Raw genomic sequence first — 72,089 nt, 5'->3', positions numbered from 1 at the left:
GATGTTGAAATGGAATAAAACAAGCTGTGTATGAAGTAGGTATTAACAAAATTTTTATTTTTTTATTTGAAAGGCGCGTGTACATATGCCAATAAAAAAAGAATATCTCAAAACCTCCGTGGTATAACAAAATGCTGACTCATTTAAAAAAATTTAAAAATAAATCAATTTCCAAGTATAAAATGTCAAACACTTTAGATGACAAACATTCCTTTTGTAAACTTCGTAAAGAATTCATGGTTCTCAGCAAATTCTTGCACAGGAGTTATATTTCGAATATTGAGCTTAATTTGAAAAGTGATCCGAAACGGTTCTGGAGTTTTATTAATTCTAAAGTGTAATCAATTGGCATTCCTACTACGTTGAATTTTACAGGGTATAATTCTACTGACATTAATAAAACTCTTGATTGCACAATTTTTTGAATCAGTTTACTCAACTTCCCAAGGAAACTTTGATCTTCTTTCAGATATTACCCCTAAAGTAGATATTGGTTCAATGCACCTAGCTCACGATCTTGAGCTGGGATATCCTCGATGAGTTCCTTGACATTACTTGTCTATTTTCGTAAAATGAAGCCCGCAGACGCCAACAGTTGCCTCGCTTCATCACTCTTCTTCTGTGCTTCTTCAAGTGAATCAGCACCGCTGATTAAGTCATCCACATACATGTCCTTACGGACAACATTCGCCCCCACCGGAAAATTTTCTTCTTCGTCTTCAGCTACTTTGGTTAGGACCTTGACAGCAAGGTATGGTGCACTTGCTGTGTCAAAAGTAACAGTATTCATTTTGTAAAATTGTATAGGAACAGTCTTCTGCTCTCTCCACATGATAAGCTGATAGTATCGGTCCGGGAAACTAACCAAAATTTGCCGATACGTCTTCTCGATGTCGGTTGTAAAGGTGACTCGGTGAGTCTTCTATTTTAGCACGAGACCTATGATACTCGACTGCAATTTTGGACCCACCCACGGCATTTCTTCCATTTCATAAAACTTCTCCAGTTGAGAGCTCAAATCCGTTATTTGGACGAAGCTTCGAATTTGCCGGGGAATTTCCGCTGGAACTTTCCCTAACACTATCCACCCTAGCTCCGTCTTTTGCGCGATTGGTCCCAAGCCATCGTCTGGTCTTCTTATCTCAGGAAGGAGTATCTGAGCACAAACGTCACTCCCTAACAGAAGATCAATGGGTGCAGGTTCGTAGAGATGGGGATCTGCTAATGAAAGACCCTTTAGATGGTTCCATTTGGCGAGTATCACTCGTTGGGTCGGGAGATGCCCAGTCAGCGACTTGAAGACCAAAGCCTGAACAGCAGTCTCAAACGTCGAGTGGCGGGACGCAAAACGTGCTTCGACGGAGTTTTTCTTAGTGCCGCTGCTGACCAACCCTAACCCAGATACCTCGGTAATGTTCCGTCGCCTTTTCAGTTTCAGTAGTTGTGCGGCAGCTTCGGTGATAAACGACGTTTCTGAGCCGGTATCGATCAGAGCACGTAAAAGGCGTAGCCCGCCGTCTGCTGCTTGTGCCTTAACAACCGCTGTTGCCAGAAGCACCTGATGTGCGTGTTTGCGATCACCATCTATCGCGTGGTAATTAAACGTTTGTCCATTTGACTGGAGCTGTAGTTCTCCCATCGGCTGAAACTCAGGCGCTTTTGGGTTCACTGTCAATTGTAATGCCTTTGTATAGTGTTGTAATGCCTGAGCAGATGTACTGGCTACAGGCTGTTGTTGTTGTTTGTTAATCTGTTGTGCGTTACAGTGAAGTAAAGAATGATGCCTTTGTTGGCAAAAATAGCATAAACTGATTGACAGACAAGCTTGAAATAGATATCCGTAGGATACGCAATTTTCGCAGACCTGGAGCCTACGAACTGTATCTTTTCGTCCCAAGATGTCCATATTCAAAAACCGTTGGCATTTTCTAAGCGTGTGCTTACCTTTGTTGCACAACTTGCATGACCTTCGGTTTTGCTGCTGGTACACGTTGCCTTATGTTGACGGATGGCTCATCTTTGCTCCGATAGCTTACTCCAAGTTCCTGCTGGTCCGCAACCTCGAGAGTCTGGAACCTAGTCTCCAAAAAATCGGTATATTCCTTAAAATTCGGTAAATCTTTCCTATTTCCTAGTTTTTCTTCCGTATCCCATTCAGAGACTAGTACGTCCATGTTTTCCAGTGCAAGGAGACATTCTCTTGTTGTGCATAATAGATCTCGAAGCCCAGAATCAGTTTCACGAGACAAGGAAGGTTGTCCAAAAAGAATCTGCATTTGGATATGAAATAGTATCCTTTTGTGATCGTACCGTTCCTTCAAAAGATTCCACGCTTTCTCATAACGGGCAGCCTCAATTGCAAAATTTTGCAAAAATCGACTAGCATCACCAACTAAGCATGATTGCAAAAAATGCAATTTGTCGATGTCTTCGAGCGCCTTGTTATGGTGAACGAGAGCTTGAAACCTGTCGTGAAAAGCTCGCCAGGTGGTGAATGAACCATCAAACTTCGGTAGATCGATTCGTGGAAGTCGGATTCCCGATGATGCTGCGACGACAGAATGGGGTGGAACACCAGCGGTTGTTGGAGCCGCAATAATTGGCGCGGATTTCTTTATCAACCAACTGTGCCCAATATTCCAAGTAAAATTCGTTAATTTGATCATACACCACCACTAATTCCTCTTGTTTCAGATTCTCTTTAAACAAACCTGCTCCAATAATGGCTTCGTGATAAGATTTGGAAGTCAAAATGTCATCTTCCAACTTGCTCAGACGTCCCGAAGCATATGAATTTCCCTTACGCTCTTTTGGAGCTTTCTTAAAGTTGGTAAGATCTCTTATTAATTTGTTTTTAATACCCTTTCGAAGTTCTCCGTATTTGTAGCCTTTTGCTTCAGCCATAATAATTATTATATAAAATACTAATTATTTTATGTATTAGAATAGGAATTACGACAGAAGAAGACAAGTTTACAACACGTAAATGAAGACTTACTGATTGTCTGTTGCTGCTGCTGTCTTATTTGATGAAAAGCTGATGTCAAGAGCCTCCGCTGATGATTTTATTTTTTAAGTTATTTACCTATGTATGTTTAAATTTATTAATTTATTTAGGTTAAAATTTATTAATTTTAAGTTTATTTTTTAAGTAAATGTTCAAATTAAAAAGAAACCACTTATTAAATGATAGAAATTCAAGTCTCGTGACTGTATGTATATGTATATAAGATGAATTGTAAATTCTATCTTTCTTTTTAAGTGTTTAAAGTTCAGGCCATAGAGGAAATATATTATCTAGAGTCCCGACCGGTACCCGTCCTACCTGAAACACCCTCAAATTTTATTCGAGGTAAACTCTCCCAAATTCGAGGTGAACTCTCTCAAATTCTCTATCGGTGAATACATGTGAGTGGAGAAAAAAAAGCAAAATGGGGGATTGGGCTAAAAAGAAACTTATGGAATTTTTGTGACCCGTCAAAAATGACAATCAATTTTGCAAAACAAAACAATGGGTTTCGGATTTTAAGAGTAAGTTTTTGTTAATTGTTTTGATTTTTAATATAATTTGATATTTTTCAGACCAAAATTCTTTATAATGAAGAGGGTATATACAAGTTCACTTCATTGAATAAAAAGTAAGTCAAATTGCAGTGAAGGAGGTGCAACAATAATGGATTTATTTTATAGTCTGTCTTTTCATTTTTGATATTGCTAAAATGCAGGAAGCAATTTCCTTTATGTAATTTGGAAAGCATACCAAACAAGGCGCTGATTTGCTGGTAAGTTTTTTGTATATTATATTTCTCTTAACAAAATAATATCAATATTTTGACCTACAGATGCTGCCCATTGTTTTTGTATGTACTTCTCAATGGCAAGAGCTGCCGCAGGCGTTGACGGCGGAGGTGACACCATCAAAACCATTAGAAACAACACCATCAAGTCAATGATGCAAGTGGAAGTTTTGCCATGTAATAGTCGACCGCTGACGCCCTTCTCCATCAATTGTGTAAGTACGTATCGAAACATTCATATCGTAGTCAACTAGCTTAATCTTCATCTTCTAGGTGTAAAGAGTTTACTACCAGTCTGCAGTTCTGCAAGAGACGCAAGAAAAACAAGAATATAATCGCAGGAATACTCAAAAATTGTCCAACCTTGACTGTAAGAGAGTTCAAATTTTAAATCTACAACGAATCCATTTATTTTGCTCCTAAGAATCGCACTGGCTTAACGAAGGCAAATGAGCTGGCCCGACAAGAATCCCCAAGAAGCCAAACAGATTCAGATCAGTCTCTCGGCAGCTACTGACGATGTCGGCGAGTGGATTCCATCGATTTTCACACAGAAAATCAACATCAAAAAAAGTAAGTCAACTTCCATTTAAGATTTCCTTGTTAATGAAAATTAATTTCTTTATAGTCACGACAATTTAGCAGCGTCATGGTCAACCTGCCGATCAACTATTCACAGTGAATAACCTCCATTCGCAGCGGAAGCGACAATGCGAAAACAATGTCATCAAGCCGGAGTACCATCCAGGATCTATCAAGTATCGCATTCAATTGCTTGCTAACTACCATGTGCCCAACGTTCTGCTTGTGCGTTGTGAAAACCACTGAAGCCTGGCACGTCCACTGAATTGATCCCCAAGCTAACTAACCCAACGATGTACCATATGGCCACAACCATTATGAAACTGCCAACCAAGGAAGAGGAACGGCGAATGATCGACTTCGAATAAAAGTTCAACGAAAGGAACAAAAGTAAATAATAATCGAATTGTAAATTCTTATTCTATGTTGTTTCTCTTATTTTTTTTTATAGTTCCACCACTTGAAGAAAGTCCAATAAAGTAACAATCAAATTGAACTTCACACCTGAAGAAGGACTGAAACCAGGCGATGATGTTACCCTTAGTTTCTTGATGAAATATACTTTTGTGAATACATACACACGCCCGAAAAGAAAGAACGTCAAAAACACGCATTATCATCGAAAGTTTTTGTTGGTCAAATTGAAGCCTAAATTTATTTATATGTATATCTAGAAATTAATCTTTTTTGCAAACAACTTGTTTATTTATTTTGAGCTATAGTGTAAATTTTGTATATATTGTATATTCTCCTATTTCTTTGCTGACTAGGATTATTTTTATTCAAAATTATTTACGATTTACTATACTTTAATAATAAAGGAATTTGTTTTGAATTCAAAGATGTTGGTGCTTTTTTCTTCAGGGGTTGAATTCGATTGAATCAAGTGAATTTTGAAGAATATACAAATGGTAATGTACAAATTGATCGGATTAGCCAATATAAAACATCCCATTTCGGTTGTTTGGGGGCAGCACAACTCGAACCTTGACCAAAATGGGACCTACATAACTAAAATGTTCGTTGGAATTTTTACCCGACCATTTAAACGATATAAATTTGATTAGATGAAAAGTACGAAACAAATTTAAGCGAAATATTGAAAAAATATTGTAGATTTGGAAATCATCACAATTACCACCAATTATAACGTTGAGTGCCGAATGGAATTTAAAAACATATTTGAATTAATTTCATTGTATTTAAAAAAAATATATAGACATGATTAACAAACCAGGGAGTCTACATGTTTAATGATTTAAATTATTTATTTTTATCACAAAAAAGAATACAATATTATTATTAATGACTTTTAATTAATGTAAAATTGAATATGGATATAAGCTAAACAAATTGTTTTTATTCATATGTTCATCCTTGCCAACAAAAAGGAGACATTTAACATTTTGAACTAATAGATATAAATGGTATCTGATGTTTGTGGTGATGAGTTAGTGTGATGTTAGTGCGAAGTTTTGAGTTCGCTATTGCTTGATATAGAACCCCCAGCTGTGATGATTCTCATCGTATCAGCTGAAAGAAGATTTTTAATTATAAAATAAATTACCTCAAGCAGAAACATAACACTTTTCACTTACTCTCTATTGTAAAACATTAAGCTTTTAGTGCCAGATCAAGAATGGATAGTCCAGGCTCTGGAAAAATCTTAACGATAGGATTTAGTTGTAGTTCAGTTCACCTAGTCCTTCAACATTTGCCATGTAGAGCGCTTCTGTGACTTTTTCGGCTTGTTTTAGACCCGCCTCTGAAAGAGAAAAACTTAAAAAGCTAAAAGAAGTGATTTATTTGTTTATTAAAAATCACCTCAATGGACTAGAAGCGTCATATCTTCAGCTAGAATCGTTTGTGCTTTTCTCTTCTCTGGTGATTTTTTGTGTTGTTCCATGAGAAATGCAATTTCTTCCAGTGGAATAAAACTACTTGAACAACGTGAACGACTTGAGAAGATTCTCGACTTCAGAATCTGGCATTTTCAAAAAGAACTTATAAAGAGAAAAAGGCGACGGTTTTTCTTCGTCCAGCCAAATACCATCGCCAGCAAGTTTTCCAATCTTGTCTCCTTCTTCGTTGGTAACAAGAGGCAGAATTGAACTGAAGATATTGACGGCATTGAAAGCAATAAATCATAATTGAAAGAAGGTATTTCAATTGAATTCCAGAGACCTACAATTTAAATTAGAAAAAGCGAAAATTAAGACAGTTCTTATTTTATTATTTATAAACACATCCTCACCAACTACATCACAGAGTTTCGGCTATCCGTAGCTGGCTGAAAGAAGTGCTTTGCATTGCAAAGATGGTGGCACATTACGTGAATGTGCTACTGCTATCACACGCTGCAATTAATTGAACTTCTATTTGTATTTGGCTTGGCTATGAATGACCACCAAGTAAAGAGATTCCTCAACTTTATAACAACTCTCGACTTGTATATCCATCTCGTCAAATGAAGCATGTCAGATAGGTTGCAAAGCGAAGCTTTTCAGACTTCTGCGACATCGATCCCTTCGCTGTAATCGGCCCTTCTCATTCCTACAGGATTAACAATGAGGATATAAGCCATCAGAATAGAGCGATTTGATCGCCAATCTTGTTGAGCAGTGTAATTTTTTACTAAAAAACAAAACAAAACAATATTCATATAATTTAAGTTAAAAATTAATATGAACACATTTACCTTCAATTTGTACCTATTCACTCCACAATAAATATGTCGGCGTTGCTGGCTTCCTACACGGGGCTTCCACTTCCACTTTTCTTGTTGCAACGTAATCCTTGGTTTCTTCTTTATCTGAGGATTAAATTAAATTCAATATATATTTTTATTTCAATAAATTAATATTTTGTTTTACCTTCATTTGCTTTATTGATACTGAATTTTGGTTTGTTTACATTTTCGTAGAATTGTCAAAATACTTACCCCGCTGTTGATCTGTCAAAACTGGGTACAACTCAAATTGGGCCACGTTCGCATTGCAGTTCTGGGGTGCGCCTATACTTTCGGCATGATTTATTCTGTTTTTAGCTAAAATTTTCATACAAATCATAGAATTTGTTTGCCAAAAGCATTCAAATATTATTTTTAGCACAGTTTTCACTAAAAAGAAGTTGTAAAATTCATTTTTCTAAAAATATTGCATTCATTTTTCAATTTTTGAATTCAACGGATTTCTTTTTTGAACGTCTGAGTTCACCTCATAGTTTTTTCCCCCGCGGTCGAGCAATGTGGGCACAAATTCCATAACAACTACATTCATAATGGCTTGGTCCCATAAGAAATGCACGGGACCACTAACACATGCTTATCCTTATGGACAAAATCCTCCCAATTTAGCTTGTAGGCCGAAAGAGAGCAAACCCATTAAGTCGGGACTCTAGATAATATATTTCCTCTATGGTTCAGGCACTCACTGCACACACTTATTGTAAAAATTGTTTTTTAAAAGCCGATTCGTAAAAAAGGCTCGAATGACCAATGTTTCCGTTTGTAATTATTAAAAATTAATTAGTAATTGTGTAAAAATAAAAAAATACTTCAATATCGATCTATATGTAAAGTAAAATTATTAAGACAAAGGAAAAAATACCACTTCTTTCTTCAATCGATTTCTTTATTATAAATTAGAATGACAAGCAATTCTATGACTTTGCCTTGTGGATCATGTGAAACGCATTTGTAACTCTAAGGTTTGTTCGTATCTAGTTTAGGTTCGCACCGCCGCGCCGCTGCCTCTCCGTTTGGCATCCCTGTATGTTCGAACAGCCACAACATACTGATTCGAAAGCTTCATAACTTTGGGATTCACTCTAATCTCCTTCAGGGGATTTCATCTTTTTTAACCTTCCGACCACAACACTTTTAAAATATACATACACCACAACAGGGGTGGCATAACACTCCACCCAAGAAAATATACACACACAAAATACTTTAAAGGACAACATAAAATTTTGATTAAAACATAACAATTAATATACTTTATTGAAAACATACAAAAAGTTAATCATAAAAAATACATATTTTAACGAAATACGGTAGAAAAAAGAATGAAGCAAAATCAAAATTACATTTAAAATAAAAATGACTGGGGTGTTATAGCACCCCTGTTGTGGTCGGAAGGTTAACAGATAGGGTACAAAAAGTAAAACTCGACAATCAAATCTCGAGGTCTATTAAATGTACCTCAGGAGTTCCCCAGGGCAGTCATCTTGGCCCACTTTTATATATAATCTTTATCGATGATATTTGCAAAAACATAAAGTTCAGACAATGTCTAAAGATTTGGACTTACTTATTGTCTATAGCTCTAAGAAAAAATATTGAATTGCTTTATTACTTTGACAAAATATAGTATTACTATCTTCTTATAATATGTGTTAATCTCCAAATAGACCTCGATAATTTATTAAACTGGTGTTTGGTTAATTGTCTGAAACAATGTCAAGAAATACTTCGCTATCTCTGTTTCTAGCAAACTCTCAACTATTGAGTTTGCGTATTCTCTTGATGATATTTTTAAGAAATTAATCATGAATTGTAAATTAATTATTTTTTGTTTATTTCTATTAATGTATTTATTCTTTTTTGCGTTAGTTGAGCCTGTAGATCGTAGATTAAATAAATAAATAAATTAAGAGTGGAATAAGACATCATTCAAACGCCAACATCGGCTTCTTAAGGTCCACGGATCCGAGTGGTCTAATTTTCAATCACTCTTCCGCATAGTCTAGAGGGGTCAAATCGCATGACCTTAGTACCCAATTCACATCACCCCTGCGAATCGTTCATGCAAAATGTCAATCGTGGCATTTGCTGTGTGGCACTTAGCTCCGTCCTACTGGTACCACATGTCGTCGTCTAGTGAACCTCGCGTGGGTTGGTGTCGACCCATATACAGAAATTTTGCTTTCAACACAGCCATTCATCTAAACTTTCGCCACGTCACAAAAGATAATTTTTCGTCAAAAATTGGGGTCCTCTTCCAAACGATTCGTTACAGTTGGATCTTGTACGGGTGTAGGCCCAAGTCCCCACACGAAATTTGCCAAGTTAAAGTCTGCGAAAGGCCGAGTTCTTGTGCACGGCGAGGAATAGATTGCCTCGGGTTCGCTGTACACTTTCACGGACCACGGCGATGTTCTCGGCCGATCTTGCGTTCCTTTAACGTAAGGGTGTTGGCTGATTATTTATTGAACCGTCTCAAATTTGACCACCAAACGTTGAAGAGTCGACTGCAAAGGGCCACCACGTCTACCGTAGAATTGGTGCAATGCGTGCAACGTTTGCGTTAAAAAGACACTCAATTTGATAATAAAGTTTTATCATTTGAACGTGCTGTTCAATCGTGTAACTTGCCATGATTATTTGACAAAAGCAACTGAATAATAAACAAAAGATTTGACATCTGTCACCAAAACAAAATGGGTGCCATGTGGCGCCAAAATCTATCCGCCCCAATTGAAAAACCCTTATCGCAATCGAAAGTTTTTTGTTCTTATGGTATTAAATCAATAAACGTTTACTCATCTGCAGATTTCGCTTGGGAAGTTAATTCATTTAATGCTTACTAGCAGAATAATTAACTCAAAACTGGGAAACTCTTCTGCTCGAAGATTCGTTAGTTGAGGGAGACCGCAACGTGGTGTTCTATCACCATCTCATCTAGATGCGGAGAGTTTCGTACTATAGCTGTTTCTGTAATTCATCTTAACACCCTAAAAGAACTCTTACAAAATGCCTTACTGATCGGTGTGAACTGGGTGCCAACCCACACAAAACCGAATTAGTCCTATTTTCGGGGAAATGCAAAATTCCACATGCTAAACGTCCCTTTATTAAAGGAATCCAATTGAAGTTATCAGACGAGGCTAAGTACCTTGGTCTAAAGCTCTGCTTGCGCCTGAGAGCTTCATCGCAATGGGTTAACAACAACATTGGCCACTCCGTAGTTTTTAAGTATTTAGATTCAATTCCAAAACACACAGACTACACTATCCTACAATAGCAATTCGACAGAAACTTCCACATTTCTATACATTCCAGATCTTTCTGGAAGATAGGGCATTCGTGGAAGACGAGTCAGTACACTTTTACACAGATGGGTCCAAAACAAATGAAGGGGCTTGTAGAGATTTGTACTTAAGTCTCTTATTCGGCCTTCCTAAGAATACGGAGTTTTGGCGATAAAAAATGTCTTGTCCTGGCTCTGGGTACTCTCATAATCGTGTCCACTTGATAGATTTCTTCTGCTAGGATATTAACAATTGGCCATGTATTTTTACAAGCTTTAATTATCCACACTGATAACTTCCCATCCCGTTTGTAGATTTGTCTTGCTTAAAAGGTCTGTAGGTTTACGTGTTTTGTTAAAAAGGTTGTCAGTTGAATTATTTTAAAAAAATTAAAAATTAACAATATTGTGCATTTGATGAAATAGTTTGATTTCAAAATCTATTTTTGTAAACGAGATTTTTAGTCGAAAAACATTTTTTACCAATTTTAAGAGCATTTGCTAAAAAGATTTTATTTCTTAAATAAGTAAATACAAATTGGAAGAATGAATCTAATTTAAAGTTAATGTCTTCTATTGTTACCGAGATATCGAGAACCGAACATCAATTTTTACTAAATTTGCGTATTATTTTGTGTATGTTTTATTTTTTTATGAAAATATGGATTTTATGTGAGATAAAATAAATTTGAAACAATATTTTTAATTTTTGAAAAGACATTTGAGTCAAAAATCAATTTTTACAAACTTTTAGAAAAGCTTTTTTTGGGTTTTTATTTTTTGTTAAAAAAACTTTCAATTCGATTTTTCAAACAAATTTATGGAATCTTCAAAAAAAAATATTTATCATAAGATAAAATTAGATTCAAGCCTACATCTCAAATTTTTGAAAAAATATAAAACAATAAGTCGAAAATCAATTTTTACCTACTTTTGTTATATATTTTTTGGGTTTTTAATATTTTGTAAAAAAAACTGTTAATTCGATTTTTCTCAAAATTTTACCAGATTTTACAAACGTTATTTTTTGTTTTAGAAAATTGTTTTGTCGATAAAATCATTTTTTATTCGTAAAATTTTCGATGTGACAAATTTGTTTTTGTTCAGTTTTTTTTTTTAATTTATAAAAAGAACAGTTAATTGGATTTTTTTTTAAAAAATATACTTATTTAGTATCACTTTACAATATATGTATTATATAAAATTAAATTCAAGCCTCTAGCGTTTTTGGTTCGTAAGGTATTTAAGTTTAACCAAAATGTTTACCTTTTTTAAACTGCTATGGTAAAAAAAAACACATACGCAAATTTTTTGAGAGCCCTTTCGGCATCTTTCTGCATTATCATCTGTAAGAAAAACCAAATTTAGTTGAAGTCGATTTCTCCACTGGTTCTTGAGCTAAGGACGACGAAAAAACGTCGCGAACGTACATACGGACGTACACACGCAGGCACATACATCTATCTAAAAATCTTTTATTTCAATTCTAGGGACCTTGAAATGTCAAAATTTTCAATTTGACAAATCGGACCCATTACAATAACTTTCTATGGGAAGTTAAAAAGATGTTAACAAGAAATCTGTACACATTTTTTAAAGACCAATCTTCTAAGAAGTTGATATCGAACATGTTATACATGTACGACCCAACATCTTTACTAATGGTCTTTCCTAAAACGATTTGTATTTAAAAACATTTTACGGCAACACTGGCAGCATTTTCCCACCACCCTCATAATTGCATTCGTACTACGAATTGGACGAGATACTGTTTTGGCTTTTCAAACGAATGGTGGTTGTTTCCGTTTGGGTGCTTCTCTATTCCTTATTCTCAACAGAAACAAGATTCGATTCGAAGCATTTGCAGCACTCAATTTCGATGGCGCGCGTCGTCATCGTCGGGGACTGCGTAGAACATCGAATTTCGAAACAAAAGTCCGAACAAAAACTAAAGGCATAGAAAGTGGAAGAGCCGAACATTAGTACACAAAACACAGCGAGCACTTCACTCGATATTTGAATCACCCAAAGTACCTTCTATCAACAAAGTATTATTTTATTTATCCCATCGATTGATTGTAATTTAATTAAAACGAAACGCAACCAAAGAAACTACAGGGATAATAGGGGAGAGCTGTCTTGACGTATTAGCATCAGCATTGCTTTATGTTTATAGTATCAACAAATCAATAGGTTTATATTTTAATTTTGTTGTTGTTGTTGGAATGCATTGTGAGTGAACAGAGGAAAAGGAAACAAACCTACAAACCTATCTATCCGTATTCGTAATTCGTATGTGCTGCAATTGCAATAAGCCATATTCGTTGTGGTGCGAACCGGTTGGTTTTAGATCTTATTTTACATATGTGAAAAAGTGTGCTTGTCCTCCCTTATAGCTTTACCCTTGAAAACGGACTGAAAACGTATGTAATTGTGCAGCATAAAAGTGAATCGAATCGTGCCAGCATAATATAATTTACAAATTCGTCGAATACCTTGCGAACATTTAGAAATTAGAAAACGATAAAATATGACATCGTACATCGAGCTCTGCGGATTGTTTGTCATCTTGATGTTACCGTTTTTATACGAGACAAGCCATATTTTCCGATATTACTTTAAGTTTTTAATATATTATGGCTTAGTTTCATTTAACTCAGTGCTATTAATTCCTGCGTTTTTGTTCCGTCCGTGTGATGTAAGGAATTTGTTGTAAGTACTCGTAGTTTTTGTTTGTTTAATGATTAATTTTATTATTCCATGGCTTTTGTTTTCCTGACAATATTGCAAGAAATATTGATTTTCCTTTCGGTACGGGATACTTCTGTGCATTCATAGATGTGGGGGTGTTTGACTGACTCAATCCAAGTAATATAAAATAGTTTAAATTGAAATAGATTGTGTTTTATCAGTGAATTAAACAATCAGTGAATTAAACAGTTTTCTTTTAATTTACTTTTCTATCTCAATGAAAGAATTTTAAAGAAGTTTGAAACTAAGAGAAATAAGGACAAAAAACCGTAACAAAAATAATAATCTGAAGGAAATAGTGTTTGGCCAAGTGCAGGGGATGTTGTTTGAATGAGCATTGTGTACATTTTGGTTTATTTATTCAAAATCCCGCGGTGTGTTGTTGTTTTTTATTTTAGTTTATTTCTCCAGAAACAAAATCGTCAAAGCAGAGTTTAGAGCTCTTTGTTCGGACAGACTTAACTGCAGTTAATTGAAAAGATCGATCAAAAACCCTTTAGTTTGAATCAAGAAGAATCACAAAGAGTTTATAGAATTGAAGGAATTAAAATTGATGATGATCATAATATACAATGAATATTCATTAGAAATAAAGCTTCGAACATGATTGTACTTAGTTTTTTAGTTTTCACTTGATTTAGGTTTCACTAAAACAAAGGTTTTCCAATGATACACCAAAACTACGGACAGTTAGATTAAAAAACAACAACGAGTAGGATCACCGATTATTCATCAGAAAGTTAAAATAGAACATAACATTTGTGAAGTGAGGAGTCAAAACAAAAGAGTCTTATTTAAGGGAAATCAATTCGATGATCATTCTTCTATTACAAAATATTATTTTTTAAAATGAACATAAATATATGTAGGAGTGACTTGAAAAAAAAATAGGTTTATGTCAATTTTCTAGTCAAAATGAGATCAACCTTTTAAGTTCATCAATAACATAGAATCTAAATAGAATATACAGTTAAGTTCTACATTTCACTTCCACTCGAAATTAAATGAAAATCGATTTAAAATAAAAATTTTAGGTCCGAAATTCACTTTTGACGATTTTGATTTAATTTTTTTCAAACTCAAAACGAAGTGAATTTCCGTGTTCTACATTTCGATATTTGCGATTTTCAATTGATTTGACCAGAGTAAGTTAGTGTGATTTGAATTCGACAAGAAGAAGGTGTTTAAAAACAGTAGTATTTTTACTTAAGGGAAATTATCCTTAACCTTAACCTTCTCTATGTAATGTACTTGGCTCGTGAGAAGTTACAGCTTTTTCTTTGTAATTGAGGGAACGGACAAAGCATTTATAGTCATATTTCGGAACGCTAAATGTCTTTTCCATAACCCTTCGAGTAAAACAATGTTCTTTTAAAAAACTGACACATTCAAAAACCAAGCTTCGACAAAAGGGTTTTTCCCAAACTATTTTATCGGAAACTTCTTACTGCACGCCTACAGCTAGCTAGTATGTTGATCACTAATATTTTATATTTACTTTTTTAAAAGGCACAGAATAAATACAAATATAAGAATTTATACACATTATGATAATCAACTGAATTATTAATTGATTGATGTGATATATGTATGCTGCTTCAATTTCACTTGAAGTGATTTTGAAATCGATCGAATGGTAGAACCCTGAAATTATTTCACTCGTTTTTCAATTTAGATCTTCATTTAATTTAACTCGATTTTGGGAACCAAGTTGATAAATTCAGCAGAAAGTAGTAGAACAATGATATGATATGATGAAGATATTCAAATCTAAATAAATATTAGCCAATTAGCCTTCTTCCTTTAAGCAACTGTACATATAAAGTTGTTGGTGGTAAGTGCGTTTGACTGCCATGCTAGAGGTCTTGGGTTCGATCTCTGCCCGTGCCATCTAACTTTTTTCACGGGTACTTCTTGCGAGGAGTTGACAAATTCTTCAAAAGTAACTCTTGTCATGAAAAGTGCTTTCTTAAATTATCCGTTCGGATTCAGCTTAAAACTGTAGGTCGCCTTCATTCCTGACGACATTTCTTTCACACAGGAATTGTTGAGAGTTGTAACTCACTAGGCCTTAGTTATCAACGGATTGTTGCGCCACCTAATTGATTTTATTTAACATATGAAGTTCAACTTTAAGTTGGATAAAAAAACATAATCAGCTGACTTTTTGACATGGACAAACCTATGCAGTACCAATGCATGCTTTACTATGTTGTGAAAATACTTAATTATGCTTCAATTTCTACTAAACTACTATGATTCAAAGTACTTACCAAAGGTTTTTTGAAAACATTGTACAACCCCTTTAATTCACTTTAATATACTAAGCTTCTAACATTGTAAGCATGAGTTAACCCAGTTTCTATAAAACTCACCAAAAACTCATGATAGGAGTGTCTAATAGTTACAATTCAAAACAAACCTCAGGAGAACAGTTAAAAGTGTGAACTGTCAAAGTAAGGCGCCAGTTATAGCTATCATTCAAATCGATCCGGAAAAAGTTTTGAATCGATATTTCACGGTGTTTCCCTTTGATTAGAAATGGAAATTTTATATTGTTCGATCGGAAATCAAACAAAGAATTTTTTTGAAAAAAAAGTGTAATCACGCATTTATTTTTTTCTAAAAACGTATTTTAAATTAAGCTTAAGATCCATCACATTGCACTAACATATTCAAAAAATTTAAATAAAGGTTTTACTGATAGCTATGTACATACATACATACAAATGTACGCTGCCTAACAATTGTATTTTCTAAATGATTCTGACAAATTCTAAAAACTGAAATAATTTTTTGACTTAACAACAATAGTTGGCAATGGTTCGGAGAAGAACAGACCACAGACTTGAACTTGAAAGCAAGGCAAGTTTCTACCATCTGATTGGCAAGCTGCCAAAAAATTGTCTTCCAATTAAGGCAACTTTCTTGGAAAGTTGACTGGAAAATAAGTCAAGACAAATTTCCCTAAATATTAAGTCAATTCCACTTATGTCAAAATGACAGCTTATCATTAACTTATTTTCTATTTGTTTAATTGGAAAAGGAATAAGTAATAGTTTTTTGAAAATACAAAATTCCGGGGTGGAATCGGCTAAGGTGATAGTTGACTGTCATATTTTTGATAGTCAAATTGACTCAATTCAATTTGAATGAACAATTTTAGATTCAAATTGTCAAAATTCATTGTTGCATTGGTGAAATTTGAAATTGATTCGTTTAATTATCTAAATAAAAATATCAAATTGGCAGTGTTTGAATACAATTCTTACTTTTCTTGCTCTTTTCGAATGTCGAAAGATTTGTCGGTCACGGGAATCTGTTTTTTTTTAACGAAATAAAGCGAACCAAGACAATTTTCCAGTCGTTTGTGTAAGCGTCTGGTAGCTCTGATCGGAATAATTATATTTGTTTGAAAATGACTATCACATTTTTGTTGTGACAGCTTTTTAGGTATCTATGTATTTGATAATCACCTTACGTAGATCAAATTCGATCATTTTGAACTTGAACCTGAACCTGCCCATTATCCATTTAAAATTTTCTTTTAGCACTATGTTAGTAGTATCGGGGCATCATTGTTAGTGCATAGGACTGTCATGCTAGAGGTCTTCGGTTCAGTCCTTGCCTGTGCCACCTAGTTTTTTTTTGCATGGGTATTGCCTCATGCGAGGGGTGGGAAAATCTTCCAAGAGTAATTCTTGTCATGAAAAGTGCTTTCATTGAAATTCACTAGGGACTAGTTCTCTACCAACTTTTGCGCCACCTAATTTATTTTTATTTTAGACCTCAAATTTCAAATTTTTGTCTGCTTTTTGTAAAAAGCTGATCGTTGTTTCTTTATTTTTATCCAACTCCTTCAATAAAGTATCTAAAAATCTACCTATCCAGGATAGCATTTAACTAACACCATCTTGCTTAAAAGCAAGGTTCGTTTATAATTTTATGGAAGAAATCGTATCAGATATGGAAATAAATGTCAATGTGTGAAAAAAACACGAATATTCTAATTCAAAAATGTATAATGAATTTCCTTTATCCTTGTTTATTGTCACTTTAAAACAATAAAATAAAAATAAAAATAAAAATATAGGAGCATTTATGCATAGTTATCATAATCACGAAATTTAATTACTAATTGACTTTCTCTAACATTGTAATGTTTTTTGTTTATTATAATGTAGTTTTAATTATTTGCAACTTTTTATTCTTAGCACGTTCTGACCTTGTATATTGTTGAACTAACGCCAAACTATTGGAACGAAAATGCTCAAATCGTCTAGCAAATATATATTTTATGGATATACAAAAATGAGAAATTACAATAACTATTTAGTTTCCAGGGCCGTTATCTACATATTTGTTTATTTGTTGATATTTAAAAAACTAATTAAAGGATTTTTGCATTCACTTTCACTCTTTTTTAAAGAATAACCTCGATTTAAAAAAAGTTTACTCATCTTGCATTTCAACTTTTTCCCTTATGTCTACATTGCATATTGGAATAAATAAATGGGCAATGGACTAAAAAAAAAGAATCTCTGTACTTGAAAGTACCTCCGAAATGGGACACAAATAATATATACACAAGTATGCATAATAGCTTATTTTCCGGAAATAGTGCATATAAATTGTAGATATTATGTATATTGTAAAAAATAATATATTTAGTATGTTCATATGGTTATATTTGCCCACGTGTGTATTAAGTTGCAGTTTAGGCGATTTATTTGTTGCAACAACAAACGTAAGGTTTTATTTAACCAAAAGGCATCACGATTTCTACAGTCGACTCCCTCTAGTAAACTTTTCTGAGCAATCGTTTTTTTTTTCACTGCAAAACCTTCCATGATCTGTTTGATCTATTGCACAGGTGTCTCGATCAAAAATTTCTTATTTTAGTTTTAGTTTATTTATTTATAAGGCTTACGCAGTAAGTATAAATTTGTGAGAGCTTATGACTCAACTTTAAATAACAATTCAAAATAAAAAAAAATACATAAGAAAATAATATAAAATAAAATAAAAATTAAATTAAAAAAGAAAAACAAATTTTCATCGATAAAATATTATTTGTGTTAAAAACAAGGGAATAATAGAAATGATAGAATTAGAAGAAGAAAAACAAGATAAAAGGATAGTTAGAGTTAAAAAGTGAAAATAAGCTAAGCAAAGTTAGTTGCTTTGGTTAAAAAGGAAGATTTTAATACTTTTTTGGAAAATGTGCATATCATTTATATCCCGCAGATGGGTGGGAAGTGAGTTCCAGAGGCGACATCCAGCGATGAAAAATTGCCTTTCCGAGGTCAGACATGAAAAGCGTGGCAAAATTACCGATGTCGATCTGTTCGATGTTGACATTCTGATTTTTTCAAAGATATTTATAAAAACAGTAACAATGTTCGAAGCTTCATTAAGTCATTTAAAGGCATATTAAGGAGAATCTCTTGCAAATGTGAAACATGGTCGTATCGTCTTAACCCAGAGATGTATCGAATGATACTATTAAAGGCTATGTTTAGTTTATGTTTGCTGAAGGAATTGCAGTTGTACAAAATTTCGCATCCATGAGTGAGAACAGGTATAACTAGGGTCCTTGCTAGCATTAGTCTTCTAATGGGTTCTTGTTTAAAATTACTGAACCATTACGGAAATATAAGCAGGCATTTGCTTGCGTTGAAAATCAACCCATTGCAATACGCAATGGTTGATTCAGGGTGAAAACGCAGTCTTTAATTAAACCCAAAGGACAGCTTTTGTAAATTTGTAAGAAAACGGCTTGCTTTCTATCATTCAAAAAGGAAGAAAGCAGTTTAATAGGTTCTGATTATATGTTGAATCTGTGACACAGTTAATTGAGAAGTATCGAATTCCTTTGAAATGTAAAGTAGGACTAGAGAAATTTTGATAGGAATAAATGGACTATATGAACATAGGAAGCTCCTTTATTATTGAATTTGGGAACACGTTGTTATGCTTTATTTGTATGGAAACTAGATATTCTCAAAAAATAAGTACAAAATAATTTCTTATCCGTTGTTTATTGTTTTTCTAGGTTTTCGTATTTTGTTAGAAAAGTAGTAATTTTTTCTAAAAAAAAAAAACTACAAACATATGCATATGATGGAATTGTTTGATTAAAATTTTGCTAACAAGATTTTTAGTCGAAAACAAAAGTTTACCAGCAGTAGCACTTCTTAAAAGTTTTTATTTCTAATATAAACAAATACCGATTAGATTTTTCTTTACACAATTTAGCACCTTTATTTTTTAATTTTTAAAAAGATGTAGGAGTAGCAAATCAATTTTTAATCAACTTCTTTAATGTTTTTTTGTATATTATAAATTTTATTTTCTAAAAATTTAACAAGATGTCGAAACCTTTATTCTTCGTTGCATAAAATAATTTTGTAAACAACAAGATGACAATTTTTTTTCAAAATTAATTCTAGCCGCTAGCGTTTTTGGTTGGTGAAATGTTTTGGGTTCACCAAAATGTTCACTATTTTTAAAAAAAATCCCATGGTAAAAAAACACACAAACAAACACACATTTAAAGTCGATATCTCTACTGGTTCTTGAGATATGGACAACGGAAAAAAACTTCCCGGACTTTTTTTGAACGTGGCATTTTGACAAATCGGACCGATTACAATAACTTCCTATGGGAAGTTAACAACTGTTAAACAGCATATGTTAGACAATTCTTGATATGATAGAAGCAAGAATTGGTCTTGCATTTTTTACTATAAAATATTTTTTTTTTAAATTACTAAATATCCGCACACAGGGTTTTGACATGAGAAATTCTATTTTTGAATTGAAATAATCTTGAATTATTTCGTTTTTGCAGTCAGTATGGCTTTAGGAAATAGTGGTCGCATTCACAAAGATAGTGGCTACGTAGTCAACATTCAACTAGCTTTGTGAATGCAAAACTACACTTCACAGCTAGTCAATCTGATACTGTCATATTGTTGACAAATGCAAATATATATGTATAATAAGAAACATTTTTGATTTGATAACTTTAACTTATCTTTTGTGTTTTTAAATTCAATAAAATCAAATTTAAAACACAATTTGAATGATTTATATTTGTATTTAAACATTGAACGATTTATTTCATTTTGAATTCGTGTTACTTTACCGAGCAGCTGATTGTGAAGCGTCAAAATCATTCTCCACTAACTTTGTAATTTTGTACACTAATACTTCAACTACTTCTGTAGTTAGATTTAGCCAATCAGAATCCCTTGACTACGTAGCCACTAGCTTTGTGAATGCGACCAATAATAATCACTTTTTATTTAAACTCTATTTCCTCTTACTCAAAAAAGGGAATCAACTGTAATCACAAACTACATCACAAGTTATACAACCTAACCACATTCAGAATTAAGTTGTTACCTAAGCCATTAGAATTTTATCATAAACCAACTTTAACTGGATTTAAATAAATTAAAAATACTAGGTGAAAGATATTCTGTCTTAGCCATCTAATATTATGTTACCGTTCAATAGGATTTTTTTATATTATAAAATAAGTAAGTCAAATTGTATTTATTTTGGTGCTGCGTAAAAAATAGAAAGACTTAAGTTCCTAGTTTTGAACGCCTAAATTCTAATGGAAAAATGAACGCATCTGTTAAGAATGCCTCCAAGTTACTACCTAATAGTGGCTTCCGAATTTAAATGCAGCGTGAGACTATTTATTTATATACAAGTATGTACCTAAACTATGTACATAAAACTGAATATAGATATTTTAATAAAATAAGGAAATTGAGAAAAATTATGATTTTTTTGATGGCGCGAACATGTGTACTGAATATTAATAGAAATAGAGCACATTCTGGGTCAGTCGATTATTCTTGAATTGTGTCTAAATTAATTTTTTAAATGGGATTGTGTCATTTTTATGGCTAATGTTTTCCATTTCGTTTTCAGTTTTGTCCAGCTTTGGTCCTGAAGTCTAGATACATGAACTGCCTACCTCTATTTAAGACTTCTTGTTCTATTTATGACGTCTTTTATTTCGGGTCTATTGCAAATATCTTCGTGCTTTAACTTACGAGTGCAAAATTTTCCTTTCCATTTTGGTCTAGCTGGTCAAGTGTTTTTGCTCTCAAGCTCATTGTTTGTAGTCCGTAAGTAAGGATCATTAGAATAGCAGAGTCGGAGATATATTTCATTGTGTCTACACTTTTGTCCAATTGTAAGGCTTCTGAATTTTTTCCAGCTATGCGTCTGTTAATTTCTTTATTTTTTTACTTCCTTACTTTACTTAAGCACTTGGCCTCAAGTAATAGGTCCCACAAGGTTAATCGATCTCTAGCTTGCTGTCTCTGGTTTCGAATATTAAGCCGGAGAGATTAACAAGAGTTATTATACGTTTGATTTCAGCGCTGAAGTCATTTGCAGAGTAAACAGCAGTGTCTAAAAAGGTACATTTATTTACCATCCCGAAGTTAACCTATCAATGGTCACGTTCCGACCGAGTCTACAATGGGAATCGACTCTATTCGATCACAGGGCCCATAACTGCTCGTTAAGTTTTTCAAATAATGTCGAAGTTATTTGCATTTCCAAGATATTGTGTGGATGTTTAAAAAATGATGCCATTGGTGTTATAATTGGTGTTTCGCACCACTGAATCTCTCAAAAACAATATTTAAGCAGCCAGCGTTCCCAGTCATAGGCTTCTTTGAAATTGATGAAAATTGCTTATCGATATTATATTCTAAGGTTTTCTCCAGGATCTGGTGTAGAGTTAAAATTTGGTCGATGGTAGATTTTCCAGATCTGAAGCCACACTGAAGGGCCAATCAGTTCATCCATTAATGGCTTCAGGCGTTCACATAATACACTAGATAGGATCTTGCAGGCGTTGTTTAAACGGCTGATGGATCTGTAATTATCGCAGAGAAGGTGGTCCCCTTTCTTATCGATCGGACAGATAGTGCTTAAATTCAACTCGTTAGGCATGCTTTCTTCCGACCAGATGCTGGTTATGAGTTGGTCCATGGTCCTTACCAAATCAGATCCCGCGTGCTTAAAAAGCTCCGCCTGTAAACGTCATTACCGGCAGCTCTGTTCTACTTCAGCCTCGTGATGGTTACTCTGATCTCATTCAGGTATTGTGGGTGGTACCCCAGATCATCAACCTTAAATGATTTTAGCTGTCCCAAATATATGTAATCTTCTATTTACAGCTGTGGACAACAAATTAGAAACACAAATTGAATTCACTTTTTTTTTGTTTTTTTTTGTTTTGTTTTTTTTTTTTTTTTGTGAAAAAGTATTTTTTTTTAAATATATTTTTTAAACTTAAAACAATGTTTCCCAAACATAACATTTATTTCATATGGCAGTTTCTGCGAAAAACACAACTAATTAGAAACAAAGAGAAAAATCGTATCTAACTATAAAATTTATAACTTTATAATATCATTTACCTTATATTTATCTTTGATACCTTGTTGCGAAACCTATTTGCTTCAAAACTTCCCGACATCTTCGTTCCATTGATGAATTAAGCACTGCTCTACGGGTATAGCCTTCCAAGCAGCTTATTATTATGTTTTGTACCTTCGAAAGAACATCACTGTTGGAGTTATTTTTGAAACCAACAGCTTTTTTAACATCTGTCCAAAGATGCTCATCGGATTTAGGTCTGCACTTGATGATGCTCAATCTAGAACTGTTATCGATTGGTACCTAAAGAACTGTTTCGTAATTCCAGTAGTGTGCTTGGGGTCGTTGTCTTGCTGAAACTTCCATATCAATGGCATGTTTTCATCGGCCCAATCCACTAATCGTTCCTTAAGAATGTCAATGTATTTAACGGCTGTCAGAGTTCCATCGATTCGATGAATTTGGCCAACTGCACACCACGAGAAACAACCCCAAACGTTAAGCGAGCCGCCTCCATGCTTATTTATTGGCAAAACATATTAAGGGGGGAACGCTGTTTCTTTTGGCCTTCGTTGCCTTGCGGTTGCTAATGGTTTCTTCCGAGAAACACAACCATGCAACACAACTTCCACCAATCTTCTTCTCATTGTGCGTGGCCGTATCGGGACATCGAATGCAACCGAGAGTTGGCGCTGTATCTCTGTGGAGCTTATTTTTGGGTCTTTTTTGGCCAGCCTACTAATTGCTCGATCTATTTGGCAGTTTGTCTTACGGACCCGTTTTTTACGAGGTACATTTTCAGCAGTCCCGAAGTTTTGAAAATGCTTAATTGCATTGAAAACTTTCTTTACAGAACAGTTCATTTGAGATGCAATTGCTCTATATTACATTTTAAGCTTCCAAAAAACTCAAGAATCGCTTTCCTTGTGGGAGGATCACAACTCTTTAATTTTCCCATTGTAATTACCTCCAAAATTTAAAAATTATTCTTTAAAAACGTTTGCAGACAATTCAGAATTTTCTACTTACCAATGCAAAATAAAAAGATTATCAAATGTAATTTAACTATTTCTAATTAGTTGACCAGTTGAAACGAACACTTTTTACACTCTACAGTGATTTTATTGTCTACTTTGCAAAGACTTATGCACAAATGATGCTTTTTTAAACAATTACCTAATAACAATTACCTAACCGTTTTGAATATGTGGAAGCAAGTAATGTTTCTAATTAGTTGTCCACAGTTGTACGTATTCAATTTTTTCTTCATCCAACGTCTTTTGTGATGGTGAACATTTGTCTTAAGATTTTAAAAATATTGTGAACGAAAAAAGGATCAAATTAGTGGATTTGTTCGAAGTGTCTGTAACGTTTTGAGAAAGGGCAAATAAAACAAGTAAATCTCTTGTAGCTAAATAAAAATATGTTTTTTCATTTGGACTTTGTAAATATAAATTGTAAGAAAAAAAATAAATTTTAAAAAATTTTAATCAATTTTATGTGTAGTAATGGTTAGCGAAAAATTACGTGACATTAATCAATTTTTAAATTCTCTAAAATAGAATAAAATAGAAATTCATACCATTTGAAAAAAATAATGACAAATTTTTTATTTACAGATGGGCGAGCGCATTTTGCCACAAAATCTCAAATCTTATCGGTCTGAAATGGGAGCTGAGGGGAAAGGAGATTTTAGAAAAGGATCAGGCATGCATCATTGTGGCTAACCATCAAAGTTCTTTGGACGTCTTAGGTAAAATGTCTTGTTCACTTTAACTTCAAATTGATATTAACATTAATTTCATTTTTTGTATATAGGGATGTTTGATATTTGGCCAGTGATGAATAAGTGCACTGTGGTTGCAAAACGAGAACTGTTTTATGCGTGGCCTTTTGGTTTAGCTGCTTGGCTTGCTGGACTTATTTTCATCGATCGTGTTCGTTCAGAGAAAGCAAGAGAAACCTTAAACGAGGTTAATCGTAAGATCAAAAAACAAAACATCAAACTCTGGGTATATCCCGAGGGTACACGTCGTAATACTGGAGAAATACACTCGTTTAAAAAAGGAGCTTTCCACATGGCAGTTGACGAACAAATTCCAATAATGCCTGTCGTGTTTAGTTCCTACTGTACATTCCTCAATGACAAAAAGAAAATACTAAATGCTGGTCATATAATCATTTCTACCTTGCCACCAATTCCAACGAAAGGCCTTTCCAAAGACGACATACCAGAACTCATGGAAATGGTTCACAAGAAAATGATGGAAACATACAAAAAAACATCGATGGAAGTTCTTTCAAGGTATAAATCAACCAAAGAACAAAACACCTGTTCCAAAGAGACGCATCTTAAAACTGACAGTCTCAAGCTTAATGATGGATACCGCGAAAAACAAACAACAAGCAGCTTCCGTGGATTAGCCAAGGCGAATTAAACATTCAATATAACTTTAAAATTAATTCGAAAAAATTCCTGACTGTTTTTATATAAGTAAAAGTAGCATAACATACATACATACATATTTTGTCCATCTTATTATTTAGTTAAAGAAAATATATGCATATATATTTATTTCAATTTTGGTAAGAGAAATGTATCAATAACCAGGTTCAACTCAGAAAGATAAGCAACAGGCATCTTTTAAAATATTATTCTAGCGTATCATTTGACAATAGTTGAAAAGTTTTGTTTGAGAGCTTTTTAAATGACTAATTAGCCAAATACTCAGGCCTATCACGAACTCCATCGTTATCGGAAACACTTACAAAACTCCGAAAAATTGTATCAAGCAGTAGTTTGGCAATAATTCTTAAAGTTAAAGTTTCCGATTACGATAGAATTCGCAATAGGGCTAAATATCTTGGCTGTGTTGAACCTGACGTTTAGATTAATTATGAACGATATTGCGACTGTGGTAGTTAGTTAGTAATTATATTTCAATTCTATTTTATTTAAAATGTTTGTTTTTTTTTAAATTTGTTTAAATAGTTCAAATTTATTTTGAGTTGTAAGCAAAGAACAATGCTTATTTTGTCTTTATAAATAATTCTATAACTACAAATATTATTAATGATAGGGTCCTTCTTATGCCAAATTTTAATGTTTATAGATGCGAGTATATGCGGGTAATGTTTGTGATAAATTATAGAGAAAGTTATAGATCTGAACATGACCTAACACTTATACAAAATTGTGCTAATTTGTCTCTGCAAGCTTCTAGAGGTTAGAGAAAGTAAAAATTGTAACGACTAATTTGATCCCACTGGGCCATCTTTAATCCATGGTAATTTCAACTCGTTTATCCTTAGTAGTCCATTGAAATATTCGTTTCATCTTGAAATGAGATAAATTAAGCCGAAAATTTACCACCTTAAGTAGAATTGGGCAGGTTAAGACGACATAAGGGACTTGAAAGTTAGGCAAGTTTCTAGTATCTAATTGGCCACCTGCCAAAAAATTACCTTCCAATTAAGGCAACTTTAATGGAAAGTTAGTCAAGAAAAATCTACTTAACTATTTAGTCAAGTCTACTTCTATCAAAATGACAGTTGCTCATGTTTTTCCATTCCTGTAAAAGGGTTCCTTGACAATTTGGAAAAGAAATAACTAATATTTCTTTACAATACAAAATAAAAATCGTGATGAACTTTCAGCTTGCTTGAGCAGTGTTTTGTAGACAATAATTTGTTTGGTACTTTTTTTACTATGAACTCAAAGTAGAGGTTTGCGAAGTGAAGGTCTGAATTAGAAATTTCTGACACTTGAAAAACTAACTAAACTAACCCTGATGTTGCCTCAACCTACCCATTGTCAAGCATGCAGGTTCAGACGACATAAGGGACTTGAAAGTTAGGCAAGTTTCTAGTATCTGATTGGCCAGCTGCCAAAAAATTACCTTCCAATTAAGGCAACTTTAATGGAAAGTTAGTCAAGAAAAATCTACTTAACTATTTAGTCAAGTCTACTCCCATCGAAATGACAGTTGCTCATGTTTTTCCATTCCTGTAAAAGGGTTCCTTGACAATTTGGAAAAGAAATAACTAATATTTCTTTACAATACAAAATAAAAATCGTGATGTGCTTGAGCAGTGTTTTGTAGACAATAATTTGGTACTTTTTTTACTATGAACTTAAAGTAGAGGTTTGCGAAGTGAAGGTCTGAATTAGAAATTTCTGACACTTGAAAAACTAACAAAACTAACCCTGATGTTGCCTCAACCTACCCATTGTCAAGCATGCAGGTTCAGACGACATAAGGGACTTGAAAGTTAGGCAAGTTTCTATTATCTGATTGGTCATCTGCAAAAAAATTACCTTCCAATTAAGGCAACTTTATTGGAAAATTAGTAAAGAAAAATCTTCCTAACTATCAAGTCAAGTGTACTTCTATCAAAATGACAGTTGATAATGTTTTTTTCATTCAACTGAAAGCTGAACTTTATTACTCTATGATATATTTACTATCTCCACAAATTGAAAAAGAAATAAGTAATATTTCTTCACAATATAAAATGCCAATCGTGATGGACTTTTAGCTTCCCTGAGGTCTGTTTTGTAGACAATAATGTTTTTTTATAGTTAATGTACTATAAGCTGAGGGAAGTGGTTATGTATGATACTTGAAAAACTAACTAGCTGTTTTAGTCAAAATTTACGTTCAAAGGATGCAGTTGACTGCAAATGAAGTCCCTTATGTTGTCTAAACCTGCCCAAAAGGCAAAAAGTGTGCACCGCATAAAAAAAAATAAAGTTAGTACGTTAGTTAATGAAAGCCAATTGCTTTATAAAGGCCTTTCGATTGGTTAAAACCATTGAAACCAAAACCTGTAAACGTTTTGTTAAAAACTTAACCTTGGTCGCTAATGAAAGCTTAGTTTTACCCGAAAATAATGAAGCCAAATAATGTTACTGTCATACCAAACGAATATTCTATTTCAATTTTACTAATGCGGTCTATCTAATGTACATCGTGTCATGATAGTTAGCGCGTTGGACTGTCATGCCAGAGGTCTTGGATTTGATCTACGCCTATGCCATCTAGTCTCCAAGAGCAATTCTTGTCTTGAAAAGTGCTTCCTCAAATTAGCCGTTCGGATTAGGCGTAAAACTGTAGGTCACCTACATCCCTGACAACAGTACTCGCACACAGGAATGGTTGAGAGTTGTAAGTCACTAGGCCCTAGTTTTCAACGCACTGTTGCGCCACCCAATTTATTTTATTACCTCTGAACTACACAAGCAAGTACTCGCCTTCATTGTCGATTTACTCGTTTTCAAAAGCTCTTTCGTTTTGAATCAATTAAATTTTTTTCGTGAAATTCCACTTCTTTTTTAAATAAACAATATGTATACAAAGTTTTGAAAGTATTAAAGCTGAGAGCCAGTTTTGCAGGAGTTGACCAATTTTCAATTTTGACTAGTGACTTTAATCACCTTATATTTTTTGAATGCTATGAATATCCAATTGATAGAACAAGTGGAACTATAAAATTCTCTATCAGATTGAAATGAAACAATCGATAGAATCGAAACTTTTGATGGAGTCAAATAGCAGGAAAGGGTACATTTAAAACGACTTTTAATGTGGAAGGTTATATAAGTGTATGTAGGCAAAAAGATGGATAGAATATCATATAAGGGTATCACACACAACTTTTAAGACGGGCATATTGAAGTCAAAAGCAAGGAAATTCTTAAAACAATAAGTCCTTGGTAACCATTGTCTTTTTCTCTTTTGATCAGATCTGCAACTTCTAGTATCTTAATTTAAGTTAAAGCAACTTTGAATATATGTTATTCTTATTATATTATATTAACATACCATCTTTATTGTCAAATAAATTTTATTTTCATTAAATTCATATAAAAAACACTTCTTTGATTCGAAATAAACGAAAAACCGATATAACATATAAGAAAAAGGCAATTGTGTTTTCTTTCAAACAAAACATTGTTGATTCCAATCGAGATAATAAAACAAAAAATATTAAAAGGAGTGAAAGCAGTGATTTTGATCTTTTTTATTTTTGTACTTGCATTTACTTTTATTGTTTTCGTTGTCTTTCTTTTAACAATAATTTTAACTGTTCATTTAAAGGAAATTGGAGCTCAGTAAAATAACAAAATGTTTTAGATTAGATTTAAATTTTAGGAAGCTAAAAATTGATTGAAACCGAAGCGCTAGAAATTAAGGCACAGCTAACCGTTGATTGAAGATACCAAGCTAAAAAAAAACACAGTTATTTGTGAGTTTTTTTTTTTAACTTTTTACATATTATATTACTTGTAACTTTAGAAACAAAATTACATTATTTTGTTGAAATAAACAAACTTAGTGCCTAATTCCCATTTAATTTTTCTAATATTATTTTTATGGTTACACTTTGGTTTGGAAGTTTAATGGAACTTGCACACAAGACAAAACTTTTATTTAAAAATAAAAAAAATATTCATACAGTAAACGTAATAGTAAAAAAAAACAATATCCACAACTTGGATTGATCCTTAAGAAGTTTTTTGACTATGCGGTCATAAATATCACTTGGCAATCTATTTTGAAAATGAATTACCTAAAAAATATAAAATTAGGATATTTTTTGTTTTAAATTATATGTAGAATTATTTTACCTCGTCCAAAGCTTGTCTTTATGCGTCCTCTACCAAAGCTCAACGTACTTTCATTATCGGTATCATTTAGGTCCGTTAATCTACTTTTACTATCCGTAACATCAATTTTAAATTCCGATTTATCAGGCTGTGGCGGAACTCGGCGTGAGCGCTCTGCCCAATGATTAACAACCGAGTCTTCTTCATCTTTGTCCATGTATGAACTGTAATCTTGAAGTTGTTGTTGTTGTTGTGAGTGTGGCTTTTTTCGGGGCCTTCCTGTCAAATCTGGGAAATCATAATTATTGAACTTTGCACCACGACTAGAAACAGTAGACTTTTGATCGTCATAATAGGTCCTGTGTTCGGAAAGGGCTTTGGTGGCATAAGTTGATTCACTGCCCATTGAGATGAATGACTCAGTGTCACTAAATGCTGGTAGCGATGTTTCTGTTCTTGTACTTGCCGGTAGATGGCGTCCAGGAATACACTTGATTGCTAAGTCTGACGTCATATACTCGGAGAACATATAGCACCAACGAGTTACACATGATAGAGTGCAGTAGTTACTTTTATCATTTTTTTCATGAAACTAAGCGCAAAGAATTTGCAAATGGTTATTGAAAACCTATTCAAGACTTAAAAAAAAATTATCAAATATACTTACATCACAAGCAATCCCGACCATGTATTCAAAAATATCCCGATCGAAATATGCATCGGTTACAAAAATCGACGCAGGTTTTTCAACTTCTCCAACTTCACAAGTTGCCTCTTTAAGTGTGTAAAAGAGATATTGAATTGAATAGATTTTCAAGTCAACGTTATTAGCTCCAGCGTCGGCTTTTATAAAATTCATTGCAGATTCAACAATCTGCATACTTTCGGCATTAGTAAAAACGGGTGGATATTCTCCGTCATCATCTGGACGAATGAAGTGTAGAATTAAATTATACAACTTTCCTAGTTGTTGTTCGCCCATTGCGTTCGGTGGTAGTGGCAATTGGTGCGTAGTGTCAGAATGTTGCTGAGCTTCATAAGTGTGGCCATAGATATTAACACCTGCTTAAAATTGTGATGCATTAAATAATCGTGAAATTAAGTGAATATTTTTAGGTTAACCTGGATTGACGAAAGAATGAAACTTGTGACAAAGTCCATCCTTTAAAGAATACTGACAAAGAGAAACTTCGGCTGGTAGATAGACTCCGCCCTGGAGAGTTTTTGTAAAGTAGTTAACCATTATAAAGTAGTATTTCTGTTCGGCTAGTTCTAAAAAAAAAGTTTAAAGTCAATTAAATGCAATTTTAATTTATTTATGTATTATTTGCTATTTTATTTCGTGGGAGCCCCTTGGGGAAAGGCTTATCAAAGGTAGATTTCAGAATAGTGTAGGACCCGTCACTATTATACAGTGTTACACCCCGACGGAGCTCACATCTGATGAAGAAAAAGAATACTTTAACAGTCAACCTATCCTAATCCACCTTCAACAACACTCCCCGCCGAGATATTATTTTGGTTATGGGAAACCTCAATGCTAAGGTTGGCAGTAACAACAACAGGCTAAGGCATGCGTGGGTGTTCACGATGTCGGCAATTGCAATGAAAATGGTGAGAGGTTCATTGACTTCTGCAACGCCAATGTTTGAACTCAAACTGTGCACAAAATTAGCTGGGTGTCGACGGACAGGCAAGCGTCTTCCAATCAAATTGAACACTTCGCGATTAGTCGACGCTTTAGAAGCAGCCTCTTGGATGTCCTAAACAGAACAGGCGCCGACATGGGACTTGCAAGTTAAGGCTCGAATAAGTGATGCACAAGGGGAAGAAAGAAATAAGCTGGATTCTTCGTAGCACAAGAAAAAGAGAGAGGTTCACCGGTAGAGGATCAAAAGGTAGAAAGAGCACTTTAATTAAATACTTAAGAACAACAAAGGGGTAGGACTTGATGTAATTCCCGCAGAGTATTTACAAGCAGCGCCAACTTCATCAAGCGAACTGCTTCATCCGTCCATAAAAGAAGCATGGACCACCAAAAGCTTCCCCGATGAGTGGAAAAAGAAATTATCGTCAAGCTCTCAAAGAAAAGGAGATCTAACAAAGTGCGAAAACTGGAGAGGAATTTGCGTTCTAGCTGCTGTTGACAAAATACTAGCAAAAGTCATACTGGAACGCATTGGAGAACACCTTGAGGCCACACTCGATGCCGAACAAGCAGGATTCTGAGCTGGGTCCTCCTGTGTTAATCATATCAACACCCTGCGGATCATTATGGAACAGTGCGTTGAATATCGATCACCACTACACCTGCTGTTCATAAACTTCGAGTAAGCCTTTGATAGCGTTAACAGGGAGTATATTTGGTTAGGTTTGCAGGGGAAAGGCATCCCAGAAAAACTAATTTCTATTATTAAATCAATATATGATGGATCCAAGTGTCACATTCTGCACGATGGCAGGTTGTCAGATGATTTTGAAATCCGTAGCGCAATCAGAGAGGTCTGTATTCTGTCGCCAATATTGTTTTTATGCCCCTTCAGGGGTTCCCAAAGCACTTAACAGGTCTTAGGACCTAAGTAAGTATGTTTTGCTACAGATATGAACATATTATGTGCAAAACATAAGTAACACTTGGTTTAAGCTTTAAAAAATACATCACAAAAAATGTCAACGGCTTATATATTCATGGGTAATTGTTCTTAATATTTAGTTGATTAATCTATATTTCTAAACGCTTTACTAATTATATTCGGCCAAGTCCACCTGGTACTAACACTTTTAGTAACAATTCTTTAAATGCTGAGATTTTACGACAGAGCTCGCAAGAAAATTCAAATAGTTTTTGAGAATACTACTGAAAAACATCAATTTATTTGGGGGCTTTCAAAACGATTCTTCCTTAACTTGGGTTCAAATGCAAAAAGTATGTTCTATGATTTTTTTTCTTTAAGTCAACCAAAACTGCTGGAGCCGACGGCATCGCTGACAAATTATTCAAAACAGCAGGCGATGACTTGATAGAGATCATGCACCCATCTGCAAAATATGGTCCCAAGAAAGCATGCCCGATGATCGAAATGTCATCATAATCTGAACATCGCATATAGGATCCTTTTTGCCGTACTATATTAACGTCTGCAACCGTTCGTCATCAACCTGTTAGGTTCTTATCAGTGGGGCTTCAGACCAGAAGAGTCCACCATTGCCCAAATATTTGCATTCCGGCACATCTTGGAAAAAAACCCAGGAACTTCAAATCAATACCCACCACCTCTTTATCGATTTTGAAGCCGCGTATAAGCATTTTTACGAAATAGTTCTACAGATCAATTGAAAGATGATATTGACATAATTGGAAGATTAAAGCGTGATGTCAGTGGAGCGTTTTTGTGCATTGCGACGGAAGCGAAGAAGCTGATTTTAGTGGTCAATGAGGGCAAGATCAAGTAAATAAAAAATAAAATAAATTAGTTGGCGCAACAGTCCGTTGAGAACTAGGGCTTAGTGACTTACAACTCTTCAACCATTCCATGTGCGAGTAATTTAAGAATTTCATGACAAGAATTCCTCTTAAAAGATTTGTCGATTCCAGGAATCAAATTCAAGACCTATGAAGATCAAGTATATGCTGTCATAAAAAAGGACATTTAACGATGACGTCTTGGACAAAACATCACCATGGACAGCTCTTACTTTCAGGTAGTTAAGGACTTTTTTACCTAGGAACTGATATAAAATCAGACAACGACACCAGCGCTGAAATCAAACGCAGATAACTCTTACAAATCGCTGCTTACAGTTATCTAGAATGTCTTTATGGCCCGGCAAACAGCAGAGGTGAATATTAAACTGTTGTGCCATCTCCATTAGAGATGATCGACAGTTATGGACTGTTATAGAGTTGGTAGAAACACAGAGTCCAGAGATTTGATAGCGGCCTGACTATCTGAGAAAATACGGATGCCAGAATTTAATATCACGTTTTCTTTAAGCCAGGACAAGACTTCTTTTATCACCAAGACTTCCGCCTGGAACACGCTACAATGATTGGGAAGGCGGAATGAGAGACTTAATTTCACGCATTCAGAGTACACACCTCCACCAACCCCTTTTTTGTTTTTGAACCATCTGTATAAAAATGGATTGACTCGTCTTCCAGGAGTGCCCTATCCTCCCAGAAAGATCTGAAGGGTATAGAAATCTGGAAGTTTACGTCGAATTGTAGTTGGGGGATAGTGTAGTATGTGTGCTTTGGAATTGACTCTAAATAACTAAGAATTACGGAGTGGCCAATGTGGTAACATTTGTGTGTTTACCGATGTGTATAGCCATGATTCTGGTTTGTAAGCCATATTTATTACCAATACCTTTTATGCAAGAAAAGGGAGCTACAGAAGCTTTTTTGACTCTTTCCTGTAAATTGCGTTTTCAATTTACTTTTTTATCTAAGACAAGACCCAGGTATTTAGCCTCGCCCGAGAATATTAATTGAATTCCTTTAATATAGGGAGGGTTGACAAATGGAATTTTGTATCTCCTCGAAAATAAGACTAAATCGGTTTTGTGTAGGTTAACACCCAATCCACACCGATCAGCCGAAAGTATTAGTCTGTCTAAGCCATTTTGTAAGAGTTCTTTTAAGGTGTTAAGATGCTTTCCTGAAACTGCTATAGCAACGTCGTCCGCATAGGCGATCACTCTGAAAGCCTCCGCATCCAGACTAATTGGAATTTCTTTCAAGAAGAGAGGTGATTGCGGTGACTAACGAATTGTCTGCCAGAAAACTTGCCCACTTTTGAGTTAATTATTCTGCTAGCCAGCATTAAATGAATTAACTCCCCAAGCGAACTCTCTACGTTTAGAGATGTTAGTGTAGATGTGATTGCAGATATGTCCACTTTGTTAAAGGCACCTTCGATGTCAATGAAAGCAACTACTGAACTCTTTATAATAGAGGGAATATTCAATGCTGCGTACTAAATGTGTAAGGCTCTTACCACCGATTTTACTATACAGCAGGCATATTGAGACGAAGACAGAACTCTTGCATCAATACTTGCCCTTAAATGGATATCAATCAATCTTTCCAAGGTCTTAGAAGAAATGATGTTAGACTTATAGGTTGTACATCTTTAGGATTGTCTTGCGAGCATTTACCTGCTTTGGGTATAAAAACAACTTTAACTTCTCTCCATGCCGAGGGAATATGGACCAGGTATAGACAGCTGTTAAAAATTGCCTCAGGGATTGGTGCAATTATTTCCGAAGTGTTAGGATGCTTCGATAGAAAAATTATTAGAGTGATTTTCGGTTCCGTCTGCATAGATAGAAAGTGGAGAAGGAGATACAGCGACTAACTGTACGGTCTGTACTGCGACAACGACCTGGTTAAAAGAATAAAAGTCCAACGACTTAGATGGCTGGGTCATATAGAGCGAATGGAACTTAAAAACGCTCCAGCCCGGAAGGTCTCCGACTCCAATCCCTAGAGTCGAAGACCGCGACTTAGGTGGTGCACGCAAGTTGGAGAGGACCTCAACTATCTTGGCTCACGGTCGCCTGGCTGAAGCGCCACCTTAGGTAATCAAGTAAGTAAGTCTATGATTTTTTCCATTATTCTATATACATTTAAATTTGAATACAACGGCCATCACTCAACTTTTCAATGTCATCTTTGTACATAAAATCAACGTCAATGGAGCAGTTTTTTTTACGTTCGCAGTAGTATAAAGTTAAGTACAAAAAAACTCCAATAGCTAAAGTCACCGAAGCCACTAGGTACCGCCACCGTAATAACCCACGATGGAATCAAGATCTCTGCGTCTAAAAGAGATCTTGATTTGTATTGTACAAATTTATGTATTTTGGCAACCAAAAAATTTAAGTATTTCACTAAGAAATAATAAAGTAAAACACGCGAATATTTTGAGTATGGTTTTTTTTCCGAATTGGGATATGCCACCAGCTGTGGTCGATATTTTGCTTTATACGTACAGTGGGGAGCACAAATGAGTACATGTTTCTTTCAACTTCGTGCACTTATTGATGCATAAGATTAAAATAACAAAAGAAATTCAAAATTTGTGCGTGTCCTACTTTATGTCGGAAAACAATAAGTTAAACAAACCAAAAAGTTAAAACAACTCGCATGTACTCAATTTTGTGCTTAAAAGAAAAGCAGAATAAATGCTCCGCTTAGTATTTCGTCCAAACGCCTTTATTGCATAGAACCCTTTTAATACTTTTTGGCATGCTTTCTACTAAATTTTCTATAGTTTTTTTTGGAATACTCTGTCATTCTTGATTTACTCGCTGCCAAAGCTCGTTCAGGTTTGTTGGAGTCGTTATGTATTGTCCTTACCGTCTTTTCTCTATTGACTACATATTCTCAATGGGATTAAGCTTCGGACTTTGTGCCATTCCTTAACGATTTTGGACGTGTGCTTAGGATAACCGTCCTATTGAAATATTACGTCCTCCTCAGGATAAGGGCAGATATTTACAAAATCGGGAAGATGAGTCTGCATAATGTTTAAATATTCTCCCTTTCTCATAATTCCATCTACTTTTGTAGTGGTCCAATGTGGCAGCATGTGAAGCAACCCCATACCATGACGCTTCCCCCACCGTGCTTTACTGTTTTTTTTTTTTGTTGACATGGTGCCTGTGGATGGTCTCCTCAGGACGTCACCAGCAATATTTCTGTTGCCGTCGGACTCCTACAGGTTAAATTTTGTTTTGTCTGATCACACCACACGCTTCCAGAAATCAGTTGTCCAATTTGTATGGAAATGTTAACTGTGCCTTTACATTTTTGCAGACAATGCAGGTTTTTGTTTTTTTACCGCTGAGATGTAGCCAATGTCATGGAGGGCTCTTATTGCAGTCCATCGGGCTTACTAAATGCAATAAAAGCATCCTTTGGTGTTAAAACCTTGTCTCTTTTTATCTGTGTTGTCATGAGCCGTGGATCCACATCCGTTGGTATTTTTGTACGGTGTATGGCTTGTGGTTTTGAAGCTCGCCTTTTCTGAACTCTAATGACTACTGATAGGCTTCTATTAAGCTTCTTAGCTATCATTCTCGTTGAAGAGCCATTCTCCGTCATGACTACAATACTATCCTCGGTTTTCCGTGATAGTTTTCTGATTATTTTAAATAGCTATGAAATTATTGTGTCCATTTACTTTTTTATTGTAAAGATTTCTTATCTCACGACATAAGCCATAAGAAAACCAAATCTAACTTTTAATTTTGATGTTTTTGCTGCAAATTATCAAAAAACTCACAGGTGCAAAATTAAATACATTGGAGTTGTGTTTCGTTGTATTTGTTTTTTGCTTAGATTTAATTTGTTTTCTGTTTTGTATTATAACCCGGTATGTTAAGAATTGAAAATAAAATAAATGGCAACACAAATTTGTCCATTTGCTTTTCTATTCTTATGCAATACTAACTACAGAAAGCAAAAGCATGTACTTATTTCTGCTCCCCACTATAATTCTCATAAATCTCTCACCTTCGAGTAAGATGTACATTCTATCAGAAGTTGTTCTGGTATAGGAAACAAATTAATATGGTTTTAATTTGAAAAAGCTTATAAAGCAGAGGGCTGAATCTTGGACATACTTTTTTGTAATCGAGGAAATTTTTGCTGATTTTTTGATGTATCACTCATGTGGTTATCATTCCGACCTCAAAATTCGAGAAATTAAATTTTACTAATGCTTAACCTGCCACACGGTTGAATTTGATATAATGGTGAGTATATCTGCACATTCACATCAAGAAATTTTGCTCATTACTCCCAAAATTCACTGCCAGCGCTTAGTCCATTATAAGGGAAATATTAATGAGAAATGTTTCCATTTATTTGTAAGAGCGCTACCACAACATTTTCATTGTTCTACTTTCATTAAGAAAATCAGAAATTAACTGTTTGTTCAAAGTTCTAATACTTTTAGAAAGCGTTCACCTAAAGTGACCTGAGGAGCATTCTAGACCTTACAAAATTCGGCAAACGGATATAAATCCTGCAGTTCTTCTAAAATATAAAATTTTCAAATCTAATATTTTTCGGATTACTGAATTATCGTTTAGGATTGTGTCAAGAAATGAAACCAAAATATGTTCAGGTGTTCATTATGTGCATCACCCGTCAGACAGTGTGCGGAAGTAGAAACAAGCAGTTGTCTAAATTCGCGACTTACATTTTCTTGAACTTGACGAATGTGAAATGTTTGAAAAATAATCTAGCTCAGCACTATTCAATGAATAACAGGAAAGTATTGCACGCTTGCTTTCTGTGAAATTCAATAGGTAAGGCTCGTAGTGCTGTTATTAAGATTATTCCATGACTTATAATATTTGAGAGATGCAAAATCAAGATAGCAATTCTCAAACAAGTCTTTACAACGTACCGTTTCTCTTTAAACTTTCGCGAACAATCTTATCGATGTTCTTTTTCATAGACCGTATGCTTTGTTCCTCCTCTAGCTTAGCCTTCTCAATTTGCTGAATCGGAACTCCAGTGCAGGTCAGTTTATCATTTGCGTTCTTCGCAGATATCCTATCGTTTTTCGACTTTTCGTTGTATGGGCCACGTTCTTGAGGGTTCATATTCTAAACGGAGGGAGCCCTCATTAACAAAATTCTTAAAATAAACAAAAGATGAAGACATTTACCGCCCAGATTTTGCCTGCTTCCGTTGTTGCTTGGGCAAGGCTCATGTGTCTGCCGTACTTTTCTTTCCATTCAAAGGTAAATACCATGAATCCATTGGTTTTCTTCTTAGGTGGCATTTTACAAAATCTTTGTTTTCAGATCGTAAGGGTTCGAGTAGCAACAAGTTTTATGTTCACTTCGAAAAACACACTTCTTTTCACGGAGGAAAACTGCTCAAATAGTTGCAATGCAAAATTAATTTCACTGTAGTAGTCCGGTCGGTCTACCACAAAAACACATCAATATAAATATATATATATATATTTTCACATAGGGAAAAAAGTAACTGTGCATTTGAAGGTGTTTTATGAAGGGAACAGCATTCTTTTGGTGCTTTTATGAGAAAGAGAAAATATAACATGTGATTTATCATTCAGAATGCGTTCACTACTTAAACAAAATTAAGAAATAATGGTTGGCCTACATTGTCTCTGCATTTGATTTCGGTAAAAACAATTGAATGATACATATAAAATTAATGTTTGTGAGTAAGAGAAAAAAGATTAAAATGCAGAATATATTTAGATATTTTGTCTCAACTTTCCTTTACCGCATCATAAATTTTCACGTGTTTTTTTTATTTGATAGATATGTATATACCAATAAATAAGAATTGTAGTAATTTTAGAACAATGAAACATTTATTTCTTTTTCAAATTAATCTTCTGAGTCACTTTTTGACAACAACCATATGCAAAAACGGTTGAATTTGACATTTCTTTCCTGTATTGTGTTTTATTGTTGTGTGTTTTTTAAGATTTTATTTTCAAGTTATTTAAACATTTTAAGAAAATTTGATTGAATTCAAGGCACGTGTTTTTTAAATAGAATAAAAAAAAAAAAAACAAAAAAGAGATGGTATGTATCTTAGTGTTGAAATGCACAAAAATATTTGCACACTTTCTTGAAGGCTTGAGGCAATACTATACTGTCAAAAAATTGTAATATTTTATAGGAAGCAAAAATATTTATTCTTTCATTTGCAGGTTCCCATATACATATATCTCCCTTCGTTGAAAATATTCGAGATGTCTTGCCTGACAACTAGTTATTTATTATGTGTAGCTCTTGTAACTTTGATTGGCATTTAACTCATGAACTCAAATATAATTTATGTGTTTATTAAGACCGTTTTTTAGTTTTAATTTGTTTTCTTGTTTTTGATAAGGGAAATTGTAAGAAATTTCTAAATTTGTTATCCATTTGTATATTAAGCTCTTGTCAAATTGTTTTTCGTCAAATTATACCACGTGAAACAGCTGATTTGAATAAATAGTTACTATTGAATGATTGATTGTAGACTTCCATATAAGATGATCTTGAATAACTCCGATGAAAGCGCATTGTTTTATATGGTAGACATAGAGGGTAAAATCAATGGAATTAAACTACTTATTGGCGTTTTTCTTTTTTAGTTCAGAGTGCGCTCTGTGAGCTCAGAATAAAATAACAGAGTAAACTGCGTAAAATGCTGAACACAAACAATTTAGTAAAATCATCGTCAAAACAATAAAAATGGCAGAAGAAGCTGATCGATTTAGTGCAGAAGGAAAAATAATTTAGAAAAAAAATAATTGCATATAGCATTTTTATGAATCAAATTTTTTTTTAGGAGAGACTTCAAATGGACCAACTCTATGAATGTTTTTTTAATAAATTTGATTAAAGAACATTTTGAACGCCTTCAAACAAATGACATTTTAAATCATGACAGTTTAGTGCTCAAGTTGTTTCATAATTAAATCAGAGAGCTCTGAACATACTCTGCTCAGAACTCAACTCTACTCTACTCTGTTCGCTCAGACTCTGCTCAGTGCTCAGCTCTGAACTAAAAAAGAAATACGTCATATAAAACCAATATTCCACCATCCAGTAATAAGGAGATAATGCAGTAAAAAGACAAAATATAAAATATAAAGTGCTTGGGAAAGCTTTCGTTTTGATAACATTAATCGATAAAACACAATCATGCTTCAGCTTTGGCTTCGCCTGACGTTCACGAGTTCAGCCATAGGAATTAGGAATTCAATGCATGCTATCACAATGAAGCTTTGACCTCACGTTTCGTTTTACAATCGTAAGGAAATGACTCTAAACGGAAGCTCTAGTAGAAATTTGCTGAACATTTGCTTTATCTGACATCTCAAGTCAACAAACAAAAAACATTTGCTTTAGGAGAGATTCCCATTGGTAATTATAGAAATGTCTTTCAAAACAACCTTAAAGCAGGCTCATCGTAACGCAGACGAAGCCGAATCTGAAGCGCGTTTGTGTTTTAACCATAATAACCTAGTATTCACATGATCTTGACCAACGAACGACGAATAAATTACAAACGTGAGTTTATATACGTTTGAAGACATATTTCCACACAAATTCTTAACAACAGGATAGCAATATAGTTTCTATTCGATTTATGATGCATACTTTTACTTTTCAATGCAATATATTGATAACTTTAAGGAAACAAATTTATTCGTCGCGAAAAAATTGTTGTTGATACGAACTGTCAAACTTTATTCTCGTTTCACATTATCCACACTCGCAACGAATAAAATAATCGCGCGTACTTAACCTTAAAAATTCATTCTTGTTTTGGTTTCGGTGGTGAATGGTGTTTGGCTGTGGCTCCTTGAAAAAATATTCGCGGACGAATTAAAAACTCTCATGTGAAAGAAATGTCAAAATCGAAGAATATTCGTTCATTAGTTGTTCGTTGGTCGTGCTAATGTGAATAGTGCTATAGACTAGTAGTAGCCAACTTCACGTTGGTGTCCACTATTCTTAACGGTACTTGCCCTTCTGTAGGTTTAGCAAAAATATCGAGACACTTTTGAACTTAATTTTTGTATTTTGGTTCTATTATAAAGTTCTGTAATAATAGATGTCCTTAATTTCTTGACCAAAAAATTCCCTTTGAATTAATATGACGTTTGAAAATTATATTTCGTATATTTCTTATTTTTTCCCGCCGAACCTATAAGAGAGCTGAATGATTGGAATTATGTTTAAGGGGGTCTAAAACTAGTATATGTCAAAAATCTAAGCAGTTAGAGTAAATTTTTAGTGCAAACACTAATCACTGAAGATGCTGCTTTGATGTCAATTGAGCCATTTTAGAATTTATGGTCTGACTAAATTGTAGGAATTTGGATTTTTAAATTGTGGAAAATGCACTTCTTTCAAGCGCTCTTAATGATTAATTGGCTCGGCGGAAGTATTTGGAAACAAAATTTGGACCAGATCCAAATATATCAGAGCCATCCATTTGGGCGGGTATACCCCCCGCACGCGTTCTTCAAATGAGCAATTTCAATTTGCTGCTACTATCAATTCCAAGTAATATAAAGTTGCCATTATTTATGTTGTACAGTGGATACCAGACCTAAATTATTAAAAGTTGCTATCTGAAAATGTCTGCCTTCCTCGCTGCTATGGAAAGGTTTATTACTTTTAATATCAACTGAGTGAGTAGTATAAGCAGGTATAAGTTTTAAATATGTGTCTATTATCTAGTTAAAGTTCACCAATTCAGGATTACACAACTTTTTGGCTCTTTTAATTCATGAATTTGTCACAATAGCTTTTTCGTTTGTCTTGGTCCACGTTAATTTTAAAATAAAGAATTCACGTTTTTTTACATTCCCTTAATGCGTTTTTATTAATGTTTAAATTGCAAAATAAAAATTTAATTTTCGTATTGAAGATTCTTTTAAACGCAAAACAAAATTTCAATAAATTGTAGATCGTGTAAGCTCACCTTATTGGAACCCGTTCAGCATATCTACACTTAACAGACATATTCTTCCAACACATCCCACACCATTTTGAATATTTGATCAAATCGTACTAGATTGTGGCTAGAATGTCAAACCTTTCAATTATCGATCCACATTTAGGGGGTGAAATTTTCACCCCATATACAAAAGAAGCGTATAAAAATCCACAAATGCCGTCCATCTTTGAAAAATTCTCAACCTCATCAAACATTTTACATCACACTAACTCAATTTGCTAGTGTGTGCAGCGTATACAGATAGGTTGTTTACAATCACCTACACTAGATGTGTGCGTGTTGGATGAACACTAGTACAATGTTCCAATGCATTTTATCCCGAAGGCAAGTGTGGCGTATTTGAAGTCGTGCTTAAAGAAAATCTTTAAAATGTCGAATTTCCCCAAAACCGCGGTTAATAATCGTCAATTAACTAAATAGAAATGTGTAATGTTGTTGTTAGAAGTGTTATTCAGTGAAATTCATCAAAAATCACACGCAGGTGCGTACGCAGTCGTGACAGAAAATCCCAACTGGGCTTGCTCTCAAAAAAATATAATTATTTTTGTTCTGTGTAAAATAAGTTTCAAACCAAACCAACGCTAAATGCTAATTTGCAATTTCCATCCAATCAGTTAATGCTTTTCCGTCCAAATCCGTCCTCTCAAAACCTTTTCAGATGTGACCAATGTATTTTCCATTATTAGATAACAACTCGAGCTCCCAATCCCAATTGCATTTAATTGCTTTCATCATGAAAAAATTGCTGCTTCCAATTGGAGGAGTACTCAATATATCGTCCAATTGTCCAATGGGCATTTGATTCCTGTTAGCTGATGGTTGGAAATTTACTTAATTTAATCTATTTGCCTATAAAATTCTGGATTGTTATCAAAAATTGCATTTATTTATAGTTTTAGTTTTTTGTTTGAGGATTGGGGCATAAAGTAAGGAATCATTTCATCTATCGGCAGCGATGCATGTAGCTTGCCTTGAATGCTTGCAAGAGCTTATTGCTCGTAATTAAAATTAATTTTTGTTCGCTTGAATTTAAGCTATTTTTGAATTTTGTTGATGTTTACTTTAATATTTTTACATAGGTACCTGTCTATAAATAGTTTAAAACGCAGTTTTAGATAAATTTATATTTGTACATGAATTCCCATTACCATGGGTCTAATTTTTTACCATTAAACAAGAGGGGGTAATAATAATAGTGAATACTGAATAGCTAAAATGTTCCTAAAGCGCCATCTGTTCGTGATTGTTATGACTTATTGATTGGGTTTGAGTATTGAATTATGTTGCTGGAATGGTGGAGTGGTAGCGGGAGAATGAACAACTGCTGTACCTGCAAGTTTTAAATAATAACTTATGCATTAGATTTTCGTTATTCATTCTTTTGTTTGATGATGGCCCAATGATTGAGAAATTATCAGTCTTGTGAAATTGTACTTTTTGATTCCTAAATAGGGTTGAATTCAAGAATTTGTTGACAACATTATTCCCTGAGGCTGGGGTTAAATAAAGGTTGAAATCGTTGAAACGTTTAGAATGGTGTTTTTGAGAAGCGACATATCAGTTCGTGATGTCTTAATTTATCTTACCTTATTTTGAAAAATTTAATAAGCTTGGAATTATGAAGAGTTTTAAAATAATTATTTTGTATACTTTTTTAAAAATTCTTACTTAAACCCATAAAGAAATGTATCATTAAAAGAATGTTTGCGATATACATAGGTATATATGTATATAAAGTCCAACGTTCAGCTTGCCTATGTATAAGCGGATCGCTCCCCATGACGCCATCTGTGGCACTGGACACTTACTCTACGTAATACCTCTTGAAATATTTAGCAAACAAACAGCTGTAAGCTCTTCTATTCATCTCAAAGTCACGCAGTGGATTAGCAACAACATTAGTCACTCCGTAATTCTTAGGTACTAAGAATCAATTCCAAAGCACACAGACTACACCATCCCCCAACTGCAATTCGACAGGTACTTCCAGATTTCTTTACCTTCCAGATATTTCTGGGAGAATAGGGCATTCCTGGTAGACGAGTCAATGCATTTGTATAGAGATGGTTCAAAAACAAAAGAAGGGGTTGGTTCCGCCTTCCCAATCATTGTAGAGTGTTCCAGGCGAAACTTTTGGCGAGAAAAGAAGTCTTGTCCTGGTTTAAAGAAAACGTAATATCAACATCTCATATCCGTATTTTCTCAGATAGTTAGGCCGCTATAAAATCTATGGACTCTGTCTCTACAAACTCTATAACGGTCCATAACTGTCGATTATCTTTAATGGAGATGGAACAACAGTTTAATATTTACCTTTATTGCGTGCCATGTCATAGAGACATTCCAGGTAACAGTAAGGCAGATGAACTCACCAAGAACGGTACAGTACAGCTCATTATACCACGTTTGGCAAATGCTGGCATACCAATCGCTACTTGTAAACTGTTGCTAATGCAAGACGCTATGAAGAAGGCAAACACTAGGTGGAACAACATCACCACGTCTTGCTAATGCAAGACGCTATGAAGAAGGCAAACACTAGGTGGAACAACATCACCACGTATCAGGTCACGTAAAACATCTGGCAAACACTAGATTTATAAGGATCAAGGTGTGATCGGTGTCATATCCGTCTAATAGTAGAGCACTTAGGAGAATTCTTCTTTAACGATCTAAAACATATCAGCATAATCAGCCTGTCACGTTGCGTTAGGTATTAAAACTGTTTACATTGAGCTTAGAAGGAAGCCTCAAGATTCATGTGGTATCACAATGGGCCATTAAACTGACCTAACTGTGTTTCAATCATGGACAGCCACTCTAACCTAACCTAACCTATATCTTATATCCATAGGTTGCCAAGGCAGGTATAAAACTTCGCTATTGGATATGGATTTGAATGAAATTTGCAAGCTTAGATCGTTCTTTGTAGTCCATGATATAATCCATAATAAATGTCCTGAGTTTGAATGAATATCTTGTTTTGTTTAATCACCTAAATGCATTGAGTTCATGTTACTACGTTTTACACATATTTTATCAATGCAATTGGTTTCAGTACCCGTGGCATGATAGTTAGTGCGTTTAACTGTCATGCCAGAGGTCTTGGGTTCGATCCCTACCTATGCCATCTAAAGTCTTTTCACGGGTACTGTCTCTTGCGAGGAATTGACAAATTCTCCAAGAGTAATTCTTGTCATGAAAAAGTGCTTTCTCAAATTAGCCGTTCGGATTCGGCATATAAACTGTAGGTCCCCTCCATTCCTGACAACATTACTCGCACACAGGGATAGTTGAGAGTTGTAAGTCATTAGGCCCTAGTTCTCAACGGACTGTTGCGCCACTAATTAAATACTTGTCGGAATCAACGTACATTTCAAGCATATTTGTAGCCATTTTTGTTATAATTACTATTTAATTAATTGTAGTTGAACTTTGTATGTATACTGTTGTGGTAAGCTTATTAGAAACACATTATATGAACGTAGTGCCAAGAAATGCAAACGCAAGCTTTTGATCGAACCACTTTCATGCTGACCACGTATTTCAAATGCCGAATATATCGCTTACCATCTTGCCGCATCCGATTTGTGTAAAGTGTTCAGCGCCCAAAGATAACAGCTTTCAATTTGAAAGAGGTTTTACCAGTTGCCAAGAAATTAGCTGATTCGATCAAAAGTTTGCGTTTGTTTTTCCTGGGACTACGTTTATTGAGTGGCTTCAAATAAATTAGACGCTGGCAGCTGTAAAATACCTAGGCATTCTAAATAAACGGGTACTAGGCCGATCAAAAATTTTGATTCATATGGAAGTTCGAGCAACTTAAAGATCCTAATCATACCTCTTTTATCACACAAACAAATTAAGAGGCGGATAAGTCACAATTTTTGAATTGATATCGGCAAGTACGGACCTTAAATCAATTGAACTTCTTTGATCGGAATTTAAATAAACTGTTGTATTACAAAAAAAAAAACACCGACTTTGATGTTCTTAATTCGAACATTGTAGCCACTTGGAAGACTTTACTCCTAATTTACTCCAGGCAAGTTCATGAATCAGAGTTCTTAAGGTCCTCAATGTTTCTAAAGGTCTTTGACGTCCCAGTTCATCGATTGCATTAAGGTCAGGTGACTTTTTTTGTGCTTTTAGCACCTTATAACCACAATTCTGTTGCTGTTGTTTAAAAATATTGATGTTAGCCATTTAATACATTTTATGCTCCATGAACACATTCCTTCATTTCATACATTCTTCCATCTGAACCTTTAAGGAAAAATTCGATTTCGTCCGTGAACAAAACTTAATTTATAATATTGTCTTATGTCTAACGTTTAACTATCAATACAGAAATAAAGAAAGGCCATTTAGGTCACTACTTCGATGGTGATGCTTTCGGTTCGTCGCTGACTTCTTTACTTGTGGTCACTTTCGAAACCATCTTTAGAGATTCCGAAGGTAATCATACGTCTCCAGCTTCTTTCTTTTTTACTTTTCTGTGTAAAATGGAAGGGCTCCGATACACAATTTTTGCTATTTGGCGTATTTATTTACAGTCCTATATATGCAACAAAACCAGTTTACAGATTCCCAAAGACGTTAGCTTTCCTTTTGGTGTCATAACTACTTTAAATGTAATTAAAAGTCTTCCGTAATACAACTTAAATGGTCAGGTTGAGACAACATAAGGTACTTCATAAACGTCTACTTCAAGTTCATAGTATACAAACTACCACAAACATTAAGGACTACAAAACACTATAGGCCACGCTACAAGTTCACCATGAGTTGGATTTTGTATTGTAAAAAAATATTACTTGTTTTTTTTTTCAAAATCGGCAAGACACCCTTTTATAGAAAACATTAAATGGAGTTGTGCAGACAATTAATAAATCATAGAGTGATAAAGTTAAGCTTTCAGTTGAAAGAAAAAAAAACATGATCAACTGTTATTTAGACAAAAAAAGATATAAATATTGATAGTTAGGGAGATTTTTCGTGACTTACTTTCTAGTCAAATTTCCATTAAAGTTGCCTTAATCGGAAAGTCATTTTTTGTCAGCTGGCCAATTGGATACCAGAAATTTGCTTAATTTCAGGTCCCTCATGTCGTTTGAGCCTGCCCAATAATAACATTAACATTTGACATTAACAGAACTACTAAAGTTTAAATACAGCTAGTGTCCGATTATCTGTGAGAGGAGAAATTGTTTTTTTTTTTTTTTTTTTAATTTATTTGCTAATTATTAATTTGAAATGCAGTTTTCAATTTAAACTTAATTTAAACTTAAATATGTTATTAAATGATGATTATTTTCTACTAATTCTGTGCATTTTATTTGCATTACAAAAATGTACATTCTCTTTGTCCGATTAGTCGTGGGAGTACATACGTATTAAATTTGTTATTTGTTGAAATTTGTAAGTTTAATTTCGATATACTTTGAAAGGAAAGTCAGTAATTATTTTAATGACAAACAAAATAAAACTATTTTGCTGTTTTAAATTATTAAAATGTTATGTTTTTTGTATTTTATTTGTCAATTTTCTTTTATTTAATATTTTATGTTAGATAAACAAGAGGAAAAACAACAACAAATAATAAATATTAAAAAAAAAACTAAACAAATCATCAAATGCATGGCACAAAATTAAGTGTACACTTGGAGTTCACAGCATACAAAAATATTAATGAGTGGTCAAATTAAAATTATAATATTTTGTAGGGCCACCTTTAGCCATAATCACAGCTTATAGTTGCCGCGGTATTGATTCAACAATTTGTTAGTAAAAGACGGGGGTATACATATTTTCGCAAGATACCGTGATCTTCGCCTTCAATTGACTTTTGTTGTTGGGTTGCAAGTCTGCAACCTTCACTTTATTTTTTCCCACAATTTTTCGATGGGACTGAGGTCCGGTGACTGAGGTGGGGTCTTGAGATGGTTTCTGGCATTATACAGAAACCATTCCTTCACAACAAATGATGTGTGTTTTAAATGGTTACCTTGTTAGAAGTGAATGGATGCTGATAAATTCAGTTTTTCTGCAGACTGTCAAATATTTCTTTTAAGAAGTTCCAAAAATTTCCACTTGTCCATGTTTGTGTCAATAAATTCAAAGTTCCCAGTCCCATTTGCAACCATTGACCCCCATAAAATAATATTTCGTCCCACTTAACAGTGGCAAGCAAATTTTTTGTTTTCGAACTGAGTATTGGCTTTCTCCAAACAATTTGGTTTCCGTCAGAGCCAAATAATTTAATTTTGGTCTCGTCCGAGAACAAAACATCGTTTCAAAAGCTTTAGGATTTGTTGAGGTGCTTTTTAGCAAACTCAACAAGTTTTCGCTTCTTAATTTTGGAAATAAAAGGTTTTTTTCGCAACTCTTCAAAAGATCGCGAAGAATAGTTTCGGTTGAAACTGGTCTTTCAATAAGTGTCGCCATTTCGGCGACCAAGTTTGGTACTCTCGTTTTGGGATTTACTTTGAATTTTTTTAAAAATTACTCGTTGTTCTTGCTGAGAACAAAGATTAAAGATAAAGATAAAGTAAAGATTTATTGTTTAAATGTAGTTTTAAAATGTATTTTCTTGTAGCAATGTTGGTTTCTTTTCTTTTTTCTGCCATTTCCACAAAAAATGAGGAAATGAACATTGAAGCGAAAATGATTTCTGTGACGAACATTTGTTTCAAATTCATTTAAAAAAATAACGAATAAATATAGCATTACATTTTTTGAAAACTTGATTTAAGAAGCCATAAATACAAAGCATACGCTTAATTTATTGCGCTGAAATGTTGAGATAATGAAGTTTTGGTTTAAATATTACGTTTTGTTTATTGTTTAAGTAATGTTTTTTTTATGTATTGGTAAGAAAAAAATAGAAATTAAAAATAATTTTCCAAAAACATTGCATCTTTTATATAAAAAGTAACTATTTGTTACTAACTTTTAATTTAGTGTACGCTCAATTTTGGGAGCAACTGTATGTCATAAAAACGCAATCCGCCTTAAATTCCACAGTTAAATATTGCAATGATATTGATATGAGTTAAGGTAGTTTTTTGTAAGCGATAAAAATTATTGGTGTTTTTAAGACTAAGTTAAAACTAAAAAACCTTTGTCTTCTAGAAATAATTTTAGTACCTTGCATAGTTTTTGGAAATGCTAATTTGTTATGACTTCACGAGTCATTATTTGACTCTATATGAAGATTTGAGATTATCTTGTATTCAATACTATTATAGTTGTGAAAAATAAGTACCCGTGGATCATGCCACAAGTCATTGTCATTGCGAGGAATCGACAATTCCTCCAAGATTGTTTTCATGAAAAGTGCTTTTCCAAGTTAGCCCTTCGAATTCGGCTTAGAACTGTAAGTCCCCTCCATTGCTGACAACATTACTCACACACAAGAATAGTTGAGAGTTGTAAGTAACTAGAACCTAGTTCTGAACGGAATGAAGCGCCAACTAATTTTTTTAAAAAATGCGCTGTAGAGTTAAATTTTAGTGCTGATTTGACATTCAACATTATTTTTAGATTTTTTAATATCATAAACACTACATATGATACAATTGTGTCGACAACGGATTCGTCACGAGAACAAAAATTACTTTTAATCCGTTATGCCTTTTTCTGTTGAAAACCGTTCAGCACAAATGGTTCAGCTTTTCTTTAAGATTTATTGGAGACACAGAAATCTTACAACTTATGAAGTTCTTTGTATCATTTTAGGAAATAAATATATAAAGGAATACAGATTTGGACAACCATCACGAATTTAATCGAAAAAAGCTACTTCATAAATTAAGATAGCCTCAAAAGCCTAATTTATTTGTTTCTTTAATTTTAAAACGTTTAAATATCCCAAAAACCTTACGTAAAAGAGTAATTTTATAGTCGGATTTAAATTAAAGCTATCAAAACTAGAATCGAAGGAGCAGATTAGAAAAAATGCGCTGCAGATTCAGGTTTGCGCTACATAGCTGAATAGCGTATTTCCAAATATGATTATAATATCAGAGCTCTCACTAAAAAAAATTTCTTGCAGCTATATGTTAAATGTCTTTTCAGGTTGCTTTCAACAATCATCATTCAAATCATTTTTACCCCTTAATAACTTTCTCTTTGAACGACAGAATCAGAGTTGGTTGCAGAATATTAGAGTCGAAAGTGTAAATGACCTCATAACTTCCCCCTCATTGATTTTTCAATGTAAGTTTCCACCTTCCTTGGCTTCACTTCTTGTCACATTTTTACAATGTGCACTTCTTTTTAGGGTTGTTCTCGACATCCGTTGTAAAAACCAAAAAACCGGATGAATAAGTAGGTAGTTATAGAGGGTGAAGTGCATTGTACATGCGTAACCGCTTCAAGAGGGATGATAACAACCACCCCAACGTCATGTATGTATGTAATTTGATTGTTCTTTCTTGGGGTTGAAATTTCGATTCTACCAAAGTCATGTAGTAGGTTTCAGTGCGTCTGCGCGACGGTGTGTTAGTTATTTTTTGAGAAAAGTTTTTTTTTGTTTAAAATAAATTTGTTGTTTTAATTAAATTATTAAATATTTCGTCTAAATTAACCTAAATACATTTTTTGAAATACATTTAAATACTATAAAGATTATATGAGGAAAAACAAAGCTTTTGGCTCAAAAGAAAAGTATACCATATGTCTGCGCAAGCGTGAAACAAGTCCTAACAAATCGAATAATGTTTAATAAATCGTGAAAATTAATATAAAAAATAATTTTATAGATAAAAGTTATTTAACAACATTCTAGCAATATGACTTATTTGACTAAATGTTAATATCATCAAATTCGAAAATCTATGTGAGATGTGTTACAAGGTACATAAAGTTTAATAAATAAGCTTTGGTTTATTACTCTGCGACTTTAAACAAGTGGTGCGCAGCTAATTTAATAAAATTATTAAAAGAAAAATAAATTCAATTTGCTGGCTCGTATTTTTTTATTTTATTGAGCCAATCTCATAAACTACAACTCCGAATTCAAATTGATATTTTAAAACTTAATTTTCGGGAAGTTCAAAGAACAAAATACATACATTTGCGTTGTCGTGCCATAGTTCTGTAACGAGTATAAAACACCAAAAGATAACAATTATATAATATTTTCTAATAATTGTTTTATTCTTTTATTTGGTCATAATATAAGTTTAATTTAAAAAAAATAGTTTCACACAATATAATCGGCTTCAACTTTAATGCCAGGGGAGTCATTCCGTAATTTTCAAAACGATTATCATTAACGATATCATCAATATTTTGCTTCACGTAACTTTGTCACTTTCGTCTCGTCTATCGTTTTCGGTATAAGATAACTGAAATGTCAAAATGAACTCAACGAAAGATAATGCTTATTCGATAACTTGAAAATGTTATTAAACTTGGTTTTTGTTTATGAGAAATTGAGAAAATTTGCAACAAATTGCTTTTTAACGTACTTACCATCTATTTTGTCGTCTTTGTTGTTATTGTTACTGTTTTTTTTTGCAGACGACGATGTTATTTATGTCTGATATTATTGAAATTATAGAGGCTTTTTTTGAAAAACAATGCTTACATATAGGTTGGAAGATGTAGAGTGTCTGATTTATCCCATAATTGTCTCCATAACTATTTTAATTTTGTTTTTTTTCTGAAACTTAATTACGCTGAAACATTTTAATTTCAATTTGCTTAGTTATTATTTGGAAATCAATAACAGACGATACCTATCTAGATATCGTGCAAACGCTATCACTTTGACGATTACCGTCTTACGTGAAGTGGAACTATCGTCAAAACGCTATTTTTTGACGATAATCGTTTTACGGAATGACTCCCCAGATCTTAAACGTTGTGGCTATTGAACTATAGTAGCAAGATCTGTACCCATTGATATTTTGACATTGCTTCCGTTAACATCTTAAAAGTTAAAAAATTCCCGTTAAAAGTCTTTCATTCATGATCTTCAATTCTGACCACAAAAAATAATCTTAAGCATTAAATTATGGATCCCCGAAAACCAATCTTAAACTTATTTCTCTCACCAGGATCTTGTAGAAGAATTCATCTATCTCCATTGAAAACGGTATTTATTAAACAATTTACCAAACCCTTTACGAATTCTCTATAGTACAACTTGTCAACCGTTTTCACATTTGTTCCCAAAACATGCATTTTGTGACACTTTGGAACTTCAATCAAACCATTACATGATGGTTTTGTTGGCTTAATTTGATCCTTAGAACGATAGTTTCAGTTTGATACGATAATTTCGCATAAATTGTATCGTTTTCTTTGTTTTAAACTTCTTTAACGTTAATAATCTTTTTATTCGAAAACAAGAACTTTGTTATGTTCCTTTCCCGCGTGCCACAATAAAAGCCTTTTTTAAAGATAACTTTTTGGAATCGATGTGTTAACAAATGATCTGTAGAGCGTTGATAGCTGTTGTCTAATCAACATGAAATTGATCTGGTAAATATATCCAATTCTGGTCATGCTATCTTTCTCTCCGAAGGGGTATTAGTGGCATTACTTATGGTACTGCTTTCTTAAGCGTGGAAATGTGGGCAACACACGGACAACTCCTTTTTGGGCTGGTCATCTAATCTTGCAGATATGGGAAACTGAAAGAGGACCCGATTCCCGAATAATATTGGTGTTTCAGTGGTTTTTAAAACGAGCAAATTTCCCCAGAACTCATTCCTTACCCATGATAGGCAATTATTGAGATTCTATTTTCTTAGAGCCTCACTCCATAGTAACATTAGCGAAACTGATCCTAAATACACATTTATTCTTTACATACTTATGTAAATATTGAGACAAATACAAGACCATTTTATATTAAATAAATGTTTTGAGCAACAAGATCTTGAAGTTTTGTAACAAAATGTATGGCATTTTTTTATTTGTTTTTTTTTTTTTTTTTTGAGCGAGTGTCACGAATACATGTTAAGCTTTTACAAAACATGAGAGGCTGATTATTTTAATATGATTGAAATCGTTTAGATCTTTTAAGAAGAATTCTTCTAGGTTATTCTTGCATTTTTGAGCCAATGCAGGGCATGTACAGAGGAGGTGAAGAACTGTTTCCTTCTCTTCTAAATTCATACAGCATCTACAAAAGAAATATGAGAATACGCCTAGCCGCGTGGCGTGCTTTCCTGTTAGACAGTGCCCGGATATTACACCGATGGCACCTTGATCGCTTTAAATCTAGTGTAGATGTTTTTTGTAACCTGACACGTAGTGATGTTATTCCACCTGATGTTTACCTTTTTCATAGCTTCTTGTATTAGCAAAAGTTTACATGAAGCGATGGTATGCCATCATTACTGTACCTTTTCTGGCGAGTTCATCTGCCCTACAATTTAATGAATGTCCCTATTGCGTGGCCCGGCACCAGGCAAAGATGAATATTAAACTGTTGTGCCATCTTCATTAAAGATGATCTACAGTTATGATCTACAATTCTTGAGTTTGTAGAGATAGAATCCAGAGATTTGACTATATGAGAAAACACAGACATCAGATGTTAATATCACGTTTTCTTTAAGCCAAACAGTTTGCCTGGAGCACGCTACAATGATTGGGAAGACGGAATGAAAACTAAATTTGGAAGAACTTTAAATTTTAAATCTTTTGCTCAAATCTAACTTTTATTATGAATTTTTGCTCTTCTCAGTTTCTTGAGAAAGTAAAATCAATTATCCTTAGAATATGTGAAGGTACCTAGCAGAACAGACACATTGTATGCACCGAGGATGTAGCTTCATTAATGACATCGGCTCTCAGTTTTTCATCTAAATTTGAAATAATTCCGGAGGTCATCATCGCAGTATTTACCAACTTTTCGAAAGTCCGTTTTACAGGAGGCAGCATGGTCTTCTAGCTACTTATACCACAGATTTTTCTTCTCAATTGTTTTTAATGCCACAATTTTTGGGAGTCTTTCATCGGACATATTAAACACTTTTTTGATATAATCAACATGACATGACATCAATTGAGATAATATAGTTTGGGGTGTTTTTCGGTAAACGAAAGCATCTCTCAATGAAGAACCTCTAAAGTTTTTCGACCGTTTCAAACTTCTCCCTTCCCCATATCAATGCAGAATAGATCATAATAAATTTCGCCACTGAAACAAAGGCCTTATATTTAACACTATGTGATATTGACTGGTTTGAGAAGCATTTCTTCCATGTTGCGGATATTTCACTTTTAGATTTAATTAGCTTTTCTCTAAGGTGTGTTTCCATATTAAAATTGCTGGTAATGATAAATCCTAGATATTTGTAGGCTTTAACAATCTCGATTGCTTCTCTATCATAGAGCCATTTCTATTCCTGGCTGTTCTACCAGAACCATTCCAGAACCAAACCTTCAATATTTATAAAATTTGCATTATTAAATAACTTACCTCATTATCTTTTTTTAAACTATTAACTTTTAATTTTACAGACTGCTGAAGATCGTTAGCCAGTAATATAACATACCTAACTCGACACAATTCAAAATTACGCAATATAAGACCAAAAAACTCAATCGAGGCAATATATATATACCAAAGAATAAGTGGATTTCCACTCTGTTATTACAATTATAATATTTAGAATTTAAGAATAAACTAATATAAGAAAATAATAAAAATGAATGTCACCACCGTCTCCACGGGCACCACGACCCATTCCTCCTCAACAATGAATAATACAACGTACAAAATTGAAATGATCGACGACGAACAATTAAGTATTGCATCGGATGATGACGACGATGATGTAATAAGCAGCGACGGTGTAAGCGTTTACGATGATTCCGACATGGTGCATATGAGCATACAAGATGAGGTAGCAACACAATTAGCAGCCGCTGGACCGGTGGGTGTAGCTGCTGCCGCCGCAATAGCATCATCGAAAAAACGCAAACGGCCACATTCGTTTGAAACAAATCCGTCAGTTAGAAAACGCCAACAGAATCGTTTGTTACGTAAATTGCGTGGTATTATTTATGAGTTTACCGGTCGTGTTGGAAAACAAGCTGTAGTACTTGTAGCAACACCAGGCAAACCAAATACTAGCTATAAAGTGTTTGGTGCCAAACCGCTTGAAGATGTTGTTAGGAATTTGAAAAATATTGTAATGGAAGAATTGGAAACAGCACTTGCACAACAAGCTCCTCCACCACCCACAGAAGATCCTACACTTTTTGAGCTTCCACCTCTTATTATCGACGGTATACCGACTCCGGTTGAAAAAATGACTCAAGCACAACTTAGAGCATTTATTCCTCTAATGCTAAAGTATTCCACTGGAAGGGGCAAACCCGGTTGGGGAAGAGAATCGACACGTCCACCTTGGTGGCCAAAAGAGTTGCCATGGGCAAATGTTAGAATGGATGCACGAACTGAAGAGGAAAAACAAAAGGTAACAAAAAAACTAATTTCTTATAGCTAATAGAAAAAAAAACACATTCTTATCTGTTTTCATTTTATTTATCTTTCAGATAAGTTGGACACATGCTTTACGCAAAATTGTCATTAATTGTTACAAATATCATGGACGGGAAGATCTTTTACCAACATTTGCCGATGAGGATGATAAAGTAACGCAGATTGTGAGACATCATACGAGTGATCAAGGAACTTCAACTGTATCCACAGTGACATCAAATAATAACAACGTGAGTTTTTATTCGGCGAAAATTTATTTTCTTTCACAATTTAGAAATATTTTCAAACTAATAAACTAATTAGAAAATATTTAAAAGTATTTTCCTATTATTAAATAATACAAATATTTAATTATCACGTCTCTCAATTATCAGTTGATAGTTGATAAATATGAATTTTAAGAACCAATTAATAATTGATAAATCCAAATGGTTGTTTACGCAACAAAATATTTTTAATTACCAATAAAAAATTACTTAATTTTAAAATTAATTAACAAAAACAATTACACGCTTTAAGGTTGATTATTAATTTTAATACATTAAGCTGATAACCCCTTTTTTAAACAAATGTAAGCTTACAAACAAATCGTTCAACTTTTTGTTTACAAGGAAAAAGTGGCAAAACTGAGTAATAAAGACACTTTTTAAAGTATTCGTTAAATGAAACAAATTGATGGCAATCGGAATAACATTTGCGGTCCACTGCACTCTTTGAATTCAAAATAAGACTAACGTATCAAGTTAATTTTACAGACGTCATTAATTTAAAACTTGAAACTTTACGTGGCTATCCTTTACTTACTAAAGTACTAACAACATTATCAACTAAAAATAAAAACCAATTACAAAGGTTTCAAGTCCATCACAAGGTGTGTTTTGTATTGTAAAGAAAAAATTCTTTTACACGAAATTTTAAATTAAATCAAATTGTGCACTAAATAACTAAAAAAGTGTTGTATGAAGTTTAGCTTTCAGTTAAATGAAAAAATATAATCAGCTAAAATTTTGACAAAGTAGATTTTAATTCATAGTAAGGGAGATTTTGCTTGGTTAACTTACCATTGAGCTTCCATAGCTTTTCAAAAAAGTTATATTATTTACAAGGTAATTTTTTGGCAGCGTGCCAATCAGGTATTAGAAACTTGCTTACCTTGAAGTTCCTTATATCTTTAGAGTTTATTTTTTGCTGGACATTTTTGTATACAATTTTAAATTTTGTGGCAGTTTATATTTCTGAAATTTCTGAGAATTTTATCAGACGGATTATTAAAAGAGCAGGAGAATGAAATATAAACACAATTTACTCATTCATTCTCACCTAGAATAAAATAAGCAAAAATGAGAAATTTGTATGAAAAATTGTGTTTATGTTTCTGAAAATATGAAAATCTTTGATATCTATAAGAGATATAAACTGGTTAACTGTTAAATTCTATATTATGTTTGAAAGACGTTTTAGATTTTCAATCGGCCCATAATCAAAAATAAATATTTGTACAGTCAATCAAACTCATATTCGTACAGTAGAAAAATCGTAACTTTCTTCCGGAATAATGACAAACCACACAAGCTTTGAGTGCTATTCGGTTATAAAACCAGAAATCTAGCTATCAATAATTATCAATCACAAATAAATCCTTCAATAAAAACAGAACATTTAATCACAAAAACTCAAAATTGAATTGAATTTAAGAATCTCAATGCAGTTCTTGTAGTCCATTAGTTTCAGTTTCAGTTTATTTATTTAAAGTTTGAAAAGAAGATTTTTATACTATGAGTGGGAAGTGTGTCCCAGAGGCGACGTGCAGCGATCAAAAATTGCCTTTCCGAGATCAAACACAAAAAGCGTGGCAAAATTACCGATGTCGATCTGTTCGATGTTGACATTCTGATTTTTTGAGAAAGACAAGTTGTATGACGTGTTTTCAAGACTGTAAAGAACAGTTTTTATTCGAAGCTTCATGAAGACATAGGCATATTTTGTAGAATCTCTTGCAAATGTGACCCAAAGATGCATTAAATGATACTATTAAAGGCTATGCTTAGTTTATTTTGATGGAATCGCAGTTGTAAAAAATTTCGCATCCATGAGTGAGAACAGGTATAACTAGGTCCTTGCTAGCATTAGTCTGGTTTTCCATCAAAAATTAGCAGCTGGAGAAAAACAACATCATACCATCACTGATCCACCATCAAGCTTTACTGTTGCTACAATATTTTTTTGAAGGAGCTCCGTCATACCAATTGACGTCCATCTGAAAGAAAGATATAAAATTTTGATTCATCTGCAAAAATTATTTTTGTCCAGAATTCAAAATCCTCGAATTGATGCTTTTTTGCAAAGTTAAAATATTTAACTCTGGGGGGTCATTCCGTAGAACTAGTTTTTTTGACTATGGTCACACTTCAAGTAAGACGATAATCGTCAAAGTAACATCGTCAAAACGATACCGTTTGCACGATAGCACAATTACTAACTAATCAAATTGAAATGTAAATCTTTCGGCGTATTTTAGTTTTGTTACAAAGTGTACATGAAATTTCAGAAAAAAAATAAAATGTATACGGTTATTCAGACAATTAAGATATACATAAGACACTCTATCTCTTCCAACCTATGTAATATGTATATGTAAGCATTTTTCGACGATATCGTTACTGATCATCTATTTGACGATTATAGTTTTGAAAATTACGAATGACTCTCCTGCACTAACGAACGATTTTTTTGTTGGCAAATCGACCGTAAAATCCATTCTCGCAAATGCAGTTCCTCAGAGTTTCTGTTGAAAATTCCTTGTTTAGTTTCTGATGCAAACTTTTAGCCACTTTTGGTTCACTACTTCGGAGATTGTTTGTTATTTCACGCTTGATAACACGCTTATCATAAGTGTTGAAAATTTAGTGTGTGGTGTTTCTCGGCTTATTTTCAATGCGATATTTATTTTGAAACCTTTTAACTACTTTTTTCTAAGCGCAACCGACATTTCAAATTGGTTTCTTCCCATTTTTTTTATATACTAAAATATGCAGACGCTTAAGTAATAGAAATGTATTGGCATTATTTTTAACGGTTACTTGTTGTTAACTTTGCGAATAAAAAATATTGTACGAATATCAATTTGACCTGATTTTATATTAAATTATTTTCAGCTTAAACATATAGTGAAAAATTATTTATCCAATTTCGAATGATTTAACTTAATAAAGTAGTAAAATGTAGTTTTGGTTAAACAGAGTGTATGAAACATTTCGAACCAACCATACGAATATGAACTCGCTTGGCTGTATGTATATTTATTTATAAAGTTTGCCCTTTAAAATAAACTAAATATTTATTTAATAATATTATAAAGTATTAGTAATAATCTGTATTCTTTAAAATAAATGTTAAACTTTAACGGGGATAAAATCATTTTCAGCAAATTGGAGTCTTAAAAATTAATAATAATGGAACCATTATACAAAATACACAAACAGTGGTTCAATCTAATAATAATAACAACAACCAATCGAATCAAGGAGCAACAAAAATTGAAATTCACACAAATACAGGGAACTCAAATTCTTCATCTACACACCAGACTACAATAGGAGGCACGCAGGTTTGCCTCGACCCGATGACATTGAGTGACTGTGATGTTCGTACTAACGTTATTGGATATAATATGATGTTGTGTTTTTTTTCTTTCGTTTTATTTTTCTCCAAATCATATTTTTGTGTGTATTTTTTTGTTTTATAATGTTAATTTATTCTTGTTTTATAGTTAGTTGGTACTAATTCAATTTTATTTTTCGCTTTTCTATTTTCGTTGCCGAAAAATAACTCCTTTTAACTTCCTGCCCTGAATTCTATTTGATAGTTGTTAAAAACTTAAGGTGGAGCACTGATTTCTATGTTAACCATCGGAAACGGCTGCTAACCATCTATTCAGAGATTACCTTTTTTAATTAATATTATTATTTATTTTTTCCATTTCCTTAAACTTCAGGTCTTAAGTGTAGCTGACTGGCTTTGTTTTGATGTGCCTTTTTGTCAGATAACATTATGTGGCAACAGATTTGTCGACTTTAAATGTGTTCGACAAAAAATAAGATTGTCAGAGACATGTTGCAATGTATTTTAAATCAACTGCCGAGAGCCTTTAGTCGGAACTGAATAATCACTCCAAATTATAAAAAGATCTAATTCAAGTTGAGAATTCAGTAAAAATTGCATATTTGTGCATTAAGTCACTATTTTCGCTCCTTATTATTTTAGTCCTGATTTTGTTTTGTATATTGTGTGATATTTTTGCATTATGTTGTTTTATTTTTTATAGACGTTTGTGTTTTGGTTTTCTTTTTTGCAAAGAAAAAACAGGAGTATCATATTTATTTTATTTACAGTACACTCAGACGGTACTTTCAACAATTCAAAATGCAGATGGAACAGTTTCTTTAATTCAAGTAGATCCAAATAATCCAATAATAACCCTTCCTGATGGCACAACAGCTCAGGTCCAAGGAGTTGCAACGGTAAAAAGAAAAAACAGAGTTCCTGAAAGACAGCATTGCATTGTTTATAAATTGTTTTTCTTTTTATTTTCAAAAGCTTCATCAAGGTGAAGGTGGTGCAACAATCCAAACAGTTCAAAGTCTTTCTGATGTGAATGGCCACGAAAACATGACTGTTGATTTAACTGAAGCACAAGTTGGACAAGACGGACAGATATATATCACAGCTGATGATGGCCAAGGTATGTTTTGAAAAAGTCACATTTTGTTTGTTTTGATTGTTTGTAACGTTTCATATCATATTTGTAGGTTATCCTGTTTCTGTTAGTAATATGATCACCGTTCCAGTATCAGCATCAATGTACCAATCAATGATTGCCAATATTCAACAATTGCACACGAATAGTGATGGCACTGTGTGCATTACACCCATGCAGGTAGATTCAAACAGTCAAAATAATAATTTACAATATTATTCAGTGGTGACAGCCCCTGGTAATTCGAATAGGGCTGCAACACCAAATATGCCAGCCAATCATGTTGGTGGGCGTATTGTTCATACGATTGCACAGACGATAGCGTCTACAGTAGCACCTCAACGTTGCCAAACATTTAATAGTCCTTCTAATTTAAGTAACTCTAGTCACCGGGCCCACCAACAGCAACCGCAGCATTCTATAACTAAAGTGTTTATAAGTAATAGCAACAATACTGTTGGAGATAATCGCATAAGCACGAATAATAATAGCATTATTATAAATTGTAATAGTGGTAGTCGAAGTAGTGTTAGTAAAAATAAGAACAATAATATAATTTGCGAAAATAATAAAAATTTATCGGCCAAACAAACAAACAAAATCTCGAAAAGACGGAAGCAAAATTTGAACAAGACCTACGCTAAGCAAGTTAACAAAGAGGAGCCACAGTTAGTCGATGAAATTGATCTTAACAAAACAGCAGAAATAAAAATAGAAAAAATAGAAAAGTGATAAAAGAAGAAAACCTAACTGAAAAGATATACATACATGCATATATTTAAAGTAATATGTCTAATAATTTATTTTATACAAATTTATATTAGTATAGGGATTTAATATAATTCTAGTCAAAAAAAAGAATACCTTTAACAAATAGCAGCAGAAGTGATTAAAACGGAAGGTGGTTCAACGTAATCAATTGAAATATCTTTTGCGGTTCATTTGCCATATCATTTGTTTTAAGGGTCTACGGTAGAAGGAAGAACTGCAATATTTAGGTATACTTGAAATCGACAAGGGACCCTTTTACAGAAAGCATTAAATGAAATTGTGTAGAAAAAATATAAATCCTAGAGTAATATAGTTCAGCTTTCAGTTGAATGAAAAAACATGATCAACTGTCATTTTTTCTTGATTAACTTTCCAGTAAACTTTCCATTAAAGTTGCCTTAATTGGAAGGTAATTTTTTGGCAGCTGGCCAATCAGATAATAGAAACTTGCCTAACTTTCAAGTCCCTTATGTAGGTTGAACTTGCCTAATGGTTAAAAACGTGTTACGTTTAAAGTTCAGTGTTTTATGAATTGTACATTTTCTTCTGTTTCGAACATATACATATATTAATTTTCTTCTAAAAAGCGTTTACCTTTTTATTGGTAAAGAATTCATCAGGTTCACTTTTGTTTACTTTTGTGTTGTATTTTCAGAATAAATTTCCTTTCCAACAATAAAAAACACACTAATCAAAATACTTGACTAGGTCTCACATATTTGTTCTTATAATTTGATAAGTTAGGTGAAGTATTAAATAAAACAAATATGATATTTTAGAAAAATATTGCAAATGTACATTTTTTATATGGAAAGGTATTTCGATCTTACAGCGCATTCTGATCGTAATTTTGTATAGATTTAAAGTTTTTTTTATGAAAAAATTGCATATAAAAAAGTAACAGTCCGTGTGTTGACAAAGTTCTAGTCTCTAAACTCGGTTTGTTGAAAAATTAGAATTCTATGTGAGTTCCCCAATATTTTTCTGAAGAGGTGTTCTTCAATGCTGGCAAAACCACTGGGTAAAATTATTCATCTATCCATCTCTTCAGTAGAAGGAAAGGGCATTTGTCCAGTGTATACCCAAAAAGGTAAAACTTTCTCCACTTCGATTTATCGACCGATCGCAATTTCTTCGTTCCTCCCTTCTTTCCAAGCTTATAGAAACGCTGCTTACATATCAACTCAAGATATATCCCGAAGATCGAATGCTTTTTAGTACAGTACAGGTAGTACGGTTTTATAACGTTTTGGGGAAAGTTAGATTGTTGCACTTGATATTTATAAAGATTAAGTTTTGCATCAAGCTCTCACGAAAATGCGTGCCTTTGGACCATTCGGACTGTTCCGTATAAGAAACACAAAATAAATGCTGTTGTTCTTCAGGGCTCTGTTTTGTCTCCGAAACTTTTTCTCATTTTTATTAATGATCTCCTGTCAAAACTTCTTTATACACTTACCTGCTTCACTGAATCAAAGATCGAGTAGAATTAAAAGCGTCAACAATTGAACCCTGCTAACTGTCGTGAAAGTACCTAGTCTAGCCATAAGTTCTGTTACACGATTTTAAGAGCGCATTGCTCATAACTTTCACTAGGAATAATACCTTTAACTATTTTTTCGAAACACGTGATCTTATAAGTTAAGAATGGAAGCTAGTTTGGTTTCAGCTTTTGATCGGAAATCATGGAGTGGGGCGCTAAAGAAAATCGAGTTGCGATAATCGCATTACATAACTGTGGAAAAAATGCAAATCAAATTTTTGAAACCACTTAGTTTATCGCGAATGTTTGTTTATCGTAGTATAAAACTTTTTGATGAACGGTCAAGAGTAGAGGACAGACCAAGAAGTGGTCGTCGACGTGTCGCTCGAACGAGCTCAAAGGTAAAAGCTGTGCGTGAACGAATTCGTAAGAATCCCCTCCGGAAGCAGAAGATCATGTCCAGAGAACTGGATATATCCGCCAGATCCATGTCAAGGCTGATCCGAGATGATCTTCACCTGAAAGCATATCGTTGAGCAACAGGACATCTTTTAACTCCAAGTCTTAAAAAAATATAACTTGAAAGAAGTAAAAAGCTTTTGCAGTGGCACACGGTTAATAAAAATATCTTGTTTTCGGATGAAAAAATCTACACTATAGAAGAAGTTTATAATACAATAAATGATAAAATGTATGCGACGTCGTTCAAAGAAGCTAAAAAAGTTGTTCCAAGGGTTCAGAGTCGACACGATACCCATCGAGACAGTGCGTGCCGCCATAGACCAATGGCTACAACGTTTGAAAGCCTGCATTAAGGCTAAAGGCGTCCATTTTAAGCAAAACCAGTTTTTATCCCCTTCAACGGGTTGTTCTCTTTAAAAATAGCCAGTTGCATTCCTCCTCTCGAACCATTTAATGATAATACCTGCTCCTTTAGGAATGTCCATCAGTATACCCTCAAGCCAAACATCGGTCGTACTATCCAATACAAAGATTCGTTCTTTAGCTGTACTACGCGAATGGGGAATGATATTCCACACTCTGTTATTCCCATGCATTGCAATATTTAGAAATTCAAAACCAATGTGCACCAGTGGCGATGGCACCATATAAGTCAATTCCCATCGACTTACCCTTTGTAAATCTCAATATCAACAAACAAACTTCACTCAAAATGTATATAAGCAAATCATACAACAGCAACGCTTGTGACATCGAAATTACTTTACACTAATTCAATCAACATGTATTTTCTTCTTTAAAGGTATGCCGGGTTATTATTTTATCGCTGAATAGAAACAAATTTGTTTTCTCTCCCGTTTCCCCTCTTCTACTTCTCGCTAGGCGCGTGCTTCTTTAATCAACCAACGCTTTCTTAAGCATAGAAATAACCCGATGTTCACCGACTTTCATCTGATGAATTTGTATGTATCTGAAAATTCACTTGCTTGTGCGAAAAAAAAAATAAACAAGAGTGCTGGAAATGGAGAAATACGCATTGCGCAAGTCAGGTTCAGCCTAAGCAAAGCAGTACGTTTACGCACTATACTTGTTATTATCCATCTTATTGGATATTTTCCTTCATTATCGGCAGATGAAGTTTAAGAAGTAGGGGTTGCCAGTTAAGGAAAATTGCGTAGTGGAATCATTTTTGGCAGAAAGTTATTGCAAGTGGCAAAAGTAGCCAAAATTAACTAGGCAAATGAGATTTTGTTCTAAAATACAGTTTACAAGCAGATTGCAGTGCAAGGTGTATATATAAAAGTGTGAACAAAAAAATTATTAATTAAAGATAAAAAGTTAATTAAAGTTTGAATTTGAAGTGATTTGTGAAAAGTTGTTGCATTTTGTATAAATTTTAGTTACTCAAAAGTCACAATGGCTTTTATATAGAAATAGATTGCTGTTTGACAGATTTTCTGTTAGATGAAAATATTAACTTTGAGAAACTTAATTTCTTAAAGAAAAACAAAAATGATAGAATAAGACGCTCTACCCCTCCTTTGAGCTCATCTATTAAATTAGAAAGCAAAGATTTTTGTTTTTTTTTTTCTCACAGTTATCTAAATTTTTTTTTTCGAAAACTGGTGTTCTTTTCAATTTGATTCAAAATAAACAAACGGATGTTGAAATCGCAAACAGAGAAATAGAATGTTTTAGCCTTGGCTTGGCTTGGATCTGATTTCATAGAGAAATTTGAATCAATTTTCCAAAGTCTAAACGGTTGCGGAGAATCACCACCAAAGAGAAGATTACTTGAAACAGATTCATCCCTTCGACACCTTGAAGTTTTAGCACTCCATAAACACTTATAGAATGACATGTTACGTGACACATTTTTATCAATTTTTAATTTGAGTAGATTGTTTTTAAAACTTTCAATAAAGGTTGCTTTAGTTGAGAGATCTTTTTCAGCAAGTACATTTCAGTAAGTACATTTCTGATATTTTGTCTATTCCCTCATTTTTCTCCGACTAACCTTTAGAAATAAATCACGCCTCGCCACTGTGTGCACCGACATTTTCTTTCTTTCGAACCCTTTCTTCCTTTTCTAATGTTCACACTTTGTCTTCGCACAATAAGGGTACAAAGAATTATTTTGCACAAAACCATATTATCTAACTTATACTTAAATGCAGTACTGAGATGATATGCCTATCTTGTGCTTGTTTTTAGTTTCATTTATTATTTATTTACTCAGTAATTTGAAGGTTTCATTATTTAAAAAAAAAATGTATAGATAGATTAATTGTTAACAAGAAAGAAAATTGACAACAGCAAAAAGGGATATTTAGTTCAGTGTGTACAGTCAGTAGAGGTATCTATCTACCTTATTTATCTGTGCCTTAAAACAATCAAAAACGATGATTAGGTTTACTTAAAGTGGCATATTTAGGTTTGATTTTTTCAAATTATATTTTAAACTGATGAATTGCAAATAATCTTCTTTTAAGTCTGGGTATTATTTTTTAATGAAACAACAATTACAAAAATTATCTAATACATTTTTTATCACCATCCAAGCAGTCACTTCGAACTTATTTCTTCAGTATTGTTGCTATTATTAAATAAATATAAAACTTATTTTAAAAATTAGTATTTAAAATTATTTAAAAAAAAATAAGAAAACAATGCCAAATTAAGCAAATTACGCCATTTAACAAAATTTAAAATAAGCAAAAACCAAATAAATAACTATAGTAACTATAGTGCAATGTACCAAATAAAAATGTTTACCTGTGCAAAATGTCAAAATTTGGCATGTAAATTTAATTTTAATAGTTTTTAAGTTTATTATAGTAGAAAAGTTGATAATGTTCTTATTATTTTTGTTTTAGTAATGAAATTTTAATTTGTTTTTGTTTGATTGAAAATAAAAACCAAAATAGTTTTATGTAGAGTTGTTAAAAAAAAGAAAAGAATTTTATTTATTGTTTTGAGTAATTTTGTAGCTGATTCATATATTTTTATTTTTTAAGATGTGTTTTAAAGTCAATCATATTTTTTTTTTAAGATAAAAATATGTTAATTTTATTTTTAACTCAAAAATTTGGTCTATCACTTTTGATTATTTTGTTTTTGTTCTTGTAATTAATATTTTTTTCAAATAAAAATCGAGTATAATTATATCTTGAAAGTAGTAATTTTTGTTTGATTTATTTCTTTATAAATGTATCTAGAAAGTAGTCGGTAAAATTTGTACCTTTTTTTAATTATCAAATAATTGGGCTATGGTCGGAATGTAGAATTCAGACAAAATTTGAAAGGTAAGCAACGCTGACACCGCGTTATAGCTTTAAAATAGAAGTACAATTTGATGTAGTATTATTTTCTGATAATCAATATTATAATATATATAAAATACAAGAGGCGAAGTGTGCGATTATGAATGAAATATTTGGGTGTAAATTCAAACTGACTTTTTTTTTCAAAAATGTTGTTAATATATAATAGTTTCCTCTTCTTCTCAAGTTATACAATTTTTTCGATGACATTGAAAGTTGGTTGCTTTATCCCAAAAAATATTTCTCCGAAACTCAGCTAAGAAAGATCGCTCATCAAATTTTTGCTTTTAATATTTTATTTGTAAGTAGACTACGTGGAGAAAATTTTGTATCCAATGGTCGCATTCACAAAGCTAGTGGCTACGTAGTCAAGGGATTCTGATTGGCTAAATCTAACTACAAAAGTAGTTGAAATTTCTCCTCCGACGTAGTGGAAAAAATGCGGCTACAAAGTAAGTGGAGAATGATTTTGACTTTTCACAATCAGCTGCTCGGTAAAGACACACGAATTCAAAATGAAATAAACCGTTTATTATTTAAATACAAATATAAGCCATTTAAATTGTGTCTTAAATTTGATTTTATGGAATTTAAAAACACAAAAGATAAGTTAAAGTTATCAAATTAAAAATGTTTCCTATTTTATATATTTACATTTGTCAACAATATGACAGTTCCAGAGATTGACTAGCTTTGTAGTGTAGTTTTGCATTCACAAACCTAGTTGAATGCTGACTGCGTAGCAGGGCCGGCCCCGGCCAAACGTCCGCCCTGTGCAAGATTTGTAGAAAGGGCATACACATTACACACAAACATAAGCCTTTCCCAGGAGGTAGACTTTCAATTTCAATGCGTTTTTTTTATTGAGGTATCCTCAGTAGGCCTAAACCGTAAACTAGAACGCAACGAAGAAATGAGCAGAGGAAAAAACTATGTTCTCATGAAGCTACCGTGACCGTTATTGTATTAATGATTTGGAGAGGAATTACTAAATTCGTAGCGAAATCTTCAAGTTTTGAACTGAAAATAAAATTTAACACATCTAAGCTTCAGCTTTGTGGTGTAGCAAGCGGTGATATTACGGTTAACTTTTGAAACAATTCTTCTCCATCTACATCTTTAAAACTACTTAATGTTAAATCGTTCTGCAAATTTAGGCATGAAGCCTAATTGTAATTGATTAAATGGCTTGATAAAGTATTTAGAAAAACAAAAATCTACTTTAAACCTTTGTTTCGGATCTAATATAGTTTCAGGACATTCAGCAGCATAAAATATTTTTTCCGTTGAGATCGCAATGATGAAGCTTCAGGAAACATATTTGGTTTTCTAGGGAACTAGCAATGCGCTCGGTTAATTGAACATACCTAACCATTAAATTAAAATCGAAACGCATTCAAATCACATGGAACGAAATATGCTCTTGGTTCCAGGGTTCGAATTCGTTCTAAACACACGCTTCTTTTCTTTTTATATTCGAACCATTATTATAACTTTGACTTCGATAGTTACTTATTAAAATTCCATGTAATTCAAGCTTGTCTAAAATCAACCGAGTCACTCACATTCCGGTCTTGTCTTGTCACTTCTATTAAAAACTGATAGCTATTTATTTAATATTAATTAACTAAACAAAAGGAAAAAACAATTGAAACAATCTGCATTCTGCACCAGACTAGATATGTGTACATTAAAAGTAGCCTTTATAACAGTCATTAACTTTCAAAAAAAAACTGCCTGCTCAAGAACAAGAAATTAGGTAGGAATTCTGCGATATCTTGAGTTAAATTTTCATTGAATGCAAGAATGAAAGTGATAATTGTGCGCCCTGTGCATTTGCACATATGCTTTGTCCGGCCCTGCTGCGTAGTCACTAGCTTTATGAATGCGCCCAATGAAAATAAATAACTTATTGACAAAAGTGACTCTGTAAATAATAATAGTAAAATTAATTTTTTTTTTATAAGAATATGGGCACAAGATCCAAGCGAAATGTTTGTAATGTGCTCGATTTTAAATGTTTTACGAATACAAAAAATGTCGTATCTTCCTCCATCACAAATATGTAAATTAATTGTTGAACTTGGACTTCCTGAAAACTGTTGTCAATAGCCTTGAATTCGATGCAATATTTTATGTATAGCTTTTTTTTCGATTCCTTGTAAAATTACAAAATTGTATTTTATTTTATTTTGTTCTGGCTTATAGAACAAATTTGACTTAAAATCACAAAAAGTGATGAAGTTCTTCACTTTTGATATAAATGTAATTCAATAAGATTGTCAAATTTCTAAAATCTAAAATATCTGCACTATAAGCTAATAAATGCATTGAAACACAATCATACTAGAATATATCTGTCATTACTTTAACGTTCCTTCAAAAAGTACAACTTTAATTTCCGATCTTCTATGAGTATTTCAGCAGTTTACCCTTGAGTCCAGACTTATGGTCAAGTAAAGAGCTTGCTTTTCTTTAGTCGTTAGGTCCGAATGTGAAATTTTGTATCTTTCTTCATGTTTCCCACTTATTGCAATTTATCTCCTTTTTAATCATTTCCCTTTTTCTTGTTTGCTTGCCCTATGTTTAATCATTGTAAGGTAACACTTGAGTATGGCTCAATACAATACAAACTAGTACAGGATTTGTTAAGTGCCTCTGTTCGACCATGCTCCGGGTTAGACTGGAACATTTTTTGTGTGATGTAGTCGTACATTCATTTATAAATAGTTTGTAGAATTATTGCTTGTAATTATTTCATTTATTTTTTGTACTCTTAAGTTTTTTCATTGTTATTTATTTAATTTTTATTTTTCGTTTTCATTTTATTAAATCTTTTATTTTCAGAAAAAAAAATTGATTTTTATTTTCTTATCCTTACTGCACAAGACCAGGTACCCGCGTTCGTTTAATTTAAACAAAGTCAAATTATATGAAAATGTTTAACACACGAAATAAGAACAATACTAATAAACCGCCTTTTTTAATCATAGGTTGAAAATGGCGATCACATGGAAACTATAACTGTTTCGCCAGGTATGCATCAGATGATGATACAAGGAGCACCCGGTACCGAGCCTCAAGTACTTCAAGTAGTAAGTCTTAAAGATGCTACACTTCTGTCGAAAGCCATGGAAGCGATAACTGGTGGCAATGTAAAATCAGAAGACACAATTCTGATGGAACAGTAAAATACAAATGACCAGCGAAAACAGGTTTTTTAAAGTCACACAAAACGAAAAAAACGACACAGCTGCAATGTAATATTGAATATTATGCTCCTGATTTTTATTTATTGAGTTTTTTAACGGTTTTTTGTGTCAAAATTTTAATAATTTATGTAAATATGTAAGTACCTGAACCGAAGATGCTTTATAATTTTTTCCTTTTCGGGTCATTGAAAAGAATAATTTTCATTATTTATGTACGAATGATCTTATTTATGTGTATGTTTTTTAAAAAAATATTATTTATTAAAAAAAAGGTTTACAAAATATATATATTATTTTTTATATTTTAATATCTAGCATAAACATAAGAAAACAAAAAAGAGAAAATATTGTTTTTAAGCCTGAGATAGATTAATTTTGAGTTTAGATAAATATTTATTGTATTTGTACCTTAATGTATTTGATGTAAATGTATTTATTGATATTTAATTGTAATTTATTCTGAAACAGAACTATTTTGCATTGTATATGACTGATATGCGTATTTAAACATACACGTACATACATACATTCATCTAGTCAGATTTGTTTATTAATTTTATTTTTTAAACGTAAATATTATAGCCATAAATTACTAGTCATTATTAAATTTTCTTATTACCTACGAATAAAATGAATGTCATTATACTGCGATACCAGAAAATTGAAAACTAGTCAAAATTGCAATTCACAATTTATCAAATTTAATATTGATCACTGATTATATCGAACAGTATTAATAATTCATTAAAATTTTAACAAAAAATAGATTTAATACTGCGAAGAGCCGCTTTTTCTGCAGAATTGCTTTTTTTACTTTAAAAAATTAAGAGCTGAAAGCACAGTGAGTTAGATTAATAAGATGTATATTCAGGACAATTTCTAAGTTTTGTAATATAGTAAACCCTTACAGTCAAGCCTTCAGCAGGATCATACTTTAGCTATAAAAATGGTGTTATGTTCTGTCAAAGCTCAAGATGAGAGATAACTTGATGGGAAAAAATAGCTGTGCACAAACCTAGATGGTTAGAAAAGTTCTTACTTATTATAATAGAAACAGGTGTCTTCATCATTTTCAATACACAGTATTGCTTAAGCCATTAAGTCGTTTGTCGTTAGTCTTTCTATATTTTAACCGTATCTATTAATGCTCTCAAAAAGTAACAATGGTAAAAAGTTTGAGGTCAATGATAATTTCGTCTGGAAAAAATAATAGAAACAAGCTACTTTAATTGATATTCGAACGCAAGGGTCAGTTTTTATTGTATGCGAATAAGCTTTTTGAGTTTGTTTGTCATTTCTGAAGGCGATGTACGCGGATGTGTGTGAAAATTCTACAACAGTTGCCGGGACACCAATTTTACTTGGGTTTAACATGAAATCTCGAAATGCATAATCTAGAATATAGAATCTTTGAAACCAAAAATCTACAAACAAAATTCGAAACATACAAATTTTAACAAAAAAAACTATTGGTGTTACAAAATTCTAGTTTTTCTCTAGTTTGTTGTTAATTTCTGGCACATAAAACATTTAATTAGAGGCACCTTAACATGTTAATGAATTAGTCCTTTTTTTTTGACAAAAATCAGAAGAAGAAATCTCTTTAGAAAGTTACATTTTTGTTCTTTCAAGTACATATTTTTTGAGACAGTGATTGTACAGCGACGTGTTCCTAAAAGTTATTTCTAATCTCATTTTTTATATCAATTGACAAAATATTCATCTTATTCGGATTGCAATTAGCACATCCCGTAATTTGTTTGTACACCGTTAGTCACTGTTAATAACTGGACATTTACATTTCCAATCGACATCAATTTCCAATTGTTAGGTAAAATTGATTTATAGTGTAGAAGAAGAGATTGTGTACAAATTAAACTCTGAAGGAAGCTGTTGTTGCGAAACCAAATAATTGTTAAATAAAGTCAACCTCCAGGCATATTTTTTTTTTCTAAATTACATTCCAAAATTGATTGTATATTTTAAATATTTTTATTCAAAATTTTAATGGATCATTTTAAAGAAAATTAAAATATTGATGAATAAAAATTATGCATAAGTAGTGAATTCATTTTATAAAAATATTCAATATGATGTAAGAACCCAGAAAAAAATAATATCAAAAAGCTATAATTGTCGAATTAATGTATTTTCCAATAATAATTAGTCATAAGAAATATATATTACATTATAATTTAAAATAAATGTATAAAATTTGATTAAGAACATCGATTTTTTACTTTTTCTTTAAATTAAGTACTAAGTTATTGGGGTACAATTGAATTACACGCTTTCAAAGTCAATGTTTTGCTTCGATTGCATTTAATTTAAAGTTTATGGCTGATGTTTAAATGATTAACTTTTTAATTTTCCAAGAAGCTTGCTGTTGGCCTTCTTTCGCTATCGGTGCTCGTGATCACTTGAAAGTGTTTTATCAGTTCCATTAAGGATCATTTCTAGAAACCAGACGTTGCCTTTTTTACTTGATATTTGTTAATTCATTTTTTTTTTGTATTATTTTGTAAATAACTTTATCTTTAATATCAATACATACATACATATACAATATATGTATATGTTATGCAAGCCATGAGTTTGACATGACTTTGATGTCAACGCTTATGGAAGGAAGTGCTCCTGAAAGCCCTCTCAAAATGCTTAAAAATCCTCTGAGAGCTTTACTTTGGCCAAATGTCATTGATCAGACGAGATTGTCCCATCAGCATCGCTCGTATCAATGACCGAAACTACGACTTTGCCCTTCGTGACATCGCTGAAACTTAGACTGTTAGGCGGATTGAGGGAAGCGCTGGTGTTGTGAACACGAGATCGCTTTAGTGTCGTTGTGGACCCCTCCAGAAACCTTTCACGTTTACACGTAGAGACTTCACTGGTA

At 33.2% G+C, this 72,089-nt stretch overlaps 3 protein-coding genes and 3 long non-coding RNA genes across 16 annotated transcripts; 3 read left to right on the top strand and 3 right to left on the bottom strand.

Annotated features, from left to right (window-relative positions):
• The first annotated feature begins 3,303 nt into the window (after positions 1-3,303).
• LOC129946499 (uncharacterized) lies at positions 3,304-5,133 on the top strand. 6 transcript variants are annotated; one of them, XR_008781613.1, is made up of 6 exons: positions 3,304-3,531; positions 3,583-3,638; positions 3,691-3,782; positions 3,843-4,370; positions 4,426-4,769; positions 4,831-5,133. It is a non-coding gene; the product is annotated as an uncharacterized LOC129946499 (long non-coding RNA). The 6 variants fall into 6 exon arrangements; XR_008781611.1 differs by having other exon boundaries at positions 3,583-3,782; XR_008781612.1 differs by having other exon boundaries at positions 3,305-3,638.
• A 489-nt stretch (positions 5,134-5,622) lies between these two features.
• Positions 5,623-6,553, bottom strand: LOC129946873 (uncharacterized). The gene is made up of 2 exons (XR_008781657.1): positions 5,978-6,553; positions 5,623-5,912 (listed from the first exon to the last, which is right to left on the bottom strand). It is a non-coding gene; the product is annotated as an uncharacterized LOC129946873 (long non-coding RNA).
• A 104-nt stretch (positions 6,554-6,657) lies between these two features.
• On the bottom strand, positions 6,658-7,785 carry LOC129947386 (uncharacterized). Its single transcript, XR_008781708.1, has 3 exons — positions 7,253-7,785; positions 7,078-7,191; positions 6,658-7,013 (listed from the first exon to the last, which is right to left on the bottom strand). It is a non-coding gene; the product is annotated as an uncharacterized LOC129947386 (long non-coding RNA).
• A 4,499-nt stretch (positions 7,786-12,284) lies between these two features.
• LOC129944482 (1-acyl-sn-glycerol-3-phosphate acyltransferase alpha-like) lies at positions 12,285-25,822 on the top strand. Its single transcript, XM_056053935.1, has 3 exons — positions 12,285-13,123; positions 24,199-24,332; positions 24,398-25,822. Exons 1-3 carry the CDS (start codon positions 12,942-12,944, stop codon positions 25,015-25,017), a joined length of 936 nt encoding a protein of 311 aa, XP_055909910.1. The 5' UTR covers positions 12,285-12,941; the 3' UTR covers positions 25,018-25,822.
• Positions 25,823-28,965: 3,143 nt separating this feature from the next.
• On the bottom strand, positions 28,966-38,160 carry LOC129944481 (protein maelstrom 1). The gene is made up of 6 exons (XM_056053934.1): positions 37,877-38,160; positions 37,613-37,814; positions 30,312-30,461; positions 29,857-30,251; positions 29,211-29,781; positions 28,966-29,152 (listed from the first exon to the last, which is right to left on the bottom strand). The coding sequence occupies exons 1-6, from the start codon at positions 37,991-37,993 to the stop codon at positions 29,133-29,135; spliced, it is 1,455 nt and encodes a 484-aa protein (XP_055909909.1). The 5' UTR covers positions 37,994-38,160; the 3' UTR covers positions 28,966-29,132.
• Positions 38,161-41,996: 3,836 nt separating this feature from the next.
• LOC129944229 (DNA-binding protein Ewg) lies at positions 41,997-71,371 on the top strand. 6 transcript variants are annotated; one of them, XM_056053533.1, is made up of 9 exons: positions 42,001-42,193; positions 54,199-55,160; positions 55,240-55,416; positions 58,611-58,829; positions 59,578-59,706; positions 59,783-59,927; positions 59,995-60,122; positions 68,829-68,875; positions 68,975-69,151. In XM_056053533.1, the coding sequence occupies exons 2-9, from the start codon at positions 54,387-54,389 to the stop codon at positions 69,003-69,005; spliced, it is 1,650 nt and encodes a 549-aa protein (XP_055909508.1). In that variant the 5' UTR covers positions 42,001-42,193; positions 54,199-54,386; the 3' UTR covers positions 69,006-69,151. The 6 variants fall into 6 exon arrangements, with proteins under 6 accessions (XP_055909505.1, XP_055909504.1, XP_055909506.1 ...); XM_056053532.1 differs by lacking the exon at positions 68,829-68,875 and having other exon boundaries at positions 42,002-42,193; positions 68,975-71,371; XM_056053530.1 differs by lacking the exons at positions 68,829-68,875; positions 68,975-69,151 and having other exon boundaries at positions 41,997-42,193; positions 58,611-58,793; positions 59,995-61,489.
• Positions 71,372-72,089: the final 718 nt, after the last annotated feature.

The sequence above is a fragment of the Eupeodes corollae genome, chromosome 2, assembly GCF_945859685.1.
Source record: "Eupeodes corollae chromosome 2, idEupCoro1.1, whole genome shotgun sequence".
Lineage (NCBI taxonomy): Eukaryota > Metazoa > Arthropoda > Insecta > Diptera > Syrphidae > Eupeodes > Eupeodes corollae.
The sequence above is the reverse complement of the archived record's forward strand: the minus strand, read 5'-3'. Positions and strand labels throughout refer to the sequence as shown.

Coding starts and splice junctions, on each gene's coding strand:
- LOC129944482 (XM_056053935.1), top strand. CDS start 12,942: ATGACATCGTACATCGAGCTCTGCGGATTGTTTGTCATCTTGATGTTA. Junction 13,124..24,198: donor TGTGATGTAAGGAATTTGTT/GTAAGTACTCGT, acceptor TTTTATTTACAG/ATGGGCGAGCGCATTTTGCC. Junction 24,333..24,397: donor AAGTTCTTTGGACGTCTTAG/GTAAAATGTCTT, acceptor TTTTGTATATAG/GGATGTTTGATATTTGGCCA.
- LOC129944481 (XM_056053934.1), bottom strand. CDS start 37,993: ATGCCACCTAAGAAGAAAACCAATGGATTCATGGTATTTACCTTTGAA. Junction 30,252..30,311: donor TCATTCTTTCGTCAATCCAG/GTTAACCTAAAA, acceptor AATTTTAAGCAG/GTGTTAATATCTATGGCCAC. Junction 29,153..29,210: donor AAAGACAAGCTTTGGACGAG/GTAAAATAATTC, acceptor TATATTTTTTAG/GTAATTCATTTTCAAAATAG.
- LOC129944229 (XM_056053529.1), top strand. CDS start 54,387: ATGAATGTCACCACCGTCTCCACGGGCACCACGACCCATTCCTCCTCA. Junction 55,417..58,610: donor TGACATCAAATAATAACAAC/GTGAGTTTTTAT, acceptor AATCATTTTCAG/CAAATTGGAGTCTTAAAAAT. Junction 59,928..59,994: donor CACAGCTGATGATGGCCAAG/GTATGTTTTGAA, acceptor TCATATTTGTAG/GTTATCCTGTTTCTGTTAGT.